This window comes from Pyrgilauda ruficollis, unplaced genomic scaffold (assembly GCF_017590135.1).
Source record: "Pyrgilauda ruficollis isolate IOZ18807 unplaced genomic scaffold, ASM1759013v1 scaffold5, whole genome shotgun sequence".
Classification (NCBI taxonomy): Eukaryota; Metazoa; Chordata; class Aves; order Passeriformes; family Passeridae; genus Pyrgilauda; species Pyrgilauda ruficollis.
The window spans coordinates 9657928-9730016 of NW_024526599.1; the positions used below are offsets into that span (position 1 = coordinate 9657928).

At 36.9% G+C, this 72089-nt stretch overlaps 3 protein-coding genes across 4 annotated transcripts in view; all 3 read left to right on the forward strand.

The window, feature by feature from the left end:
- The first annotated feature begins 15066 nt into the window (after positions 1–15066).
- On the forward strand, positions 15067–38675 carry ANXA10 (annexin A10). The gene is made up of 12 exons (XM_041479847.1): positions 15067–15084; positions 22483–22564; positions 24459–24553; positions 28570–28683; positions 30837–30927; positions 31302–31381; positions 34113–34166; positions 34307–34400; positions 35779–35874; positions 36507–36565; positions 37622–37744; positions 38539–38675. The coding sequence occupies exons 1-12, from the start codon at positions 15067–15069 to the stop codon at positions 38605–38607; spliced, it is 975 nt and encodes a 324-aa protein (XP_041335781.1). The 3' UTR covers positions 38608–38675.
- A 1825-nt stretch (positions 38676–40500) lies between these two features.
- On the forward strand, positions 40501–52186 carry LOC121360201. 2 transcript variants are annotated; one of them, XM_041479846.1, is made up of 9 exons: positions 40501–41226; positions 43023–43109; positions 43297–43530; positions 44857–44879; positions 45752–45897; positions 46455–46546; positions 46640–46735; positions 47833–48883; positions 49005–49171. In XM_041479846.1, the coding sequence occupies exons 1-9, from the start codon at positions 40678–40680 to the stop codon at positions 49031–49033; spliced, it is 2307 nt and encodes a 768-aa protein (XP_041335780.1). In that variant the 5' UTR covers positions 40501–40677; the 3' UTR covers positions 49034–49171. The 2 variants fall into 2 exon arrangements, with proteins under 2 accessions (XP_041335780.1, XP_041335779.1); XM_041479845.1 differs by having other exon boundaries at positions 40502–41226; positions 47833–52186.
- A 17776-nt stretch (positions 52187–69962) lies between these two features.
- PALLD (palladin, cytoskeletal associated protein) overlaps positions 69963–72089 on the forward strand; it is a 187451-nt gene continuing 185324 nt past the window's right edge. Inside the window, exon 1 of the mRNA XM_041479772.1 lies at positions 69963–70100. The gene's annotated coding sequence lies outside the window, so the exon portion shown is untranslated. The remainder of the gene's footprint in view (positions 70101–72089) is intronic.

Consider the following 72089-nt stretch of genomic DNA (forward strand, 5'->3'; position numbering starts at 1 on the left):
TTTATGATAAAGAATGTCAGAATGGAAAGCAGAACGATCAGGTGCATTAGAAACAAAGGCAGTGGTTCTGTAAAATCTTCCTTTGTTGATTACGGTAAAATTTAGTTAAATATTATCAGCTTTCTCTGTGTTCCACACTGACGCTAAAATACATGCAGGTGGTGTTTGGAGAGATGACTCAACATAGTGTTCTAATCTACAAATATATGCAATTTGTCAGTTCTTCAGTAAATCCCATATAGAAATATATCTTACAGCTTAGTGTGACACACATTGCTACAGCTGAAACCAACAAAGGAATGAAAGAGACCAGAGTCACTGAATGCCCCTCATCCTCCACTGCATCACCATCATTCAGGATCAGGCTCAGCTGCTAAATACTGAAGATACATTAAAAAAGCCAGTAGAGCTTCCCTACTTTAACAGGACCCTCAAAGCATTTTTGGGTTAGAAATAAAGATTAATCCACCAACTTTGTGTCACTTCTCAGAGACTTCTGTATCCACTTTAACTCAATGCAGTGATTTAGTTCTAAAAAATACCCATATGGTATGTGGACCAGTTCTGTGTTTCTTGCTGCTCATATATATCACTAAGGAATTTTAAAATTCTCAAAATAACATGGGAAAAAATATCCATAATTCTTTCAATTTGTACTGTCAGGAGAGAAACATTTTCATAGCTTGATGTTCAATATATAGTTTTTTCTTATTCAATAAGGTAAAGAAAAATTACATTAAAAATGTTGATAATGCATTTCAAAGTCTGAAAGAAGGAAAATTCAGAAAAGCTGCAAATTCAAAGAGTAGAAAAAACTCAAAATACTGATGTAATAAATTTCTCCATTTGTTTAAGTATGTATTAGCAAGGGAGGAAAGATGCATAATAACTGTCACTTTTATATTTCTTGAGCACCTGGCAAAAGCTGTCAGCTGAGGCTTTGATTTGAACAAGCAGTAAACAGGTTAGTGACCTGTGTAATCCCAAGTTTTCTGGATGCAATACTAGTTAAAAACCTAGGCATAAAATTCTTTGGTATAGATATTTACGGCTCTTTCCTATGAGATACCTATTCCTAATATTTTTTGTCTCCTTTCAAATATAGTCAAAAAGAGAAGTGAAGAACAAAAAAGGAAAATCAAAGTAAAATGTACAGGCTCAGTTCAAGTTTTAATCAAATCCTTGTGCCCACTTTTTGAAAATAATTCTTAGCTGTAACACCTATCCCAGATCAAAAGTAACAGGCTTCACTGACGAAAACCCAGTATAATAAAGATATTACATGAGGGAAATGACAATATGAAGCAAAAGAATAGAAAAGGAGCTCTGCAAAGCTGGAGTGCAAATGGTTCATGCTCTACACAAAGAGGCCAGCTCATAGCAGCACCCCTGAAATGGCACTCTTGTGAGGAGCTGTGCTACACTGCAAACTCACTGCACACACAAATATTTCCAAGTGCACTTTTGAACATTTACATGGAAAAACCATTTAATATTTTTGCCATAACCAACTATCAAATACAGGAATTTGTCCCAAAAGAGAATCTGCATTGAAGACAATTTCTGAAAATAAACTAAGATGTCATTAACAATTGCAATTGTAGTAATTGACATTAACTATGAAAACCAGCAGAAGCAAAAACATCAGCATAACCACTAACTTTAGTTTTGTATGCATCTTCTTAGCTTATAAAAGCAAAGCACTGAAGGGAAGGATTTCAAAATGCGCTATAAACTGTAGAAGCCCAAATCCAAGTCAGAGATTTAAGGAAGATTATTATGATATTTATATAGTGTTTTGCTGAAAGTCCTGTTGGACCAACAGGATTAAATTTCCAGTCTTGGCTTTGTCATATTTACATAGAAGCAAAGAACCATGGAACAATGCAGGTTGGAAGATACTTTTGGAAATCATTTCACCCAAGCCCCTGTTCAAAGCAGAGTCCCTTCTGAAGTTAGAGCAGGTTGCTCAGGGTCTAACCCAGCCAAGATTTGGAAAGCTCCAAGGGTGAGTGTTCTGCATGCTCTGCAGGTAACTTCTTTCACCTCTGGCAGGTCATTCAAACAATCTGACTACCATCTGTAAACTGGAGTAAGGGCACTACCTTACTTCAAGCAGTTTTACAGGAAAAAATTCAGTGTCTATGACACATATATTGATTAGATCTACATAAACAATGTGTCTAATTCTCATGGATTTGAATAGCTCTCTACTAAGATTTCAGAAGTTGGAAACAATTTGAAAAGGTCATGGATATCAAATACTTCTGTAAGACAATTCTGATTTAATGATCCATTTTGGAATACTTTTGAATAGAACAATATTTTAAATTATAGAAGAAACAGGAATCACCTGCTTTATGAAGCCCTACAATACATTCTTATTTTTTCAAAAAGGTAACAAAAGCTTCTTGAGAGGAACTGTCCATTAACTTGTTTTTACAAAGCACACTGAAGAACAAGTTTTTCTGCTTTCTTGTCTTATTTCCATTTTAGTTCAGGCCTTTTAGAGCCACTATAAAACAAAATTGTAATAGTATATTTTAATAAACCCATTCAGAATTTATAGGTAATTGTTATTGCCATAAAGTCACCCTCCCTCAATTCAGGCACTGCCAAGCAACAACTTCAGTCTAAAACATTTCCTGATACATTTTCTGTAGATGAAGTTAATAGCCCTGAATCATTGCCTCAGGCCATCAACCCTCCCAATCAGTCATTAATCCCCTGAAATTGCCCAGAGCCTCAAATGTTATTGCTTAAACAGACTAAATTAGGTTTTGAACAAACAGAGCAAATGAAGGTCAATGTCAGAAACAGAATTCAGTAAAAATTAAAGAAAATTTTGGGAAACATATAATAGGTCTGGATCAGTTCAAGGGCTACAAGGACTTGATCACAAGATCTTCTCTGGTTAATGAGGAGAAGACCAGAACAGGGAGTTTAACTTCAATGGTGTTTAGGTCAGATGTTTAATGCTATAAACTCTCACTTCTGTCACAGGGTCAGGCCATAAAAGATGCCTGCAAAGTCAAAACAGTGAAAACAAAATATAATTGCATAATATTTTTAGTTATCTTTGGATAGATGATGCATTTCAAACATGCTCTTTTACAGAATTCTACAGATATTGGGAATACTTCTTTCTAGGCTTTACAAAGAGAAAAAGTATTTGGGAGCTACCTTTATGACAGATTTTGTTTGCCCCTCCACCACACACACACAAAGGAAAGCATACTGCTCTTCTGTGTTATAAATTATATATATGAATCCTTGTAAAATTTGTTGTTTCATTTCCACTCTCATTCTCCAGCCCCATTAATTAGCCATTTCTATTGCCACTAAGCAGTTATAATCAATATTCCTAAGCAAGGAACAAGAGCCTTACTTGCCAACTGTCTTTGGTTCAGTTCATTTTTCCAAATGGCATAGTCAGCTGACCATACCTAAGCCACAGAGGACTCCTGCAAAGGTGAACCCCCTTCTACAAAAACAGGTGAGGTTGCACCATTAATACCATCTTCCCTTCCAGCTCCTGGGGAATTCATACATGAGTGGACATTGCAGCAGCATATGGGCTAGCGAGGCTAAATGAACCAGAATCAGCTGAAACACAGTGCAAATATTTAACAACAAGAAAGCAAAAGTGGAGCACAACATTCATAAGCCTAAGCTAAACAAGACTTCCCTGGTTACAGATTGTATTATATACTTGTGCAGCTCTTAGAGTAAGAGAGTAGAACTGCAGCAACTGAGAAGATGTAAACATTGATAATAAACTGGGGTTGCAGAAGTAAAAAATACAACAGGTAACATCTGCAGGAAATGTCAATGTCATCATTTTATAGACCATTAAGTCACCAGTGAAATATGAAAGTTAAATAATGCCAAATAATTGGGTGAGCAGGGCTTAATGAGGCCTCAGGTTGGTCACTTCAGTCCACACACGGAAACTAACAGGACAAAGAGAACAGATTTTGACCCAAATTCAGTATTTCCCCTGTGTTTCAGAAATGCTGTGCAAGTAAGCTTCCTTGCTTTTTCATGGTCTCTGCGAGAGCTCCTACATGTTGCTACTGTACAAATAAATTGATGTGTTACACAAGTAGATCCACTGGCTACCTCTACAAGGTAAGCAAAGATCAGGCTGAAAGGTTTGTAATTTTCTTTTAATCAACACATGGTATTTGTTAGCTATACCCACTTTCACAGCTTTCCAATGCAGTGTAACAGCACAGGAACTGTGTGGGCATTGGCCGCACTTGATCTATATTGCAAAAAACAGCTCTTGTTATCTTTTGTGAGCATCACAGACTGTGCCTGCTATGGAACCTAGCAGATAGGATACTTTTATCCTAATTTCCACTTTTGTCTCAGATAAATAATTGCAGCAAATGGAGACCCTTAACCCATCCTGCAAATATATCCCAAAATTTTTACTTCTTACTCAGCTAGTTAGATCTCATGAAGGTCATATATTTGTTTAAAATCTATCATTGTCTATTGGGTCTCTTATTAAGCTGGTATTATACACTAATGCATAGACACAGAAAAATATATTTAAAACTACATACATACATATATATATCAAAATATTTTCATCTCCTTTGACTTCTACCTTACTCTGGACAATATGCTTATGGCCAAAATCTGCAGCAGTTAAAATTATTTTTTCCCTTTTTACTTTAAATTTTCTCTCTTTTTTTTTTCTTTTATTTCTGTTGCAAATAAAGATTAGTCAAGGTAATCACTTGTACTCTGCTACTACTGCTTGCAAATTCAGATCAGATCAAGCTAAAAATATCTATGTTCCCAGAGAAAATGAATAGCACACTGAGTAAACGTAAGCCAAACACAGATGACCAGCTTTTCACCTGTACCAAGGAAACAGGGATTAGCTGTTAAGTGACACATACAGCCCAACTTGTCTCTATCCTTCAGCAGTTTCTGGAGCAGTGTTAGCAAGTTGCAGTCAGAGCTAGCTACTGTTTTGGGAAGCAGCCTCCCACATCAGCAAGAGCCACTACCCCAGCCCCTCCTGGCAGCATCAGGAAAACACCTGCCTGGGTTCCTTACAGAAGCCTTATGGAAAGCTTCCATCTGGAAGGCAGCTCCCTCACTCAGCAGTCACCCAGGAGACAGCAAGGCTGCTGCTGGGAGACACAAGCATTCTCCTGTGGTTATACAAGTGCAGGAATTGTGGTTTTATGAAGGGCACTGGAAAGGAACAGGCCTGCCTGAAAGCAAGACAAGGAAAAGCGTTCCTCAGTCTTTGAAGACCCTCTGAGCACTCCCAGCTCACATTCCTTACCAGGAATCCTTACCAGCAATCTCTGGCCAGCCACCATGACCCACTGGCCAGTTTAACATCTCAGCATAATGTCTGAGCTTCACAGATTCCCTCATGTTCTTCCAGCAGACCCTGAGAACCCCTATGAGTCTCTTCCTAGTCCTCCATGCCAGTCTCCCAAAGCTTCCTCTGTTCCTCAGCCCCAAATTCTCTTTAAGTGAGAACATAATGGTTGCTTTTCAATAAATCAGAACATATAGCAGAAAATATATATGGAAAAATTCATAAAGAATTTGACAAGAAAAAACCTGCTATATTCTTGGTCTACTGTTGCACTCTTTTCTAAGCACTTACTGTTGGACATTCTCAGAGTCAGGAAACAGATGCACTATTGGTCTGACATGCTTTTACAGTCAGGCTCAAAAACAATCAGTTGATTATAAAAATTTTTAACATCACTCATCTTTCTTAAGTAATTATTTTCTCTGTCATTTTGCTTGGCATTGCCAGAACTACTGATCCTGTAAGTTTGACTCCTAAAGTAGTTGCCATGGTAATTAAGGAGATCTTGCAAATTATTTATTCAGGTATTACAGATGTACATGTCACATAAGTAAACAAAAGCAAAGAATTCTATGAAACTGAGTATCTATATTAATCTCTGAGGAAGCAATATGTACAGTTTTGTAAGTGCTTACTCGAAACAAATGGCTTTGAGCTTTCTCTTTTTTTGTAGGCCCAGATAAAAACAGTAGCTGTTGATTTATTAAACTTGTGATAGAGGATCTCAAGTCTCATGATTATGTTCTCTTGCAAAACTTTCTACCAGTTTCATTTCACAGTTTTTCTAATCCAAATGCAGAAAATTCCTCAGACTGACAATGTCCAAATTAAAACAGGGCAAGGGCAGCCATTATATCTAGTTGCCCATGAGGATTTGTACCTCATTACTCAATATAGATTGCATGCATTCATGAGATCATGAAGAGCTAAAGTAAACCCTTACATCCACTTTTTTTTGTATTTACTGACTTCTCTTTTTAAAACTCCTGATTAGGTAGAGGTATCAGAAGATTATGTCACATCCTCATTGTTTAAAGCAAAGAGACCAATTAGAATCCCACCTACTATATTTACAGCAGCTCCACTTAACATTTTAGCTACTTAAGATTAGGTTCTCAGCTCAATGGCACCTCATCATACTTCTAAGATATTTCTATCTTATAAAAGTTCTGCTCAAACCTTTTACTTATGTAGGAAACAAAAGCTTTGCTTTCAAAATTACAATTTGCTACATGCTTCTATATTTTAAGCTTCAAAACCTGTTGGTTACAGACTCAAAATTTGAGGGTTTTTGCTGCTTTAAGGTTTTTTATTAAAGTTGTGTTTTGGTTTGGGTATTTTTAAGCAAGAATTAATTGGTGGCAGCCAAGTTTTTGAAAAGAAGAGTGATTAATCTACCTTTTTTATAGATTCTCCTACCAAGATTCAAAGCGAGATGTTAGAAGTGTAGAAACTTGAAAAATCAGGATACCTAATTAGGCATGAAAATGAGATTTGAGTACTATATGTCATGCATTTCAGTTGTGAAATCCTGGAAAGGAAATTCACTGGTATATCATCAAATTAACTTCATATCAGGGTTCTGCTTCATGATAATATTAAGATCTCCAGAAATACTTCTTTGAGAAGCATAAATGAGAGCAGTGAAAAAAAACCCCACAGGGTTTTACATTTTTGATTAGACCCATGTGAGCTTCTCTCACTTCAAAATTTTAGGATATTAATACCCAGAATTCTGCCTTAGCCTATCAGGTAAGGTTTCAAGTGATATATCTACATTGAAAGGATACACATGCAGTGGATGTTGAAATTTATTGCTATTTCTTCATCTACACACACCATTTGGAATGCTTATAAATACAAAAAACTATTTTGGATCCTTGAGTATTTCTCCTCTTCCTACTCAGACACTGTAAAATTATAAGAAAAATACAGACACAGACAGTCAGCACAGTAGGTTTGGGTCTGCTTGCATGTTGGCTGATGACCTAATTCTTGAATTTTTCCCCCAAAATGTAATGGAAGCACTACCTTACCCCCAAGGAAAATGTCATTTGCTCTGCTGGAGTTTTCACTTCCTTACCTTCCAATTATACTTGCACAAATAAATAAATACCCCACATCTGGAAAGGAAAGAAAACTGCATAAACCTATTTGCCAGCTCCCTAAGAGTAATTTTCTTCTTGTTACCTTCTCTTCTTTTCAGTACTGGAAACAGTGGAAGTGCTGCCTACAGCTGTAGCCAAGGACACAATCATGGGAGCAGAGTTACAGTGTCCCCAGTGTCATTTCCCCTCAAGACACACAATGAATCATTCATTTCAGTTGCCTTCACTTATTTCTCTTTTCCTATACTAAGAAGAAGTGGGATGTTAACAGAACAGTGAAGTAGCTTTATCCTCCTTTCCAATACTTAGTGTTCATAATTAAATAGTTGTGGGAGGACAGAGACAATATTTGTCACATGTTGCACTTCAAGGATCCAGCAGCTTCCATTTACCCTTTCTGAACACACAAGCATTGCCAGAAACTCCAATGAACGACTCCACATTAACTAGCAAAATGTGTGTAATTATCTAACAGGCTGATGGATCGTTTTGGATAATTTTCTTCTAAAAAGCATTGCCCAGATCATCACGAAGTGCATATTATTACAAAACTAGTTTAACTTCATATACAGTAGATGTCACTCTAAATATTTAGGCAGATTTTTACAGCATTATTAACAGAGATTAATAGTACTAACAGCAGGTCCAAAGCCTGTATTTTTAGCAATCTGCTCAACTGCACACAACACAGCCATGTGTTTCTACACAGCTGCATAGCTGCACTGGTTTGGAAGCTGCTGCTCTGCAAGTACCTGCTACTCAGGTGTTCATAGAATTTGTATATTTTTTTTTTTAAACCCTTAAAAGATGTCAAGTGTAAAGAAATAACTATAAAATATTTATTAAATATATCTGGAAAATAGCATCACAGAGTAATGGCTACTCTTTGTAAAGGGTTATCAGAGGGCTTAAATGCTGCAGGAACATATAACTCGTTTTGACAAAAATGTAATGGCTTTGAAAGAGCAAGAAGGAAGTGTAATCCAAGCTGTGAAAGTTCCTACAAGATAAAAATTCTGTACAGCAGCGTACATCCTCAGGCTTAAATATAAGATTCTACATACAGAGGACAACAAAAATTGTGTTTGGGTCTATGTAAATTCTGCAGTCTGGAGGCCTTTGCCTTTGATAGTGTACAAAAATCAATGTGATCTCTCAATACAAAGATCAAACCAATCATATGTGAAGCCTCCATTTGCCTCAAAACAATAAAAAAGGGTATTCATACCTTCTTTGCCATGGAGATATTGAAGATTAAGCTTATACTGTTTTCAACCTAATGTAGTTTCCTGCCTCTAAGTTATTTATACTCACAGAATAATATATTGCATACAAGATAAAGACACGTGTACCAGTTCTTACTTAAGGCTCTTCATGAACAGCATCTAAGGAATTTTATAAAAGTTAGTGTAATACCTTCTTATGGAGGGAATATGAGACAGGCAGGGCAGTTACCTTTCCTATGGTGCCTCAGCCCATTGGTTGCATATCTAAGAAAACAAACCAAGTACCCCAAAGTCCTCTTGGGGGCTTTTTTGTCTCTCTCACAACAGTGAAAATTATGGCCAAACTATAGAAATCATAACTTCAAATTATCACAGAAAAGAGCCATGTTCTCAACATTGGGGAACAGTTTAAGATGATTCTTTTTTTTTCATGGCCAACTTTGAAAAATTTGGCTTCTGTTGCAGGCTATGTCTCTAAGCTTTCTTCCTTAGGCATAGTAGACATAAACAATTTTATTTTTCAGATAAAAGTGCATATGCTAGTGCCAACCTTACTCCAGTTACTAGGGCAACAAGGACAACACACAAAATGCATGAGCCAGATAAAATCAGCTCCTGTTTATACATGAATTGTGATGATCAGCATTGGCAAAGAATTTAAAAACAGATGACTGGCACTGAGCTATTAAACAGACAGCATTAATTTTACTTTCTTCTCCTGTTTGCACTACATTTCACTTGCATCCTTTTGACTTCACTTCCTAGCAGAAAATTGTTCTAGCTTAAGCATGGAAGTTATTATCATTCCTTCCTTCAGATTCAAGCATCCAAATAAATGAAACTTCAACAGTGTTTAGCATCAAGCACCTTCCAGTCTCCGAGGCTAATAGAATGCTAGGATTAAAAGTGGTAAGAACAGGCTTAACTATCTGGAATAATGTAGGCAAAATATCATGTCATTTTTATGTGAAGCAATTAGATAGTGAAAAAATAATATCAAGCCTTAAAGTGAACTAATCAAGGCTAAGTTATAGCATGATATCAAAGCTTCATTAAACTAATCTTTGGAAAACAATTCACAGAAGTTCATACACTCTATCAATAACGCTTTAGTCACAGCAGTTGCAGTTCTGCTGTAAACAACTTGCTAATTGTATTTCTCCGTCTGTATGGCAAGAGACATGCTAATGGAGTTAAGCATGTCATTACAACAGAAGAGTCCCTTGCAAGAAACAAAAGTTTACAAACAAGCTGTTCTCTCCAGCTACATCATAGCTGCCCTACATACACACCCACAGCCACCTTGCTTCTTCCTGAGCTTGCATGGGAGAGGAGCAAAATCCACTGTCAGTAAAAACATGCAGTAGAGGAATGTTCCATCATCTGCAAGATCAAGTGCTTGCATAATGGAAACATGCTTTAATATGACAGTATACAAGAAATCATACATTCATTATGATTTCTACAAGTGTCCTTGTAAATCAGTGGTCTATAATCACTAATTTGTTGTATAGCCTGATTTTGGCATAATTCCCAACATGTGATAAAACTTAACAACATTTAAATCAGGATTAATGTAGAAAGTTAGAGGAACATCTTCCAGACATCTATGGGCTTAACAAATGTCCCAAATTTATAATATTTATATTTTATTTGTATACATTTCATTTAAAAAGTAATATGCTATGGGAACACAGTGAGTATTTCATTGTATATCTAAAGTAATTCTTAAATGCTCTTCATAAAAACATCAGATCCTTTAAGTGCTTTCAGTAATTTATATATGTAATCATCTGATTTATTTTGAAACTGTTATTGGATAAGTAACATGTCTACAATTCATATGCCATGAAATTAATAAAGCTAGTAATAAAATACTCTGTTAACCAGAACCAAAAGTTCATCCTTGTATTTTCATAAAACCGTATTAAATCTAAACTGGAACACCATTGTATTAAGAAAGCTATGAAACACTGCTGCCATCTACACAAATTAGTATTGAAGAAATCTGGCATCTGTTTCACTTGCATTTTGCAGTAATATTTTTTTCAGGCAGCAGCTTTAGAAACCTTGAGGTTGGGATAATTATGCAGTTTATTGAATTTTCTTATTATTTTTTTCCTTTTTGTAAATCTTTTCTCAAAGGAATGCCTTTTTCTTCTGCTATGGTTCTCTAGCAAAAGTTAATTCTGTAAATTTAATAAACAGGGCATTTTTGAACACTATGATAAACAGACAATTTTAAATAGTATTCAGAACAATTCTGCTTAAGCATAAGAAAAAACTCCTAGGAAGAATCATTTCCACTCACCCATATTTCTACTAACTCACTATGTAACTTCCTGAATACATCATAGATATATTCTGTATATTCTATAATTTTACATTTGTCTCAGGTAAAAATAATTCTCTCCAAAATCAAAACATAAATCTCCTGCCCAACCAACCTAAGAGCAGCTAACCTTCATTAAAAAAGTTGCTAAAGAAATAGCTCATATAGTGCTGGACTACAGCCAGTTTTTCTATGTCAGCAGAAATCTGTCTTAGGTATACAAGTACTTCCTTTTTATGGTGAATATATTTAATTCCAGAAAGTCAAAAATATCAGTGCAAGCTTAGCATAATTCCCCAGTATCCCATTCAGTGACATTCAGGACTAAGAAGCAGTCTGTAGGCCCAAGGTTTTTTTTAGTTTTTTCCACTCACGAAAACCACAGAAACCAGATAAACCCAGAAACCACAATTCTAAATTATATTGACACGATGGTGAAACCAGAATTTTACAGTCACAAAGTAATTGTGCTTCTGCTGTTCCTATAAAGCTATACCCACTACTACCTCTCATTACCCACTCTCTTGTTCAAACCCTTTTCTGCAATATCATGCAATATTACATGAGGTCTGTATCACCTCATGTGGTCAGCCTTCTGCTGAAGGCTATATTCCAAATGGGAACTGGCAGTCACCTTCCCAAGGCACAGCACTGGCAGCACCACAGCCCTCACAGTATCTCAAAGTGCCTCCTGTGTACACATATCATGCTCAGAGCTCTTTTGAGAAAGAAGGCAGAACTCGGCCCTTGCAACCCTAAGGGGAATTGGCAGGTAGATAAGCGTCCAAGTTCTTTTAGTAATATAAATAAAGGCTTGGGAGTTGCAAAAGGTAAAATTTGAGTCATAGGTCCTACAGGGATTCACTGCATTAATGTATTTGACATCAAACACTCATTTAATCATGGTGAATAACACGCTCCACACATTCTACACAAGCTCCCCGAGACATTTTTCAAATGCCCAAGGCTGTTACTGCTACACTAGAGCTAGAGATTACCTTCCCACCCCTTCTTCTTGACCTCTGTACGAGGTATGCATTCTGTGCTCTGGTGAGAGCTAGAAATTACACCAGCTCCAGTTATATCCAGATTTTCTTTCCACCACAGAAACTATATGCTCAGCAGCATGAAGTCCCATATTTTACTGTTTGCAGCTGCAGTAATACTGAACAAACATTTCAATTATTTGACTACTCCAGAGCAATACCTGAAGATCATTATACCAATAATGTGGATTTTAATTTATATCCAACTGATACACTGTAAGCTAATTTTCAGGGAAAACAAATAGAATAATTTCATATTTAATAATATTTACTTTTCACTTTAAATACATAATCACTTTTAGATGGATCCCTAAAGAATTTATTATATTTCATTATTTTGTTCAAGGTTTCCACTAAAACAACATGGAAATAGGTCAGTTGGAATGTTTAAGCTTAAGTATATCAATGAGCAGGACAGGGGAAGTTTGAGGAAGAACCTTTGGCACACGTGAGAAATTCCATTGGTTGTAGGGACCTGAAGAAGAGGAACCAGCCCCTATTTGATTCAACAGAAAATAATTAAGACTGTCCAAAAAAGAAGAACACATAACAAAATTAGGATAAAATGAACTAATAATAGAAACATCAAAAAGAGAAAGGAAAGCAAGGAAGTACCCAGAACAGTAATGAAAATCTCACCTGGTAACTGTGAGAGAATTGCAAAGATTAAATAGAGGTGATACAGAAAAATAGGCCTTAATCTGTCCAGTTCATTGTGAACTCAAGACTTTTTTTTCCCCTTCCCCTTGCAAGATCTTTTATTTTTTCCAACTTTTAAGGTTTCCTGCACTGTTCTTCAGTTTAAAAAACCAAGTGTTTCCTATCTTTCCACATAAGTAATTATTGCTACTCTCTTCTGCAGTATTTCCAAGTAGTCTTTTTTTTTCCCAAAAGTGAGATGGCCAAAACCCCTGGGAACACAGCTTCTTTGGCTTTCCCCTAAAACAGGATAAGCTCCTCCTCTAGAAATAACTCACACCTCTGACCTACTGAGTCTTGAAGAAAATGTGAAGGTGCAGCTCACTCTAAACACTGGATCCATTTTGCTGAGGATTACATGGACAAACACATTATTCATTTCCTTGTTGGTAAGCCCTGCCTCTCACCTTGGGGGAGAGACAGCAGGAAAGCACAGCCAAAGGACATTCAAAGGGATAAGGAGGTTGAAACCTTTCTCCTGTTTTCTCTAGACTCTCTCACAGCTTTTTACTGAAAGGTTCATTAAAAACACAATCTAGTTCAGTAAACAATTAAGGGCTTTCATCACATTATATGTCAGCTATGAATGTTTCATACAACAAAAGGCTTCAACTATTTATTTACACCCTATTGTTCTTAAAGATTTGGGCACATGCAGACAAAAACATAATCCTGTAAATACAATTTGTTTTCTGTTGTACTGAAGATTAATTGTATTACATTCTAATCACAGCAAAAAAAATAGACACAAAATTAAGACTCTGTAAAAAATATAGGCTTAAAATAGTCTTTTACTCTTATCACTGCTTTAAAATATGTATCATCAGGAGACTGAATCCTACTCTAAATACCATCTTCAGCACCTCTAACCAGCCAGACCAGATTCTTTATGGATAATTTTTCTTACCTGTACAGTGGAACTGCATTCCCCAGCCACCCTCAAAGAGCACTCAAGATATAGAGATAAAGTATGTACTTGGTACAATTACAATAAAGTAAAATACCTACCAGAGCCCCAGGAAAAAAAAAAAAAAAAAAAAAAGGAGAAAGTAAAGGCATGCCACTGTAAGGCCTATGTTTTACATGTTTCTTTGGGAAAATCTTCCAACAGTTTCTAAGGATGCACCTGTAGCCGTTACCCATAACATGGGCTGACATGAAAAAGCTTATACCCAAATCAATACTGCTGTGTTTATACAAGTCCAGAGATAGCTTTAAATAATTAGAAGAGCTGCTAAGGTATTACAGCTACAAAAAAAAAAAAAGTATTTTTTTTATTCTTTCCAAAGTCTTCCTAAATTATAAAGAAAAAAACTCCATGCATGTTTTAAGAAGTGCTCCAAAGTCTGTGATGGACACATTAAGAAAAGTAAGAAAATTTGGGATGATTTAATTCTGAGCTACTGTCACTGTACAACTACCGGAAAACATTACCCCTCTAAAATGGACTCAATCAGGATAACAGTAGTCTATACCTTCCATTCAAGTTGCAGGAGAGGATATACAGACTGATTCTGCACCTCTCTTTTTATATTCCTCTATTTTGTCTACCTTTTTTGTGTGTGTGAGAAAACTTCATGTTTTATCAATGGTTTATTACAATACTAGTTATCATAAGCAGAAAGATATGGTATTAGCTATGAAAAATGAGTTTACTGTCAGTTGGATAGTTTGGATTCTGTATAAGTCCTTGGAGAGAGCAACAGTACAGGATTTTTGATCAGCTCTTTGCAGGATTTTGCAAGTTATAACTTGCATGAAAAGATCCTCATTTACAGAGTTCCACTAAGGCTACCTGATTACTCTGGGTGACATATAAGGACTACAAAGCATCTTCCTGTACATGCCAGCTAGAAATAGATACCAGGGCAAGTGATGAGCTGAGCAATTTCAGGACAAGGATGAAAAAATGAACTAGACCAGATCCAATCTGTAAAGTAAATGATTAACACGAGCACTTTTGGTAGGTGACTGTTTCTTCCTGTGACTAGCTGAATTCTGATTCCTAAAATCAACACAGCAGAACAGAGGGTGTTGGGCTAATGTCTCTGTTTACTTACATTATAATCACACTTATTCAATGCATGGTTAATGACTCAGCACACAGTGTATCTATAAAGCCCAAGGACACAAGGTACCAAGGTTCTGCTTCACTGTTACTTTGGAGCCTAATGTACTTCATATCAGTTTGATTGGATGGCTTCTCACAAGTCTCCAAAACAGAACAAGATTTAATTACCCTTGCTTTTAGTCTAGGGAAGCTACTATTCCATCTCAACAGAACTTGAAGACTTGTAACAAAATGTATTGTGGAGATTACGTGAGTATAATTATTTATTCTCTGAAATCTTCCAAAATGTTTCATTCCTCTTGAGTTGTCATCATGTGTTGGTATCCATTTCCCTTCACTGGTAGAAATTAATCTTAGGCAAAGATAAATTATCTGTGATTTGGGTCTAATCTTGGTGTTACTTAGATATATATCTGCAGTGTCTGAAACAAAGGCTAAAATAAAAAGAATTATCAGTTCCTGTCTCATAATTCTAGACCTTTCAAGAAAAAGCAATGCAAGCCTCCTTGTGAGGACCTTTAAGGCAGATTTTCCATGCTCACACTAAGCTGCTACTACCCAACCGTATAAAAGATAAAAAAGTGAATCTTTCAGAAGATGCCTATTTCTGGCACTATTTTGAGGGGGTTATAATTTGACAAGACCATCATAACAGCATAAAGTAACTAAATAGCTTTATCATTTATAAAAATTTGGTTTGTTCATAGCATGAAAAATATTTTCAAGTAAAAAAATGCTACCTCTATAAGAGCCACAAGACAAGAACAGTTATCAGTGATTTTTTCCCCATCAAAAAGCTGCACAATATTTTAAATGGTTTCACTAGCACTCTTTGAGGAAAAAAATGTTTCAATGAAATTTTAAATCTCCATTCTGGAAACTGGTGGAGTTACTATATCTTGACAACAAAATACAAAATTTTTCTCTGTACCTGTTATACTGATCATCATGTTCTCTAAGGATTTTGTTTCAATTATTATTGGTATGAATAATGATTCATTCCTTCCAAAGGCCTCTTACATGTACACTCCCAACTTACAAATCAATATGGACTCTTCTAAAGGATAAATATTTTCCCTTTCTTATTTTAAGTATAATTGACTAATTATTCCAATCTTTACAGTAAAGTATTTATTCTGATAAAATTATATCGCACATATTTGCTTTTCTAAAGTGATTGCTATTGAATCATGATTAGTAATATGTTTGGTTTTCTGCAATTTGGAATCTTGCATCCTTTACTAGACAGTTAAGACCTTAAAAGATATTTTCTTCTTAGTTTCTTTTTTTTTCTCTTTTAATTACAGTTAGATTTTGTAATCTATTCCTGCTAATTCAAGGAAGACAGAAAGAATACTATACCTTAAAAAGGTAGTAGATTTGTGTCTGTTGTAGAAGACAAGGAACACAGTTCCTTTTCTTCTACTGATTTATTGCAACCAATTATGTTTAAATAATGACATTGTATCTGCATATAATATGTTATCCTGATATTAATGGTAGTACCTTATAAAATAACTTAGAGAAGAAATTATTTAAATTCGTTACAATTGGTAATTATTATATTTGCAATAATTCAGTATTTTGATAGCATTATAAAGAAAATCTAACAGATGAGACAATTTTTAACAGGCAGATGTTTGCAATGGTATAAGGCTTAATATAATGTAACTATTACATATTAGCCTAATAAACTACTTGAGCAGAAGGGACACAAGTTTCTAATTATTATACACTGAATTACATCAAAATACCCCAGAATAAATGGTTTTAATGCAAACTCTTTATCCCCTCTTCTCCTAAACATAAAAGGCACACTGCTAAACACTTTGTTTTTTCATAATCACAGAGACACGAGAGCAGAGAAGCAACTGCAGACAAATGGGGAGCATATCAGCCCCAGGAAAGACAGGAAATTTGACTCCAGGCTTTCTCTGAAAAGTATTGGGATGGATTCCCAGGTTAGGTGAATTTTTACTATTTATTCCAATTTCCATGTGTTATGGAATGGAAAGGGAGAGAAATTAGGTATTCTTATGAACTAGATCACTGGATCCTAGGAACAGACTTCCCTTCTGAGGCATCCAGACAGAATGGGGACATGGGGACAGAGCTGCACATAAACATTCTCCCCTAAATGCTGCTGGTATTTCAAGAGCAATTTGGTCATGGAGCACTGGCAGTTTTCTTTGAAGAGACTCAGCAACAGAATAACAGAAAAAAATCACTCCAGCAAGCCTCAATCAATAAAACAGGGCTTATACAGGACTGAGTGGTGAGACCGTAGCACGCATTTCTTCTCTACTCTTCTTAAACACTACTCTAGATTGCAAAAAAGTCCTCTAAGTACACTTTGGACTTCGGGATATTTTTCAAGAAATTCCAGAACATTGAATATATCATTAATTCAGAAGCATAAGAAAAACAAACAAAAAAAAAATCAGCATCATTGCTTTCAAAATGTGCTTTTTTTCTTTAAGATGATCTTCTTTATATTTTATGCTGCCCATATCAGTAATTACACACATTATCTGTGAGCAATCAGGATGGAGTCCTTCAAGATCAAGAATGAGATGTACAAACTGTTAACAGCAACTGCCCTGCCAGATTCAGCAATTCAAGGCATCATCCTTATCAGAGATTACATATGAAAAATACCACAAAACAAAAAATACCCTATAATAAATGCCATAGGTAAAACTACCAGAAATTAGAGAAGATGACATCTGTGACCTCTCTAAAATACATACACAGAGAGATGGAAGGTTTTGGAGAATGAATTTTCCAAGTTTAGAAGTATCCCTTCCAGTTACTGTATCATATATTATTGAAATTAAATGAAACACATACAATAAACTCACAACAAATACTCATGGAATTTTTATTTAATAAAGTTGCACTCAAATGATATCTTTGGAAAAGTATAGCTAGCTCATAGCATGTGGTTAGCTAATAAAGAAAACATTTTATTTTAGTAGACATTCCCTATGGGAAATATTCAGACAAAGGAGTCTGACTTGATTTGTTATCAGCAGAATGACTTACTGAACAAATATTATTAGAAGGTTGTTCATACTTCAGAATTCCTTTCCATCACAAGACTGAATTGCCTCAAGTTTGTGCATCATAACTTGATAAAAGCAGCCTCACCTTTTACTGATACTTTTGTTGAACTGCTTATGAATTAGTAACAGCTTTTACTGACCATTCTTGCTTTTGCAAAGAAGGTAAATTCCAAGTATCATTTTCCAGAACCATTATAAATTTTTCAGACCCTTTCCAATCTTTTTCATTGTTTGATTCATTCCACCACCATTACACCAACCTGTTCTGTCTGCTCAGCTTAATTTGGAATCAGTTTCTTACAGGAGAGTTAAAAGAATATGTACAAAACCAGAGATACTTATAGAGTACAGAGACACTCTATAAGTAGACAGATCTGTGGTTTTGAACATGAGGGTATCCTGAGATCAGAGATAAGATTAAATATCTTAATATAAAAAATTACTAAATTACCTTTGGAGATTTACTTGCTTATACTTTGACACTTCAGTGAGAAAAAAAAGCAAAATATTTTTGATTTTTTCCTTCTGAAAAACAGATATCCCCTTCACCAGGATGCTGCAGAGGAAAGACAGCATGAAAACCATTCTTCTATGTTCACATACAGCAATTTGTCTACACTAACCCACAAAAAGGCTAAATTGCTCTTGGAAATTACTTTTCTCTGATGCTTTTTGAAGACATTCTTTGTAATGCAGAAAAGTCTGTCGCACTGAATACTAATCTTGCAATGAGAGCTCCAGCAAAATGATGACTATGTTGTGAGGGATGCTAGAAGCCAGATATCAAAATTAAATTGTACAATTCTTTACATCTTTTCAGTAACTATAGACATTTCCCCCTTCTTCAGAAAGTTTGGCTCTATTCGTGTATATTCATCAATCCACCTGTTCCTAGCTCTAACTTTGAACTTTATAATGAATTTTAATCATATTGGTAGAGGAATGCAATATCTTCTGAAGTTTTGTGGAAACACTGTTTGGTGAGGGAACTAAATTCTATTATCAGTTTAAAAATAAAGCAGTTGTAACTCAATAGTCATTTATTCCATTGGCCTAGCATTAGCCAAATAACACATCCAGACTTTGGACTCAGTCATGGGACTGAGTCATATTTTACTTAGCCAGTGGTTGTCTCAGAAAGGACCCCATGGCTTGTTCCTAGAGGAACAAGGAGAGGAAATGAACTGCAAGTACATAGTGAAACTGAGACAAAAAAATTCAGGGAAAAAAACCCAATTGTTTTTATCTGCAGTGTTCACAGAACAAGTTGACACTCAGAGCATAACACAAGTTCCTTTTTCACTCAATCCCACACTACTGAGACTAATGGCTGTTTGATAATGTTGACTTATTTTGAAATTTTTATTGGAGAAATTCCTGTTAATTTCTTTATTTGGAAAAAATTATTGAATTGTTAGATTGAATAGCGAGTTTGTAGGCCACCCACCCCAGTCTTTGCTCATTAAGGGTAGGAACCAAAAGCTCCCTGAAATCAAAAATACTTTCATTGATGCTATCTGTGAAATTAGGAAAAATCTGTCACAATAAGAATATTAAACAGTGCAAAAATGCCCCTGCTCTTCTCCACTTACAAAAATATTTCTGTCACTTTGTCACAATTTGTTTTACTGGTGTGGATGGGTTGGAGAGCATTGTATTTAGAGAAATGATATTCAGTGAACATAAACTTCTTCTGACATCACCAAGACAACCACAATGCAATTTTCACTTCTGTACATTTAACTTTGCCATGAAGAGCAATTTCTACTCATCCCTGCAGTGAACCATCTTAAGGCACGCAGAAGAAAAATCATGAGATCATACTGGTAATTTTCCTATGCTCTCCAGAGCTTATGGAAGCAAATGATGTTGCAGAAGTAAAACAGAATTGGCCATAGACGCAAAACTGGTCATCCTGATGTCAGAGTCCAGTACTCTCTCACTAGGTTCTTTCAGATATTTCACCCATAGAGGCTGTAATGTATAAGCTAGTTAAGTGATTTTACACAAGGTTTTCCTAGCAGAGTAATACAAAATGTACTGAAAACATAACACAGATGTAATACAGATGAGATCTGCATTACTGCCTTTCATGACATGCTCTCTGCTGCACTGCTGGCCATCACAGGTGGGTAAGGAATTTATGGGTTTAAGCTTGAGCTGACTTAAATTATTTCCAAATTATTTTGCTACCTTTTTAGTATTTATACTCTATGTTGGGCTTAGACAGGTATCCACTCCCCTCATGCTCATCTGGCCAAGTCAAGAAGACATTCACACTCTTTTAGTGAAGTCATACGTAAACATTCATACCACCAGTTCATCCTCTCAAATGTTGATAGCTACACTCAGTCTGCTTTGTGCTGAGCTAAAATAAGCTTTCTTTGCACCAGCTGTGATTGGCCACAGGCTGCCTTTTTCCCTGAGCTCCACGGGCACACTGCTCCTGCTCAGCTCCACTGAGCTTTCTTCAGTTACAGGGGTCAATCACAGCTGACTTCAGTGGGAATGAATGAAGTGAGAGAGGAGTACATGTAACTAGACTCAGATGTTCAACCAAGCCTAAAAAATGCCTTGCTTCAAAACAGGGCAGTAGATATTCTCTAGCCAAAAATAACAGGAAGGAACAATCTAGTCATATGTAGCTGCCTGTTCCCTGATCAAAATCCAATCTGTTGAAGTTTCATTCAGTAGTGGCATTCAGAAATGCCTCTACTTCTCTGCTCCCTCAGTTTCTGCAGTGATGAACATTGCTGCTAACTAGACATTTCCTAGGCATATTTAGGCAGGGCAAGCCTGTATAATTTTTAAGGAAACATGATTTTACACCTTGGGCCCTAGGTTCTCAAAGCAGAACCCCAGCTTTCCTACTACAACACTGTTTCGATATATTTCCTTAACTATTTGAGTTATTTCGAGCAAAAAACATTGTAAGCACAGATGCTTCCAAAGTAGGACAAGATTGTAACAAACCTTTGCAAAACAAAACGCCTGCCCCAATGTTCAAGTTCATGTCTCAGTACAGGAGATTACTCTAAGTCTTGCTCAACAGCTATAAACTATACCACCTTTCCTTCTCCCTAGATACACCAAAGAGCATTAGAGTGATCATTTTCTCAGAAAAGCAAACCTCCTCAATTTTTACATTACTTTAGACGCAAGGTTTTCTTTCTTACCTGCTATGTAGCATCTTGTTGCCAGAGGGCAGAAGTGATGTGTCCCAAATGCAGGCTCACTTCCTGGTGTGCAAACACCAATTCACACACTGAGTGAATTTTTTAATTCTAGTTTGCACAAGGGAATGAGCTAAATGGTAACCCGCAAAAGACGACTGCCTGATCATCAGACCTTCACAGAGCTAACAGATTTCACCAAACAGAAACATAGCATTCATTGGTTACAAATTACATAATTATTTGTTAATTAGTAGTCAAACCCTACCTTGCCCCACCCTGTTCCTACCTTCGCTTGGTGGGTTTAAAGTAGCGATCAAATGTATCAAAAAATGGTGTCTTCCTTCTCAGCTAAAATACACAATCTTTCTTTGGTGCTTTTTAATTCCTCTGCTTAGATTTCAAGCCAGGCAAGAGTGATTAGTGGCCATGCACAAAACGTCTGCGTATGCCATCATATGTGAAGGCACAATGTGCAAAAGATTTTCAAGTATATGTAAAGCAAGAAAATTAATTAATTAGCATAATTCATGTAAGCCCTGATTCTAGGAAGCATGTGTAACAATACGCCATTCATACTTATAAAATATATCCCATATTTCTTTGAAATGTAAATATGAAGTTAATGGTGTCATTTTAATCTGATGTACTGACTGGGTTCAAGAATCATCATAAAAGAATCTTTATATTTGGAATGTCAGATAAAGCAGACAGTATTCTCAGGTGAACTAAAGTGGTTAACCAGAAGACAGAGCTAAGTATCTGCCAACCTCAGTTATTTTCTTCAGTTTGTATTGGTCTGTGATTCTATTAAATTTAGTTCTTTTTATTCTTCACAAATTTCTTAGAACAAGAAAAAATACATGAAATAAAGTATCACTGAGAACGAGCTGACAATAATTTAATCAGTCACAAAGCAACTAGAAAAATTGCATTGTCTTCTACACGGCAATCTCAAAACTATCTCACTTGGCAGTAACATCACTGCTTTAATAAATCACCAGGTTGGTAAGCAACCTATGGATCTCATTCATCATTTTCTCATTAGTCCTTTCAAATTAGAAATACCATGAGGAATAAATATTGAAGACTGTCAGGGATACCATGGATTAAATTTGAAACATAAAATATTTTTTAAATAGGTTGGCAAAGTGATTTACATTTTAAGGCAAATCCTCACCATTTTTTTCCTATTCAGGCCCAACTCATGCTAGGGGCAACTTCCTTCAATATGGTCTGTCTTCCTATGGTCAACTGCAAGTTCTGTTTCATAAATTAAAAACTCCACATCCTGCTCCTCATGGAGCAAAGAAAATTTAAAGTTATGATTACAGGTTTGCAGCAGAATAAGGTATATCATGTTAAAAATATAAACACCTCAATTAAAGCCTGCTTTTTTTCTTTTGTAGACACAAGGAACAATTCTTCCTGCTCCAAATTTTAACCCTATAATGGATGCCCAGTTGCTAGGAGGAGCCCTACAGGGAATTAGTGAGTATCTTGACTGATTCTAACACAAATTTCCTCTTTTTCAGAAAGCCCTCATAAAGCATTAGGCAAAATACAAACTTATAAAATTGTTGCCACCTATCTGCAGATTCTTCAAGGAATCACAGTAAGACACACTGATGATGTCCAAATAAAACATTTGCATTTACAGGAACTAAGAGTTGATCAAGATTAAACTAAAATCCATACCAACACATACAGTAATGAACACTGAATTGAGAAAACAAGAAAAACAGAATTCTGTGTTGCATCACTAGAGTGAGGGCTAAGAAATGAAAGAATTTTAGTTGTTACTTCAACAATTAAGTGCTACCAAGGTCTGCTAAGTCTCTTTTTCAGTAATAAATAAAAACAAATGGAATAGAGAGTTTAAAGAATTCATTATCTTTTCTGGTTTTGCTTTCAGTGTTGTTTCCAAAAAACTTTTGTTCACAAAAGGAATCTTTCTCAGTTCAGATTTTTAAAATTTTCCTATTGGAACCTTGTTGGTATTGCTGAGGGTAAAAATATTGATCTATATTTTTTTGTAAATCTGAAATGTTTTCCTCACTTTAAAACTGCTCTCTGTATCATAGCTTTTATACCCCTTAGGCTTTTCACAAGACTGTACAGCACCAGATCTTGCATGCTGTTTTCAATTTCTTTAATGAAAATGTAAGGATTCAGATTTAATGTCAAATGAACCACAATAAGCATTATTCATCAAGGGGAATCTGAAGTGTCTTTATGACCAAACTGGCTACAGATTAAAAGTTTTAAATATCTCCCTACACTTCAAAGGGTACCTTTAAGATAATGTCACTAAAATATTAAATATTTTAATGTTGTTAATATACAAAAATATAGACATGATATTCCTCATTTAATGCTCTAAGTACAAGTACATCAACCTTAATTTTAACCTGCCTATCAAAGTACATGGAACAAAGTTGTAATTTAAAGGACAATTGACAAAATAAACAGTTCATCTTCAGATAAGGTAAAGTCACCATATCCTTTACAGGCACTGACACCGACCCTTAATCCTGCACATGGCATTCATTCTTATGAGGATGTTCAGTCACCTCTGCTGTTCCAGTGATACTACACAAGTTTCATAATATTTCCTATATCTGGGTCCTTCTCAGTTTTTACTATAGAGACTATGTAAGCTGTAAAGATTTCTAATAATAACTATTTTCTGAAAAGTAAAAAGAAATTGTTATGTACAGTATCCCAACCCTTGGGATGCAAAAACAATTTTAAAACTCCAACATAATTTTCTGAATATGCTATTATTTTTCATAAGCAATAATACAGATTCATTATAGAAGTTTACTAGTATGTTCTACCTATCAAGCAAACCATCATAGGTAACCTTCAACAAAATGCCCTCTGGAAATGGAGTAAAATACTGTATTTTTAAACTTCATACAGTTCCTCTGAAATTCTAACTTTGAGTTTTTCAACAAATGGTCTAACACATTTATCATCCTCATAAAACAGATCCCTAATTCTTAAACGACAATTTAATCAATATCAACAAAACACACCAGTATGACTTCCAATGCTTCCAATAGCCACAAATCCTGCTACTGAGCCTGGTTCTGAATCCTTGAAAGCCCCTGTTTTATTGATGCTTTCAAATCCACTGAGTTTGTGAGAGGTGATGATGCATCTGGTAATAACAGACTGCTTCACCTTTTGATGGTATTACACCAGCAAGTGCAAGACACACAAGCACAGAAATCTAACTGATTGGTAAATATTAGCAGGATATTAGTATCTTGATCAGTTTTTCAAAATATTAGTGTTCTTAAACAAAATACAAGCAATCACAAATGTAAGTAATTAGCACCAGTTTGTTAATTTAGAGCCTGTGTCATTTCCTTTTCAGGTTGTGAAAAGGATGTGTTGATTGAAATCCTAACTCAGCGTTGCAACTCCCAGCGGCTCATGATTGCCGAGGCATACAGAGACATGTATGGCAGGGTACGACAGAAACACTTTGTACTTTTATTACTTCTTTCTCTCCTCTCTCCTGTGCAGCTGTCAGCCCTTCTCTCAGGTCACTCACTGGAACCACAAGCCTGTCAGACAGCTGGCTGGCACAACAGGCTGGCACACAAATTTGCTCACTAGCTAATGATAACCTCTGATGGTATCACATTGTCATTTCTACAGCAGAAGTGTTGTCCGCCACATAGAGTTAGAAAAGGACAAGAGAAGTTCCTTCTTCTACAGGCCATTCTTCCCTATTGCCCAGCCTAAAATATCTGGACAGACTTATTTCTTCCTTTATGTGCTTTTGGGGGGTTTTGAAATACATTTTTCAAGTTTTTGGAATAAATAATAAAATAGTATTGTAACCAAAGAAAAACACCACAGAAAGAGTTATAGGCTTTTTATCTTACATAATGATTAATGTTCACATCTCAAGCACTGACAGTCTCACACCTCATTCCATAGTCCCATCTGTACAGTAAGCACTATAGTCATCTGAGCTGCTTAATGTTAAAGTTATTATCTTTGAAAGGTGTTTAAAATTTAAGACAAAGTTATTGTTAGAAAACTGTATTTTATCTATACTTACTGTATATAACAATTTTTGTTATCCAAGTTCTTAAACATACACAGAGATAGAGATCCTCATTTTATTTCCAGATCTACTGTTGCTAACCAACTAACTTTGGGAGAGTTGCAGTGCCTGCATTCTCCTTAGTTGCTACAGCTATATAAGGACAAAAATAATAGTAACACCCCTTGAAAAATTCATGTGAAAGTCATGAAAAGTACAGTGTAAAACTAGATACTATTTAAGTTGACTAGACATGCCCTTGCCCTGAAAGAAGGCAGACAAACACTTAGAACAAAATCCAGTTTTCTTCATTTCCTGAAGCCTGTAAAACTAAGGACTCACTGGAAAATTCCTTCTGGGCCAGTGTCTGCTTGTCCTTGAATCAATCAGCATGAGTGAGAACAATGAGTTTGCACAAACACTACCACAGAGCCATCTCCCTTAATTAGGGTTAACCAGAAATGGTTCATTGAAAAACCTCCACATTATGTGGTGCTTTTACACCTCCAGTTCATTAACCAGCAGAATACGTTTGGGGGCCAAGAAGTTTTCTAGAGACAATCTTTGTGCCAACTCTATACTAAAAAAAACCTCAAAACCGCTGACCCCTGAATAAGCTCAAACACACACTTACTGTACTAGAACTGGAGAAAAAGAGCTGGATTTAATCAGTGTAGTAGGTTGATTTTGTGTTGTTACTCATCTCCAGGAGATCAATGACTTCATTTGGACTGTTAAGAAAAATGAAACACACAATAATCATATTTTAGACGTTGCCTTGAATGAATAAGTATATTTTATAGAGACGATAAGAGAACAATAACTGAATCACAGCTATCCACCTTCCAGAGACCGTGACAGTGACAGAAATCAGGACCTAAATTATTAAACCTGTTTTTTCTATTATGATGCATTTATTAGGTTACCAGCACACATGCAAACTATACAAGTTCAGTGTTTAGCCATACGATACTCCTAAGTTTTAATGTTACTTATAGCAAACTAAAGTATGTCAAGCTACCCAAAGGTGCCGGTGACATGAAGCACCCAAGCCCATTCTTCCCAAGTGCTTGTTTATCTCCACCACTGGACAGTCCTTCTCTACTCCATCCATAGCAGTTTGGCTGTTTTGTTTTAAACTTTTCTCTACAGTGTATCAACTGGACCTATCACTTTAACAAGGGAATTTTTTTTTAAATATTAATGTCACGTTTTTATCTTTAATTTCTGCTCTCCAATACATGAAGATGATCTAGAGATAATACAGTATCACAATAAAGCCTTAGCAAATGTCCTTCAGGAATGCAATTATTTTGTATTCACAGGGAACAATTATTGACTTGCTCGCCACAAAGCTAATTGGCTCTTCTTTTCAAAACAAAATTCTAAACAAATCAATAAGTCCCCATGAAAACAAATATTACCTTTAAATTCATACCTCTTTCAGCCATGAGTTAACATGAAGTGCTATAAAGGCAGTGGACACAGACCTAAAGACCTAGAAGAAAGAAAAAAGCCAAAGAAAACCTCAGATGTCCTTTTTAAGAATCTCAGTCTCTAAAACTATGAATAATAGAAGGGAAAAGCAAGAAAACTGTTTTCATATTCTAGCAATGGGGTACAGAACACGCTAAAAATCATGGAACATATTCCAATATAACCAGAATTTTAATTCAAATTAATTCATTAAGCACTGGGTACACTTCACAGTGCAAGATTCATCATGATACTCTTGACAGTTTCTAAAAAAACCCCACCAAGAATGTGGTGTATCTTGCATTGAATTGCTCCAGTTTGTGCTTTGAAAGATAATTTAGTACACATCGCACTTCCCCAGCTGCAATTTGTTCCACTGGTTATATTGCATTGAACAAATGCACCACTTGGCAAGCCCAGTTTATGAGTGGCAAATATCACAGGACAGAGAAGAGACGTGGCAAGGCAACAGCAGTTTTAATCTTATCAGTTCAATTTATGGTAAACCTGTTGGCCCAATCCTTTTCCCTCCTTATTTCACTTCAGTGTGGTCAATTTGGTAGCCACTATGCCCATTCATTAGACAAATGTAAACTGAGACATTAGAAGGAAAGAAATATAAAAAAAAATTAGAGACCTGAACTAGCTGCATGATTGAGACAGAAGTTTTAAGATTCCTTCTTACAATTAGCCTCCAAGGATTTCTTACAGCAAAGATGATCAGGAAATTAAAATAATGACAACTTAGAATTGTCTTTTCTTATTTCCAATACTTCCCTTCGTTCTGATTGCAGGAGTAATTTTAAGTAGTATCCATTTGTATTATTAATCCATTTTCCCACAAGCATGTCATCAGAAGTAAAATGTCTTAATGAATTAATTTCTACGCCATGTGCGATTTAGTGGCTGTCAAATGAATCCAAAGTGCATTCACCAAAGACTGTATGTTTCTCCATCATAAATTTAATTTTTAATATGCATATGTCTTCCTTCATTGCTACTCTAGCTATTAAATTAATTGTATTCAGAAACATATTAAAATCAAAGTACAGGCCTGAAAAAAATACAGCTCTGGAATCATACTCGTTTGTAAAATGGGAACTGTTTCTGGCATGCCTTTCAATTCAGACAGACTAGAACATCTTACAGGTGTCTAGTGCTGCACACAAAATATTTTAAAAAAAAGGACTGCACAAGTGTCCTCAATCAAAAACAGTAACTAGTAGTAACTTAACAAGCTCTTGGCATTTGCAGTGTTTTGAAGGATGCTACTAGGAATGGAGAATGGAGAGGAAACGCTAATCCATTACTCAGCTATCTGGCAAGAAAGAACTGAGAAATATGAGGAGGAAAAAGAGGGTTCCATATTATTAATCCAGCATCTATCAAATTCAGTTTGAATGTAACATATACATAACCTCCCAACTATCCAAAGCTGATTTTTATGTACTAGGAGTAATAGAGATGATTTTTCTTAAATTATTCACATGGTAACACTGAAAAAAAATCGAAAGAAACCACCAGTGTTTTATGAGCTTGATCTTCCAAAGGTGCTTACCTCTCTCGGATTTGCACAGGGAGTAGGGTAAGGGAAGCTACAGATACTCTGCTGTGATATCCAGTTTTCCAAGACTTTAAGTAATAGTTGCAGTTAAATATCTGCATTTTCTTCTCTGTTCTAATGAGCTGAAAACCAACAGTCCATTGCAGCCTACTGGCTTGTGCACCTATTCTCATCTTGCTCATACTGGTAGAACAAGCACGTACTACTTAAAAGTTGTTTGTTTTTTTTTTTTTTTTAATTAATTTTAGCCAGAATTCATCTTTGACAGTTCATCCTAAATCAGTTACAGAGAAAACTACTAATAATTTTTAAGCTGTGTTTTAAAGTGTAAAGTATCTCTATATTCATATAGAGATAATCCTGTCTGTGCACTTTCTTTTTCTTTTCAAGGATCTGATAACAGACCTAAAAGAGAATCTCTCTCATCACTTTAAAGAAGTTATGGTTGGCTTGATGTACCCACCTGCATCTTATGATGCCCATGAGCTTTGGCATGCCTTGAAGGTAATCTTCATATTCAGAATTGCTTATAGTTGCAGTCATTAATTAGAATACTAAACACTTTTTTTTTTACATTTAATTGGTTGATAAGCTACTGATAGTTAGTACACTGGTGTAGTGTACTATCACTTAGTCCACTACTCATCAAAAATACAATGCTATTTGAAGTTTATCCATCAGTGTGCTAAAGCCAGCATAAATAATATCCTTGTCATGGAGCATATACAACCCACTTAACACCCACGATAAACTCAGAAAATGAAGAAATATTTATACAGGCAAATGTAAGGTACTGGTTTTTGCAAGCATTTATGTATGCTACAAACCAAATTTACTTCCACAGCCAGTGCCATGCACTTAAGTCCACCTCTCTAAAGACCAATACTTCTTTAGCAGAATATCTTTGCATAAACACTTACAAAGTTCTCTGTGACAAAGTGTCACAGCGTACTGCACAGTTGAGAGGGCCATGACACACAGAGTACCACCATACAAGTTCAGAAGACTTTAAGCATACACCCATACAGTGTAACACCATACCTCATCTGAAAGTGTCTGGCACCTACCTATACAGAATGACATCATCCACTTTGGTAGGTCACAAGCATCAACCCTTTTTTGCTCTTTAGTCCAGCCTTTTATACTCCTCACCTTACATGCATTGCATCTGTGTGTCTTTTGGTGGTTGGTCGGTGCCCCTGGGCACTCCATGGCTCACTGCTGTCAATGCTGCTCGCCGGCTGCTCACAGCTGTGCCCACTGGGGATGGGGCTGGGCCACAGCCCCACTCCCAATCACCACAAACTGTGTGCCTACAATAAAGTAACCCCATTGAAACAGAACTGATTTCCCATTTTGAAGGAAATGTTTCCTTTTCTTCCCTGGATCTGAGACTGCAATCCTCACACAACTGAAGTTTGTGAACAAAAACATTTTTTCAAATATCAGGTCATTTCTGGTAAAATTCATTCCCAGAGGGCATTGTGGAGACCAAAAGCACAACTTAGTTCATAGAGGACTTCAATATATTCTTTGAAACCAGGTTGGCTGTAAGCTATTGAAAATAATTCTTCTCAGGAAATTCCTGAATTACCAACTCCTAAAAGACAGGAAGTCATATCAAAGTTCAACACTGGTTTCCTTTTCTTCCCATGAATATTTTTTGCTGTCTGCTGTCACAAGCAAGACAGAGATTACAAGACTTTGGGCAAGATGATTTATCTTGCCAATTTTGAGAATTCTGCCACCCCCCCAAAAAAAGTTAATAGTTTTTTTTTTTTTTGTTCTTCAGACACTTAAATAAATCTTTAGAAGTACTGGTATGTCTTTATTACAGTTGGCATTAAAAGGATTGTGAAATATCATTGCTAACAAAGGAATCATGTCTTTCATTAGCATAATTCACAAAATTGCCAAAGTTTGTTTTTTCCTATGTGTATCAAACTTGAACTTTCTTACAGTACTCCATCTTGACCTGGATTCATATGGCCAAGGTAAAAAAAAACAGCCCATGTGTATCTATGGGCTCTAATTCTCTCCCTTTATCCCAAATGCAGAATAGTCATTAACACTATCCATGAGCATATCAAAAGCAGCATATACACCACATCTTATGTCAATTGAAGTTTATGAAATTAATTCAAACCCTGTGGGAAAATACAGTGATTTGCAGCACTGCATGTACTCCATGATGCTTTCCTTTAATACCAAGTTCTATGCTAGATATTACAGACTATAGCATTCCTAAATAAATTATTAAAAAAAAAAAAAGAAGATGATAAGAAGAGAGAAGAATAACATAATACCTATGCTCATGTCTACCTCAGATTTCCTGAGCACTTGCTAGGGATGTATGCTCAATTGTTGCATCTGATTTCTTTCAGCAAACAAAAATTCTTACTAAAGTTCCAAAATTATTCCCATTATGTTTCTGTCAACATTAGTCTTGCTTCATTTCCCACTTGCTAAGGTACATGCTGAAATTCAGATTTAGAAATATATTTGAAATATATTAATTTGAACAGGTAGATTATGCAAAAGTACACTACAGAAACTGCTATTATTTTGTTATTTCTGATAAGGACGGCATTGCTTTCTTTTAAAAACTGGGGTTTCTACTACACAACATCTTTTCATATTTACTTCTTTCCATATAGGGAATAGACACAGAAGAAAAATGCCTGATTGACATATTAGCCTCAAGATCAAATATGGAGATCTTCCAGATGAAAGAAGCCTACCTAATGCGTAAGCTTTTTTACCAAGTGCAGAGTAGCAGCTGTACTATGTGTGTTCTGGAGGTATTAGCAAACAGAGGAACAGAACTACAAAAATACAGTACTGACCAGCACAGACTGGTTCCCTTTCCACATCTTCTTCCATACCTACATACAAAAAGCTGAAGCAATGTGGTGGGTGGGCAAGTCAGTGGGGACAGTGGCTGAGGGCCTCCAGCAGGGCCAGATGGATGTGCCAGCCCCAGAGCCAGGTCCTTGTAGAACCTGCCCAGGTTACACTGGAATAGAGTAAGCCTACTTGTCCTTTGATTGATAATCTTCATTTGTACCATTCAGAGCATGTTCATTTGTGATTTAAGATTATATGTTTCTGGTTTAATCTAGAATATAATACTGATCTTCAACAAGATATTGATTCTGAGACTTCAGGGCACTTCAGAGATACACTCATGAACCTCGCTCAGGTACTGCAATAACAAGAACCATGACTTACATTTCTAAAAGATTCATAATGACTTTCAATAGTATTTGATAAGTTTTACATTTTAAGGTGACTGTGATTAAAGCTAGCTCAATAGGGCTGCACTTTTAAACAAGAAACAGGAGGGAAGCTGATGAAGAAGAGAAACTGAATTCCTTAATCTACTCTGACTTAGACTTTGGATATCAGATGGAAGCAAAGGTAAACAGATTATTCTATAAATTCCCATTGGTATTCACCTGCTGACTCTTTGCTCCATCTGTCTCATCTCAAAATGAGTCTACTTGCATGTACAAATGTGATTGTAATTCTTAAAAGTGTATGTTTTCTCCATTATCAGAATACATGATAAACAAGTCAAACATTATGTGAAAATAGAGATATATTCACATTTGACTAAGAAATAAAGAATTAAAGAATTCACTGCTTAAAATATAATGCTCTTTGTGCTATTGCATATGCTCAATCACAAAATGCTAGCACAGAAGCAAAGGAAGTATCACTTTTACATACCAACTTTTGTCTGTAGTTTATACAACAGAGTGGTCATCCTTGTCATTCTCATTGCATTTACTGTGCTCATTATCTTTAAAATCTTCTGTAAACCAGAGTAACAAATAATAAAGGACTGTCATGGGATAACAGCATACATAAGGTGTATCTGTACTTTTAAATACGTGCATGTCTAGGGAAAAACTTCTTACACAAATTTGAAATAGGCTTCACTAAAGTTAGTAGGCTTCACTGAAGTTAAAAAGACAGAAGTTTCAAAAGTAGAAGCTATAAACAGAAAATATTTTTTTCTCATGCTGGACGCTTTTTCCCTAATAATGAAATTTTTTCCTTGCTTAAAAATGAAGAGCAACCTCACTTAAGCAACCTCACTTCTCATAATTATTAAAACCATGGACATACTTTACCCATCAAATGAACCAAATTTAAAATAATCTCTGACTATACATTACTAGACCTAATTTTCTTAAACCCCAGCAGGTATTGATAAAGAAGCCTAAAATCAGCAATTTCATGGCTAACAAAATCTGCTATTTCACTCAGGATAAGGAAGAGTTGCAGGAAATTTCAACTTGACTCAGTTATACTGAACTTCTGAAGATTTTTAGTCAAATCACTCATGCTTGCATATCATCTTATATTAAAACTCAGAGGTATTTCATTAAAACATACCCTTTCTAGTTCTATAACCAGGCAACATTTCCAGTGCATCTTTTAATGCTTTTTTTGCAGAAAACCTCTGCTTTAATTTCTGTTAAATCAGACTACTGAGAGAAAACTGAACCATGCTCCACATATGCACAGCAAACTATTCAATTGCTATAGTATTGTATTTACAGCTTTCATGTCCAACCTGAGGCAGATTAGAAGTTATAGGTTATGGTCCTTCCTAAAGAAATTAACAGAGTTAAAAAAGTTTCAAATTCAGGCTAATTAATATTCTAGTCTGAGACAAACAGATTTTATTCTAATTCTCTTTTTTTGGGTATTAATTGAAATATGATAATTTTCTACAATTTAAACCATAATTATAAAATGTTACTGGAGAAAATGGACATTTGACTCATGTAGAGTATTATTACAGTTATTTTATTGTACACTGCCCTGTCTTTATTCCCTTGTTTTCTTGTGTATGTAATTTTATGCAACCATTCCATCACAATTCATTTCAGATAATTTATCCTACTACTAGAAATTTCACTGAGTGAAATTATCACCATTTAATTAACATGTAAATTAGCATTTTTAACAAAAAAGAACTACAAATAAGTCATTCTACAAGCTGACAGCCAATACCTAATTTTAATCCTTCCCTTCATATATAAGGTAACATGACTGTAAATTTTAAACAAAATTGCTTCGAGCACATATTATTAAGGCAGTAAATACATGAGCTTCAGATTCTTAAGAGTTCTGCAAACAAGGCTGATTTGTATCCTTACAAGATGACTATGGTTATAAAAGCAATTCCAGAAGTAGGTGCTCTTCTCTTTTTCTGACTGTATAATTCAGATCATAGTCTCTTCACTTAAGAATTTAGCTTGGTTTGTGTAACTGAAAAGCTATTAAATGTATGGAAAAAAAGGGAACTATTCTTTTGGGGTTTGTTTATCAAAGTTGTCATCAAAGAAACCATTTCCTAACCCTGGATCTTAATTTTAGACAATGATTATGAGCAAGCAAAATCTCTATTATTTGATGATCTTGCTCCTATGGTTTGCGCAGGAAGAAAAATACATTGAGAAAAGATTTTTCTGGTAATATGAATATTGATAAGAACTAATCAGTGAATGGCAGATGTTACTCTTATCCTTGTTTTCCCCTCAGAGTTACATATCAGAGTAAACAATATAACATCCATAATTCTGAAAATAGCAGTGGGATTGTGTCGGTCAGGTAAAAAGTTATTTAAAATAGGACTAAAAATGGGATAGGTTTATCTACTTCCCCCACTTCTTCCTCACACAAGACTGTTTTTCATTCCAGAATTCCTCTTATTAAAGAAAACTAAGACATAATGTGACATCTTGAAGATATTCTCCACATTTGCAAATTCAACCATGCAATATACTGATCCAACCTAAAGGCCTATATTTGTAACCTCAAGAAATCCAACACAGCTTCATATACAGAGAACTTTATATTCCTACAGTGGTTTAGGATCTAACTTTTGAAGAATTGGTATCTCTTTTTTCCCTCAGGGAACAAGGATGGAAGGCTATGCAGACCCTTCTACAGCTGCTCAGGATGCAATGGTAAATATGCTCAGATGTGAAGTTCTCAAACATTAAAAAAAAAAAAAAAAAAAAAACAGAAAAGAAATGTTGGAAAGTGATGAAGGACTTACTTTAAATATTTTGCTTTTTTTTTTTTTTCAATTTTTCTGATATATTAGATTCTATGGGAAGCATGTCAGCAGAAGACAGGCGAACACAAAAACATGCTGCAAATGATTCTCTGCAACAGGAGTCAGCAGCAGTTGTGGATGGGTAACCCAGCAGTTCAGCTGTTTGCATACAGACTGTAAAGGAAAAATGTGACTCGCTAAGAAAGCCATGCTCTGCATACCAAGACAGTCAGTGTGCAGCAGGTCATTAGCCTGAAACCAAGTGTGAACTGTTGGGGCTCTCAGACTTGCACTGATGTGAATGGGTATTTGGAAGTAATGCAAAACTGAAGTTTGCCCGATGACTACTCACAGCTGTAGACAGAACAGACAGGCATGAGGATGCCTAGTAACCCAGAGAAGAATGTGTGACCAAAGAAAGGCAAAAGTTACAGCTGCACTGAGTCTACACATGACACAACAGGATGGGGGAGATTTTTTTTAACTATTTTATTCATTTTTCCTAAGCAACTCTTATGAGGGAAAACACCTAGGGAGAGCTGGATGGAATATTTTCAGCAAATGCTTGCATGTGAAAACACATTACTTTGTTGAAGCTTTTCCCCAGAAGTTTCACAGTTTTTATGAGAGGACTTCATTGTTCACACCTGTTTTCCAGTAACGAACATAAACACAGAAACACAAGGGCCATTTTTACTTAAAATAGAAAATCAGATACAGCTACAGATTGCAGGAAATTTATGTGAACTTATCCAAATCTTCCATTGTAGAAAATAAACCTATTTCACCTGGTGGCAAGTTTGAGTTTCTGCTCTGCAGTAGAAAAACAGTCTGTCTGCTGACAAGTTTATCACTGTGCAGCCAACTGTATTTCTTACGTCAACTTCCAACAGTAGCTTAGAACTACTTTGCTATCATGGATCAACAAATTCATCCAGCTGATGATGACAGGATTAACACACCTGCTCTATGTTCTGCTCTCTTCCTGACATCTGAGGGCCCTGCCTATACTGTAGTCCTCCATAAGTTTTGTAGTCAGCAGAAAAAGAATTTTCCTCCTTCCGTAATGGAGAAAGCACACCCTGGACATTTGGGTGTCTGCGTATCTGCACCTTGCAGCGAGTGTACGCGTCACGTGAGTCCTGGCTCCTTGCCACAACCCAGGAGTCTTGCCAGTTTCAGCCAAGCCAAGCAAGGAAGTTGTCTTACCAGCAGGACATTCTTCCAAGTGTCACAAACAGATGTTGCTAGATATGTGGCATGCATTCATTTCATACTGTAGGCTGAAGAGCCCAGGGGAAAATGTCCTAGAAGCCAGGTTTCAGGCTACTCATTTAGGTTGCCTGACGTGGGCAATATAAACACTTTGAAACACTGAGAATAATAAGGGTAAAAAATAAACTCAATAGTTACAGTACTGGGGAGAAATAAGGAAAAAAAAAAAAACACAAAAAGCAAGTTGACCATTATTAATGAACTAGAATAAAACAAGATTTTTTTTTCCACCCCTCCCCCCCAAGTTTTCCAGGAGTTCCAAAATATCTCTGGGCAAGACATAGTAGATGCCATTAATGAATGTTACGATGGATACTTTCAAGAATTACTGGTTGCAATAGGTAATGTAAAAATATTCTTTTTACTAGCAGCAATCTCGTAATAAATTCTAGTATATCATCTCTTGTGCATCAAGAATACTATTTTTCTGATACTTTATCCACTTTAATCTCCTATATTGTGCAATTAAATTTCCAGAGATAATTAGAAAAGAATATTTTAACTACTTTCTCGTGTTAGTGTAAATCTAAAAATGTATCTATGCAGCACTAGCTTCTGCCTGAGCAGAACTAGTATCTACTTTATTTGATAATAAATTTTGTGTGATAACTGCATTTCCAACTGATTTTACATATTAAATAACCAGATATGTTTCCAGGACTTTGGTGGTATATAAATAAGTTTCAAGCTTTATGTACATTTATCTTTCTTTTATAGAGTAAGGATAAAAATATTTCTACAAATATGACATGTGAGTGTATTCACTGATATTTAATAGGCCTTTTGATGTAACAGCAAACCACCACCAAACTTTCAAAATTATAAATACAGTTGTATTAGTAAATATTGGTAGCTTAATTTTAACCTGAGTCATGGACAGCACTACCCAGCTTTTTATTTCAAGGAGCCCAAACCCTAAAGAAATTATTTTATAATAATCTTCCGTTTACCTGTTGCAATTCTCCCCTCCTAGTACTCTGCATTCGTGACAAGCCTTCCTACTTTGCTTACAGGCTTTATAATGCAATTCATGTAAGTAGTCATTCTACTTCACATTTCATAAAAATAAGCTCCCTATTTTTTTTTTGTTTCTTTGTTTGTTTGATCATTCTAAAAGAAGTACTTACAAATCAGTCTCTTCAATATTTAAGGTTTGACCACGTGTTTTAAAACTGTTGGTACCTACATAAATTTCAAAGCAGTAGTGCCTAAACAACTTAGCAGTAGAAGTGTCTAAGCAGTAGAAGTAAAAGTTTAAGTATTTAGATACCTTAAAAATTATCTGTCTGGTAACTGTCAATTTTTTTTTTTTTTAATAGAAGACTTTTTTTCTATGCATGGAAACTCCTCCTGCTGTGCAGAACTCAATGTGCATTATTCTTACTACATAGCTTTTTGTCTGTAAATATTTAATAAGTACAGCTAAAACTTAAATAATAAATTAATGTTACATTAAGACAAATGCTTATATTTCTTTATAGGACTTCATGCAGATTCTTTTGTTCTTTGTAGAAGTGCTAACTTCTTTTGACTTTTCATTGCCACTAGATGTCCCCATTCTTCACAGAATTATGAAAATTTATTTCAAAACAGTTAAAATAAAACACATCTGAACAAAAGCTACGTAAATTCTAAAGCTATGGTTAAAAATCTCACAGAATTCACATGAGGCAGCAGTTTTTGTGAAATAGATTACTGGCCTCATTATAGTTTGAATGGACTCCACAACAACAGTCACAACTGCTACTCACAAATCGAATTCCTAGGAATATTGAAAAAAGTTTGTCATATTTTCCTTTTTTAGAAGTTTCAGTGCACGGATAAATCACTGGCATATAGGGACCCCCTGTTATAAAGTTACATGAATTCTATTACTTGTGTACATGAAAACTCAGTAGAATAAAACCCTTAGACTCCTTTAACATCTAGGATACCTTTATGGGTATACCTTTTATATGCTATATACTTATATTCCTATATGGGTATATCTTGTCTTTATCTATTAAACATTTATACGAGCATACACAGATGGGCAAACACATATTATGCAAATATCAAGTTTCCTCTCATTTTCTTTTTTCATTTTAGGACTTTGGGTTTCACAATAAAACAGTTATTAGGATTCTCATTGCCAGGAGTGAGATAGACTTGATGAACATCCGGCAGCGATACAAAGAGAGATATGGGAAATCACTCTTCCATGACATTAAAGTAAGTTTTTACAAACTTCTGCATTTATTCAGCACTGGTACCACACAGACTGTACCACTCTGTTAAACCATTTGGTTTAAAATAAAACAAACAAAAAAGCAAGATGTAAAAACAGTATCACATTTTCAGTGCCTCAGTTTGATTTGAATGAGAAATTAATTTTCAACTCACTCTCTGTGATTTTATCCCTCCCCAATGCAAGATGTGTTTATAAACAGGGCATGACAGTGTGTGCTGAACAAGAGTTTGTATGAATGATTTCTACACTAATTGAGAACATCCTATCTCATGTTGATCTGTAAGGCTAGGCTGGTACCACTTTTGTGCAAAACTGGAGTAAATATCTGGTTTTATCCTTGTGCTTAGGTAGTACCTTCACAAACCCTGTTCCTCTTGTACTCCTGGTCTGCATCTTGAAACAAAACTTTGAATCTGTTTAATTGTACAGAAAAATGTCTCTTGCTAAGACACTACCTTTTTTATGTCACTATAATCCAACTGCAAGATATGCAGCAACTTTACAAAATTGGTCATGAATTTTTGGTATTGAACTTGAGAATTACTAAACAGATTTGATCCAGCCTTTCAAAGACAGTTTCTAAGTGCCCAAGAAACCAAAGGCCATAACAAGTGAAATTAAAATAAAAAACCTCAGCCTAGAACCATTATGAAAACAATGCAGTATTTTATAAAACCTTACAGTAGTCTAGTCCTTGTCACACACCAAAAAAAGAAAAATTCAGAAAATGTATAGTCAAAGAAATATATTGGTTTTGGTTTTTTTTTCCTTGCAGCATTTTGCTTCAGGGCATTACGAGAGTGCTTTACTTGCTATCTGTGCTGGTGATACAGAAGATTATTAAGAAGATGTACTCTGAAAGCTGTGAGAATCTATTTTAAATAGAAATTATTGAAGCTATATGAAATGCACTAACTGTAAGAGATCCCTATTTTACAACAAAAAAAGCAAAATCAGTAATGTACATTTGCTAATATTAAATCTTTCTTGAGACAGGAAAAAATGTTGGCAGGAACATGGTTTTATCCCTAGTTCTAATTAATATTTCTGATTTTATGATTAATGTAAATTAATGGAGCAAGTGGTAAATGACTCCACGCAGGCATTTGTTTATCGTTTAGTGTCACAACACCCCAAACATTCATCAACAGGCTCTGGAAGAATTTATTCACTTTCACACTAGAGAAAATATTTTGCTTTATTTACTTTTAGCAAAAGTATTTCCTTCTTTAAGGAAATTTTTTCTTGTCTTTCCTACTTCTTTTATCTCATATTTTATGCTCTTGATCATTACTGTTTTAGTTACAACCCCACTAAGCGGCTGCCCCCATCTATTATCACTGTCAGAGTGCTTTTGTATTCTCTTTTACTTAGATTACATACTTAATGGCCTTTCCCCTATTCTGCTTGAAACAAAAGTAAAAATTAGAATCAAGTACTCCATGCACTAGAAAACCTGGAAGACGAAGCACTACTTAACTCTAAGCAGAGAAGTTCCAGAGGATTAAACTCTGAATTCCATTTTTACCCATCTCATTTTAAACATCCATGGAATATTGACCTTCGGAGCACGGAGGTATATCCAGACTGCTCTAGGTGGCAGAACTGACTGCCTGTGGGTGGCACTGCCCCCCGAGCGAGGCTGAGGGGCGCGGCGCTCCCTGGAGCAGCCGCGGACAGTCTGACACAGCAGCCGGAGACCGCGGCTCCCGCAGCGACCAGCAGAGGCGGCAGAGCCCGGCCTGGAATCCTCGCCCCACGGGACAACGTGACGCTGCCTGGAATACCCCGGGGCTGTCCAGGGCATGCTATGCTGGACGTACGTACCCCCTGTCAGCCTCTTATGGAAACACAAGGGAGGGAAAGTGTGGTAGTGTTCACTAAAACATCTGCCCGTGGCTTTTCTCCGCCGCCACAAGGTGTCCAACTGGACACAGGCGCTCAGGATGTTCTTACAGAGGCACTTTCTGCAGGTGCAGTCCGTGTGACTGAACAGAGCACTGCTGCAGAAAGGCACAAATACCTGCTTGCTTTTGTGCCCTTGGCGCCTGTCGCTTCCCTCAGCCTCTGGAAATAACGCTAATTGCAGCACATCTGGCTTCACTGCAAATACTGACGTCGTGCTACAAATATGTTGATTTATAATAAAATTTCTTTCCAATCTCTCTTGAGTTTGACTCATTTCTAAACACTTCGGGAGGATAATAAGCCAGAACTAAGCCAGAACTTTGGGGCGAACGGCGCTGGCAGTAAAAGTAAACAAAAAAAGGGGGGCGGGCGGCGAGGAAAATAAGCTGAGCACTGTCCCAGTTGCTCAGCACTAACATCATTGTAAACCGAAGTTATGTCCTGGCTTTGCAACCGTAAACTGGAGGTAGCTCCCAACAGCCGTACCTCGGCACTCCGGAGTCACTTGATTTTAACCCTGCGGGTTCGCAGAAAGGAACAAGGACACTTCTCGGGACTGCAAACGCGCTGAGCTCCCAGCGCCTCCCGAGCTCCCGTCCCATCACGTGAGGCGGGAGTTCCGCCCACAGCCCGTCACAAAATGGCGGCGGCGGCGCTAGGACCCCGCGGGCGCCACGGCATTCGCGCGCCAGGCAGGAGGCGGGTCCCAAAGCCCTCTGTCCCGCCCCCTTGACCTCCCCTGCTTTTATTGGAGAAAGGCGATGTCAATCTCGCGCCTTCACCTATCACCAACACTCGTCTCCTGGCCCCGCCCCCTGCGGCCGGTCTCCACTTCTTGGGAAGTTGACGGCTGGAAGTGGCGTTTGGAGCGCGCCGCTCTCGGGTTCTGTGGCAGCCCGGCCGCAGCCCCCCCGGTGCCATCGAGCTGGAAGTGGAGGGGCAGTGGTACGAGCGGAGCCCGGAACAGCAGGAGCGGCGGCGGCCGCTCGACCCCTCTCCGCCGCCGATGGAGGCGAGCCTGACGTGCGCCGTGTGCCTGTCGCTGTTGGAGGAGCCGGTGACGCTGCCGCTGTGCTCGCACAACTTCTGCCGGGGCTGCGTGCTGGAGTGCCTGGCCTCGGCCGAGACCGCCCGCCTGCAGCAGCTGCAGCGGAGCCCGGGACAGGCCCGTCTCGGCCGCGGGGCGCCGGGGCCGGGCCCGGGCCCGTCCTGCGCCCGGGTGCCTTGTCCTCTGTGCAGGAAGCTGTGCCTGCTGCCCCGCGGCGGCGTCGCCGCCCTGCCCGTCAACACCACCCTGGCGGAGGTGGTCAAGCTCTACCGGGCCGGCACGGCGGGCGCCGCCACGGCCGGGGAGGCGGCGCTGGCGCCGAAGCCGGGGTCCGACCTGCTCTCCCTGCAGGCGTTCGGGGGAAGCTGCCAGAAACATCCGAGCCGGCCGGTGCAGCTCTACTGCCGCATGTGCCGGCAGGCGGGGTGCGGGCAGTGCGTCTCCGAGGAGCATCAGGGCATCTTCCACTCTGTCAACCTCATAGACACGGTGTACCAGGAAGAAAAAGTAAGCGCGGCCCTCTTCTTCCGCTCTGGGGGACTGGCTGGGAGGTTGGGCTGTCCACTGGAGATTGTTTTTACTGAGAAACACAGGAAAAACCTTGGCGTGGGGCAGGAGAGAGGCAGAGCGCTTGTGCTGCTTTGGGGCGGTGAGGGGTTAGTTGTTGTGGCCTGCCGGGTTGTGCCTTTCCGGGCTGCCGTCACACTGCATCCAGCCCACACAGGGGACCAGGCGGTATTACAGTAGCAACAGATCTGAACCCAACTTACTGAAGGACCTGGGGAGTTCTTTTGGAGTGATGTCGGGTTTTTTTTTTTTGTTTGTTTGATTCGGAGTGGTGGGGGAGGAGTGTTGATGTTTGGTTTGGTTATTGTTGTTTCTCCAAGTTCAGGAAGATCTAACAACTCCAAAAAACCACCCACAGATGTTTTGTTTATAGGCTCTCTAGCTGTGATAGGTAATTTGGGTCACAGATAATTACATATTTAGGGATATATAGTTTGGGTGAGTAATAATAAATGTATAAGCAAGATGCTTTACAGTCTGCATAAGAAGGCAGCTGCCTGCCATAGTCGTTGGTTGCCTGGTTGTAGAAGTTGTGATTTTTAACAAAATAAGAACAACTGGCTAGAATGAGCTTTTCATGCCCTGTGCAAGTTGAGATGCAGGGTGGCAGTTCTGTTGTGCAGTAATTAAAACAACTGCAGGGCAGTGATGAAAGGTACAAGTATAAAAGTTTAAGTACAGCACTGACTATTCTTTAAGACAAAAGTTGCTTTTACACTGATTTTCCTCCTGTCTTTCCCATCACCAGTTGTATGTCACTTGGGAAACTGGTTTGGAAAACAGGCTTTGCGCTAGACATACTACTACATAATGTAAAGTAGTGATACTGTAGAGAAATCAAGGAGGAAGACTCAGTGATAATATTAGTTTAAACTCAAACTGAAATATATTGCTTATGAACAGCTTTCTGGTTTAGCAATGTGAGGCATAAAAAGAAAAAGTATCACACAGCTTTTTGCCAAACTGGAATAACACCATTAAAACTTACATTGTGATAGATGTTTGTGAGGGGAGGGGTTAAAAAAGCCTGAGGAAAACAATGTTTTAACTATAAAGTAGTCATTCTATCAGTATGCATTGTAGGTGAGCCTAAGAACATTGCTTTGAGAAACAGGAGAAGAAAGTTTGTGTACTGATCCAGGAAAGCCTTAAGTGATGTTTTGAATCACAGGCTTTTTTACTATATTGTTCAGAATATAGAACTGATAGGGTTGGAAGGAACCTCTGGAGATCATCCAGTCCAGACTCCTGGCAAGGCAAGGTCACCTGGAGCAGGTGACACAGAATTGTGACGAGGTGGGGTTTGAATGTCTCTGGAGAGGGAGATTCCACAGCCTCCTTAAGCAGCCTGTTGCAGTGGTCCTCCACCCTCAATGTGAAAAAGTTCTTCCTCATGCTGAGGTGAAACTTATTGTGGTTTAGTTTATGGCCACTGTTCCTGTCTTTTCAGGCTAAAAAGGGCCTGGCACCCTCCTTTTGGCACTTGCTTTTGAGATATTTATATACGTCAATGAGATCTTCTTTCAATCTTCTTCAGACTAACCAGGCCCAGCTCCTGCTGTCTCTCCTCATAAAAGAGATGCTCCAAGCCCCTGATCATCCTTGTGGTCATCCACTGAACCCTCTCCAATAGCTCCTTGTTTGTCTTGAACTGATTCTAGATAAGCACTGGAATTTTTTATTTTTTTTTTATTGAATGGATAAAGTTGTAATTAAGTGTTTCAATTGTCTTGCAGTTAACCTTCTTTAGCACTCTGAAACAAATGAGGATGATAAATGAGAAGCTGGTGAATGAGATCTCAAAACGACCGAATGATGCAGATGTGAGTTACAAATGCTGGATATTCTGTGTGTATGTCTTTTAGTCTCTTCCAGTGAGAGTTTATTCACAACCTGGAGCATACAGGTGCTCCTTGTGGCATAGATGTGCTCTGAGCTTACTTAGAGAAGTGACTCTGTTTGGACATTGTAATTGCATTTACATCTGGTCTTGTGTTCTCATGCTTCTAGGTGATGCTGAAAAATGAGGTGGAGATAATTGAGCTGAAATTTGGAGAAATTCTCAAAACTCTAGAAGCGAAAAAACAGCAATTACTAGAAGATGTTGAAAATCAAAGAGGTAAAAAAGAGAAAGAATTTCAGATTTGGAAGAAGATGAAAGAAACTCACAAGAAGACCATTGAGAATTTTTTGAAGGATTGTGAAAAGCTTGTCCATGAGTGTGATCCTCAGTGTTTCCTGGAGGTGATTACATTTTGGTTTTGATAGCAGTTGTCTAGAGAGCTCAAATAAGCCTGCTGTATTGTAGATATGATTATAATCAAGCAAGAAAAAGTCAATAAATGAAAAATATAGGTTAAAATTACTTAACATTTCATACTTTTTGATAACAACATTTTTCATTTTTAGAAAAGTTTGAGAAAGTTTTATATGCAGCTTATCAGTGATTTTTGCTTTCCTAAGGAGTGATCAGTGACTGTTTGCTTTCCTAAGGAACAGCATATTGCTGATTTCTGCAATAGGTCCTTTGGTGCCTCCAGATAAATAGAATGCTAAGAAAGTACAGAGTTCGACTTACGTTTGGTCAAGGACTTGAAGGGGAAAATTTAACTTTTACTTGAAGTAAAAGCAACTCCCACTTTTGAAAAAAATACTGTGATTCCAGTGATTAGTATGTCACTAATCACTGCCACATCTCTCTTTCTCAACTTACTCCTTTTCTTTTCTGTTGTTCCTCCTCCCCCTCTTTTCTTGTCATTCCCCATCCCGTTTTCGTCTTCCTCCTCCTATGTCTCCTGGTTTGCTTCATATTCTGCCTGTTCCTTCTGTTTCTCCTTTGCCTTCTGTTTCTCCTTTGGCTTCTGTTTGCTCTTTCTCCACTTTCGCTTTTGGTTCCTTCTTAACTTCCTCATATTTTTCCTCCCATTCCTCCTGTTCACCTACTTCCTCTTTCTGCTATTTGTTTTCTTTCTCTTTAACTTAACACCTCCCTGTCTGCCCTCCATAACAGTGCATTGGGGTTTTTTGTGTAAAAATCTAGTACAGTGAGATCACCAGGTTTTTATAGGGAAGCAGCTCTAATCCTGTCAGGTGTTTTACTTTTCATTACATGTCCTTTGGGAAGTCCCATGTGAGCACAGTGCAATGCACTGCACGTCTTGCCACCATTATCCACCTGACTTAAAACTGAAAGACACCTTTTTTAATAGTATGATAGCATATTGAGAGCACATAGCAGAGCCTTTCCTGTCCAAGAAATGCAAAATAGTCCTTCATTTGAATGTCTGAAAGTACCTGAACTTCTGAAACTTACCAAGTGACGATATGGCCCATGATTTGGCCCAAGGGCTCTGAAGGAGTTTTTTTTGTATTTATCACAAAATATTACAAGATAAATATATTTGTTTAGGTTGGGTTTTTTATGTTTGTTTGCTTGGTTTTCTAATGTTAACAGCATTATTTTCTATAGTTCTGTGAAATGAAGACAGGTACTTTAGTGCTTTTGATAAAGCAATAACTCCTGATAGTTGGAGAAATGTCATATCTTACAAATTCTCATTTTATTTATAGGTTGCCTGTGGCTTGAATACAAGGTATATTTTTTTCTTGTTTTATTAGTTCTCTAGTTTTCTTTTCTATTTTTAAGATGAAAAACTAAAAAATAGCTGCATTGGATATCATAAGATAAGCAATTTAAAACTAAAATAGTATTGAGTAATTGAGAGATTATAATACCTTCATATTTTGGTATATTACAAACTTCAGGATATGTGTGAAGAATCTGAGTGACATACTATCTGGTATTACAGATAATCAAGCTTTTACATTATCTCCTTAATAAAAAGTGAATATAGAAATTCATCAGTACTTGGGGATTGGATATTTTCAGATCTCTTATTTAAACTCAGGAACACTGAAGCATGCTTGAAGCTTTTACAGAAATCTTTGTGTAAGAGACTGTGGAAATTGTGCAGTATCTTTGTTTTTGTGTTGGTAGTGTACATACCCTGTAATGTCTTCTAAGGGTTCTTAAATACATTTCTTACCACCTTTTAACCTATATTTTAGAAAGAATATTGGAAATGGAGTTCTTTAAAATACATTGTGTTTCAGACTAACATTAACAATACTCTCTGAAGAAGCAGTGTACTTCAGAGTTGGGCAATGTATGCTAAGGAAAGTGGAGGGGGTAATTTTTTTGTGGACCTACCAGCACTACTTCTTGCAGTTTTCATTGATTATGAATTTAAGTGAACAAATTGTAAGAAAAAAAAAAACAAACGAGAGAACTTGAAATTTTATTGTAGACATAATTTTTCTGATTCCTTCTTCTTCCTAGGGATTTCTTTATAAAATACTTTTTTTTTTTTTATGTTAGGCAGCTATTATTTAGCTAGCATGTAAGCATGAAGAAAAATGTTCAAGTTGCATTTTGCAACAGTGTTGGTTTTTTTTTCCTTTCCAGAATGAAAACTCAGCTTGATGTGATGAATATAGCATCCAGCTGGGAAAAACCACCAGTGTATATGCCAAAGAAGATAGATATCAAGTCTGTGGTTAATGAAATCTTAGCACTGGAGTTAACACCTGTTGATGCAGGCATGGTTCAAGGTGAGGAAGAAGGACTTAATTAAGATGAGATTTGGGAAGTCTGCAAATCTGGAACTTGTGGAACCAATTGCTCTTAAACAACCTGCATGGCAAACACATGAAAGAAAACATCTGAGCAAATGAAATGGATGATAAATTCATGAGGGGATTTTAAATGCTTTTTATGAATGTGCTTTCTCTAGCAGGTTCCTAGGCTGTGTGTTTGCAGTCTGCAGTACTTTTGATACCCAGCCGATAGCGCCGCTGTCAGAAGCGTGTTGCTGAACTAGATGGGCGTTTGTTGTGTCATGCAAATGTTGGCTATGCTCACATTAACTGCCTTTACCTCCCAGGAGGAGGTGCTATGTTTTCTGTAAGGCCAGGCATTTACAGCATTTTAAAAAATGTATTACACAGGCTTCTTGCTTATATCACAGAAAATTCAACAAGGACTAGGGTCTCACTTAGGGCACTATATATTTGTTCTTAAATGGAATCCATTTAGGTGCACAGGAACCTTTCAGTGTTTCCTATATTTAATATATTGTCCATCACTACCCTTGTGTTTTTTCTAATAGAGCTACCTTATGAAGGAAATGAGAGCTCAACTCTATTTAAAGATACCTTAAAGCAGTGGCAGGACCAGAAGAATATACCCAACACATTTCTTGTAAGTTATTGGCTATGTGTTCTTCAGCATGGTACTATTTTGTCTGTTTTGGCTTATCAAAATGAAATATGTCTGCTGCAAAATATTTTTCAGCCTGTAGCAGGACAGGATGAAGCAGATGGTAGGAGGATCCCTACTCGCTTTATGTCAATATCAGAAATGTCAGCATTTCAAAATATGAGCCATGAGGTATGATTGAACATCAGTTGTGAGTATGGCTAAGTTACTATTTGTTGTGATGCAACTTTCTAAATAAACTTTTAAAATGTTTTTCAGTTTACTCAATAGAAAGTTACCCTTACAATTCTAGAATGAAATCTGACTAGGTATTAAAGCTGTCAGAATTTTACTCTTTTTTTGCCTTTAGAAAGCTGAAACTTAATCTTATGACTGACTTCAAATACTTACTTTTATATTTAGTGTGGCTTTTTGATATATCTATTTTCATATCTGTAGTTTTCTGATCCACATAAACTTCCCTAGTGTCTATTTGAAGAGGCCGTCATCTGCCTGTATTCTGTTTTCTATAGAATAGAGTTCCATCTTGTAAGACCACATAATTTGACATGAAACTGAATTCAGTCTCTTTTTTGTTTCATTTCAAATGATGCAGTTATGCAACTAGATTTTTTTTTTTTTTTTTTTTTTTTTTTTTTTTCTTACTAGCAGCTCCCTGTGGGTGGCTGAGTATTGTTCTGCACAGAATGATTCCAGTTAGAGTTAGTGCCATGGCTGGCAGTGAATCTCATTATGCATGTTCTGAGAATACCAGTGGCAGATGATTGAATTAAGTTGCTTAGGTCCTTTAAATACAGATATTTTTTTTTTCCTGCAGTGTTTTGGAAAGTACCTATTTTCTGTTGCTATTAAGAATGCAATTATATATAATAACAAAAAAAGAACAAAACCTCCACCATCTAACTTAATTTCAGATGGCTATTTTTCATGAGAATTTGATTGAGAATTTGTTTCTTAATATCTAGGTTAGTGTTTTTATCTAATTTTGGTTTTGACAGTGACTCTAAATACAGTTTTGTGTAGTCTTCTCTTTCAAAACCTACTTTGTCATCTGGGTTCTATGTGTTCAGCTGTCTTTAAAGCACTTTTTTCTGTAATAACTTGTGTTCTGTTCCCTTCCAGTAGCAATGGAAAAATACATTAGAAACTCTCTAGAGTATAGAAAAACTTTTCTTCAGTCTTAGTCATACTTGAGTTTTATAACCTCTGAATCCACAAATGCCATTTTAGATAATGTGATGGGTTGGGTTTTTTTTCTGTAATTCTAGGAGCTGCGTTACAAATACTATATGGAACTTCAGAAGCTCACCAATGTGTTTAAGACTCAAAATTTCCCTGCAAATAAAAAGTATAAATTTGTAACTGCTGAGGCCTCCAAGGATAAGTCCTCAGGAACTTCTTTTATATCTTCACCTACCAAAGCAAGTAAGACAGATAAAGTAAAAATGGGAACCCTGCAAAGAGGAGGTGGCTTTGACAAAAGAAACTGTTCTGGAAGCAGTGCTCATGGCATCCCATCCACAAGTAGGATCTTTTCTGAAACAAATGGTGACTTAAAATTATTTCATGAGGGAAGTGGCCAGGAAGTATCAGGTCCAGCCTTGTCAGAAACCTCTCCAGACTTGTTAATTAAAGAAAAATGGCCAAGACAGGCATCAGCAGGTACTGTTTCCAAGGAAATGAACTCAAATTCTGGTGCTTTATTGGACTTAAAGCCAGCAGCAGCAACATCAGAATCTGTAGATGTTTCAGCAGAGAGACCTTCAGGTGTACCTTTTACTTTCAGTGCATCTAACAACTCAGTACCAAGATTTAGTAAAGACAGAGGTACATTTTCCTTTAAAAAGCAAGACAAGAGATGTGCTTTCCCTCAGTTTTATTTAGGGAGATGTGATAAGGTAGATAAAACCAATAGCCAGGATAAATATGGGCCTGAAACCAAAAACATAGTTTGTGATGCTTCAACGAGTCCTAATTTAGTCTCAGCAGAAAGTGAGAAACCACACATTTTGTTTCCCTTTAGCAATTCAGAAAGAGATTGGTCTGCAGAATCAGAAGCTAGCAATTCATGTAAGGTGTTACCATCATCCTCATTTTGTAGCCAATCTGAGAAGCCATCTGACAAAAAAACATTATCTCACATGAGGGAAAAAACACCTTGTGCAAAGGAGCCTGGAGGATACGGTACACAAAAACCATCTGTCTTAGGGGAACAAAAACCTCACACCTCAGAATCCAGCGTGACTGTAGCTTGCGGTACTTCAGAAACCAACACCGGAGCTGGGGTGAATGATGTCTCCAAGACCCCTCTTCTCACCAGTAATTGTGCATTTTCTTTCAAAAGTAACTTTCCATTGCCTTCATCAGTATTTTCATTTGGAGGCATTCTCAGAAATACCTCTGATTTGCTGACTTCTTCCATGTTTTTTTCTGGAAACAGAACAGAAAAAATGGATAAAGAGAAGATGAAAACTCCTGACAAAACACTTCTAAATCTAGGGAAACCTGTGACTTCAGAGTGTGCAGAGCCTGCTTCTCTTCAGAGTCATCCAAAATGTGAAGGCTCGTGTTTGCCTGTGAACTCATCTGAAAACACTGAAAGTGCAGAAAGGCTTGGTGATGGTAATGCTCCTTGTCAGCCTTTGTTTTCAGGAGTCCTTCCTGTTGAATATGAGAATGCATCTTCCACTCAACTCACTGCAGCCACACAACAACAAAAAATGGGAAAAGATGAAGAAACTGTTGCTGCAAACAATTGTTTGTGTCCTGGAAAGGAGGATGAACCTGAGCCTGTACAATTGCAGAGCACAGCTTGTTCTGTTCCTGGCACATGCAGTGATCCATCTTTAGGAGGTTCTGTGCTTGCAATAAGTGAGACAGGAGAAATGCTAAGAGACAGCACTTCTGACACTTAAGAGCTAAGTCAAACATCTGTCTCTACTGATACCAGCCATGCATCAGAATATTTTCTGTTGCTGAAGACAAAATGTCAAGTAGAACAAAATCAGATGTGAAGAGAGACTGAAAAGGAAAATAAGCTGGAATGAAATAAATGCTACTTAACACATTCAAAGGTGGGGATAGTTGTGATTTTACGGCTGTTCTCCCCACTTCTTGCCAATTGAGGTATCTCTGTGTTGGAAACTGCCTATGAGCAGTACAATGCAATGAAGTGATTTTTTTTATAAGAAACAACCAAAAATGTCATGTCTTGCTCAAGACCAAAGCATAGCTATAGATGCTGCATCTTCAAGCATGCAAACCTTCTGGGGTATGTTTGGGGGATGGGGAACTGCGGTGTCCCAGAAATCGGGCTGGATGATGCCTCAGTGGCAGGAGACAGTAAATTGCTGTCTGTGTGCAGCAGCATTTGCACTTAAATGGGTAAGAGAACAGCCAAGAGCATTCAGCTCACAGGGAGGGAGGAGAGCCACAACAAAAATAAAGGATATTGAAGGCGTTAGTAAAAATTGTTTTACTTATCTCCCCTTGGCTGTTTCCTTTTCTGTGATGTGTTTAATGTATGTTGAAGGTGTAAGTTTGAGTGTTATTTCAATAATTTCTCTTGCACTTTTGAAATGGAAGCATCATATCAGTGTTCTTGTTACACACTGCAGAAGGGTGTCAGTTACACTTCTGAAGTGCTGCTTTCAGGAAAAAGAAACATCACAACTAAATTTCTGCTCTTTTTGGCTACAGTTTGGGAATACTTGGACAGATTAACTTGCTGTTTCATTGAAAGCTTTTGGAGAACCTAGCTTTTAAAACACAAACATTTTCTTTTAAAATCTGTGTGTAATGGCAAGAAAAAAGGAAACCAGCACTTCTTACTATATGTGTAAATGGTTTAGAACTCATGGAATTTTTAGTCTGCAAGTCAATACAAAGGATAAAAATACCATCTTTTCTACTTTGCTGGCTATTTTGTTGGATCCAAGAAATAACTGTGCTTTAGTTATTGGAATACACAGACAGAAGCACTGTTTCAGAATAAAGCTCTATTTTGTTTACTGTTCATGCCTCAGCAAAAGCTGATGCTAAGCTTTAATGAAATTAATTCTGTATTAGATAGATATGTCAACTGGCAGTATTAAAATGCAGAATAATTAATATTCCTTCAGAAGTTTTCTCTGACAACTAGAAAAATCAATAATCTGCAAATTACCTCTCTAACTCTGTAAAAAAAAACATTACTTAAATTTAAATCTCTGCAGTACTTACTAATATACTTGGACATAGAACTTAGAGAAACTATTCTTCTTTCAGTAAGTGTTGACCTAATTTCTTTTGCGTTCAGTTCTTGCCCTCATTTTTTCTGTGGCAGTGCATTCCTTTATTAAATGTGTTGAAAATTATTAAATGTTTCTAGTGTTTATTACAATAATACTACTTTTCTGTCTGCATTATAATAAGGAAGGTGATAAAAATTCTCTTTATGGTTAGTCTTTTAGTTCTTGATGTTCATCTCTTAAATATTACGGTGTTTTCTGTTAAGATTTTTTCTGGTGCTATCTCTAGACATTCTTGTCATGTTCTGCATCTGTAAGAGAGAAATGTTAATTCAAATCACTGGAAGACAAAGGCTGAGCAAGATGATAATGGCAGAGAGTGTCACAGGTGAAGGTTGGTCTCACTCTTAGCAAAAGCAAGAGAAATTGAACAATTTTAGAGTCAGATGAGGCACCTGTAAAATTCATTGCCAGGAAGTTGCAGAAAATGTTTGTTTTCTTCTACACTGACAAAAAAAAATTCTTAATGAGCTAGGGTTAATCAGAATCTATAAAAAGTTTCTGAAGCTTACATATTTTCAACCTGTCTTCTGTTAATTTCTGTTATTTCATGAGAGTTTGATAAAGTTAAACTTCCATGCAGATACTTTTTCTCTTAGTGAAAAGATACCTTCATAGACTCATAAAGCAAATACACTACTATGTACTACTTTGAAAGTAAAAGTTGTGGGTGTTGGGGTTTGCTCTAGTCCTGGGGCTGCTTTTCAAGCATTGTTGTCCAAGTGCCTGATAGCTCAGCATTCGGGTTTTACAGGGCAGATCAGATTCACACAGAAACCCCCAACAAGAAGATCCTTGCCCACTCCCTTAACCATACTATGCTGACCTAGAAGGGAGCCCTTCCCCGTTCCCTGAAAATGCAGTGAGGTACAGAATAACCTCTGGGTCTTAGGCATGCCTCCTCCTGACTACTGTAAAAAAATAACCCTTTCCTGACTGGAAGCAGCACAGTCAGTGATCTTGAGCGAACCAGAGCTAATTCAAAGAAATGGGATTCAGAGTTGTCCTTCACGTGTATTTTGCTTTTTGTCCATAGAGAATAACTTATACCACTATCTTGGTCATCATCATAAAATTCTGTGTGGTGCTGAGGACTGATGTCAAAGCTCACTTTCCTAGGTTATCTAAACTTAGGTATGTGTATATATTTTTTTCAGATTACTGGTAAACAAAAAGACAGTGTTAAAGTGAAATATTTGTCTGAAAATACTGCTGAGAAATTTGCCCTTGCTGGGAAAAAAAAACCCCAAAACCAACCAAACAAAAAACAAACAAAACCCAAAAAAAACAAAAAAAAAAAAAAAAAAAAAAAAAAAAAAAAAAAAAAAAAAAAAAAAAAAAAAAAAAAAAAAAAAAAAAAAAAAAAAAAAAAAAAAAAAAAAAAAAACAGAAAAATACAGAAAAAACCCCAAAGGAAACCAAGGAAATAACATAGTTTACTAAACTCAATAACTTGATTTACACAGTTCTGTGTCTTCCTGATTCCTTAAGATACAAGGGGTTAAAAATGAAGCAATTCTACGTATGGTTGGAAAATTTTATTAGTCAAACTTTGCTATATTGGTATGAAGCCCTCTATATATATCAGATTTTGCAAACTAAATCTGCAGGCCAGTTTGAAAGTTTTTATGGTGGTTTATGACTATACTACTTCATGATTCAATAGAAGCCTTGGAAAGCAGCTAAAACAATTTTTTTATAATGGCTAAAGGACTTCTTGAACATACGTCACAAAAGAGGTGAAAGTTTCTAATGCTGTCCTACTGAGAGGCTAATCTGTCCAGCTGTCAGAAATGTGATGTTTGTTCAATATATGTTACAGAGCTATATTAACATATATGTCACTGCCTGGAAAAAAAGTGCAACTGAAAGATAAAGTGCAACTATTTGATTTTGTAACTATTAAGAAAAATAAAAACAAAAAATTGTTTAGTTGACATTAGAGCTGCTTAAATGTCAATTTTTAAAGGTTAACTTCCTAAAGCAAGCTTGGCATTATTTTGTATTTTTGGTTTATTATTGTAATATTGGTTATGAATTAAAGCTTTATTCTGAAATTGTACTTGATAACTCAGATCTAATAACTTTCTAACATGAAGGCTGCTGATCTGTGTGGTAAGACTGTTAAGTGCCGGTGTTTTAGTTGGTTTTTGTTTTTCAGGTAACATACTTCAGTTTCTCTTTATAGTTTTCTTCCAGCTGTTTAAATGCCAGTAGAACATTATTATTTGGATCATCACAGTTGACTCAGACTTACTCTGGTTTAATAAAAGGGAACAATACTCCTTTTTTTTTTTTTTTTAAGTTGCTTTAAAAGTGAAGCATATATTGTATTCTAAAAAGCACAAATTTATCACACCCAATAGATTTAATAAGCAGTGAAAAATCCTTGAGTGCATAGTAAGCTTGTTTAACCTGAAGAAGGAAAAAATTCATTCTTCATTTAACCTGAAGAAAGAAAAAGTCAAATAGATATGCACTGGAACGGTTTCATTGTTAATAAACCCAGTTGTGTAGGTAGGGTAAAAATGAAGAGAGCATCTGGCATGACCTCAAATACTGCCACATTAGTTCCCTGGGGTCACTGCAGAACAGCTGTAAGCCTAAACTAATAATGCTGCAAAAGCTCATGTTTCTATAATTATATTGAGCATATAAGACTCATGAGTAGTATTAGAAAAGATAATTTATTAATATTATATTGAGAACATGGTATGAACTGTTTGAATAACCTGTTGCAAAGCTAAACTGGAACACTGCAGACAAATCTGCTGGCTAAATTGAGCAGGAGATTGTGTGAGCTTTCTGTCAATGATGAAGACCCTGTCTTTTGCAAAAAGGACCACTAATTACTAAAAACGAACTTAATAAACTCAGTTCCTAGTAATTAAGAATACTATGTTGGATTTTTTTTAATACAGTCAATATTTTGTTGAAATACTGGAATTATGGAAGGTTTTGGATTGGAAAGGATGTTAAGGGCCTTTCAGTCACCTGGGTTGGTGCAGTCTTAGGCACAAATCCAGGCTGAGCAGAAAATGGATTGAGCCCTGCAGAGAAGCACTTGGAGGTGATGGTTGATGAAAAACTCAACACAAGCCAGCAATGTGCATTCACAGCCCAGAAAGCCAACAGAGTCCTGGGCTGCATCAAGAGAGATGTAGCCAGCAGGTCAAGGGAGATGATTCTCTCTTTCAACTCTGCTCTTGTGAGACCCCACTTACAGCAGAGCATCCAGCTCTGGTGTCCCCAGTAGGAGAAGGACATGGAACTGTTGGAGCAAATCCAAAGGAGGGCCATGAAGTTGTTAATTGGAGTGGATCACCTCTCCTATAAAGACAGGCTGAGAAAGTGGGGCCTGTTCAGCCTGGAAAAGAGATAGTTGTGTGGAGACCCCATAGCAACCAGTATCTGAAGGAGGCCTACAGAGAAGCTGGAGAGGGACACTGTCAGAAAATATAGTGATGAGACAAGGGGGAATGGCTTCAAACTGCAATAGCAGGTTTTGATTAGGGAGAAATGCATTACCGTGAGGGTGGTGAAGCAGTAGAACAGGATGTCCAAAGAAGTGGAGGATGCCCAGTCCCCTGAATGTCTTCAAGACTGGGTTGGATGGGACTTTGAGCATCCTGGTCTAGTGGGAGGTGTCCCTGCTTATGGCAGGGGGGATGAAAAAAGATAATCTTTAAGGTCCCTTTCAAGCCATTAGAGAATTCTATAGTCTCAACTCCCCTGCTGTGGGCATAGGCATCTTTCACTAGGCTGGTTCAAGGGGCGTCTCTCAGGGCTCCGCCTTGGGACCGGGGCTTGTCAGTGCCTTTATCAACAACACCCAGGGGCACTGAGCACCACCACATTTGCAGGGGACGGGAAGCTGAGCGGGGCAGGGGCACCACGGAATGATGGAATCATCCAGAGGCACCTGGACAAGCTTGAGAAGTGGGATGAGAACCTCATGAGGTTCCACAAGGCCAGGTGCCAAGTGCTGCACCTGGGTTGGTGCAATCCCTGAGTCACAGATTTTTCCAGGTCAGAAGAGACCCCCAAATCTCTCATTTTAGTGCTCCCACCACCTCCAGAACATGCACTTGGTTGGCCCTTGGGGCTTTTCCATCTTCTTGCCCACTTCCAGAGGGGAGCACACACAGCCTGTGCCTCTCTTCCACAGCCCCTGTGGGCAGCAGGTCCGGCCGCCCTGCATGGGCTCCACTGAGGAGTGTATTTCCAGAACAAAGAAAGCAACAGCTGTAGCAATTATAGCACCATATACTTGTGTGGTGCCATAGCCAGTTTTTCCTGACTTCTCCATTGTGTAATAAGAATTTCTTGTGTTGATAAAACTAGGTCTGAAGAGAAGTCATATTTTGAATCTAGTGTTCCAAAGAAAAAAACGTGAATACTTTTTGGTCTTTACTCCAACCGGGGTCACTGAACAATACAGAATTAAATATAAGCAGCCAAAAGGATAGGGTTATTTTCAGCCTGGATCATGCCAGTGTTCCATCCCTAAACTTTTGTACCAATACAAGCATCAGTACAGCCACATTTACACTTGCAGCTGATGAGCAGCAGAGGGAGGAAGAGTTGCAATGTATAAGCTGTTTTGTTTTCCCTGTTCAGTCTAACGCTCTAAGTATTATCTGCTTTGTTGGTATTTTCTGCTTTCTCCTTCTTTTCTTTGGAATCCGACAGCAAATTGGAGATTTCTTCTTTCCTCTCAGCATGTTGCCACTATCTCCTTACTGTAGTAATGATCTCCTCTGCCCCAGGCTGAACAGACCAATTGATCCCAGTTACTTCAAATATGGTTTCCCTTCCAGACCCTTCAATGTTTTTGTTGCCATCATCCTGACTTTCTCTAATGTCTTAATGCCTTTTTTTATATTGTGTCACCCAAAACTGCACACAGTGCTCAAGGTGAGGCTGTCCAGAGCAGGACAATCCCCTCCCTTGCCTGGCTGGCAATGCTGTGCCTGATGCACCCCAGGAGAGGATTGGCCCTCCTGGCTGCCAGGGCACAATGGCTCAGGTTCAATTTACCATTGACCAGGGCCCCCAGGTCCCTTTCCACAGTGCTGCTCTCCAGACTCTTATTCCTCAGTTTATGTGTACATCCAGGCTGTGTGGAGAGGTTTAAATCTCCTCAGTAGCTTCTGCCAGTGCTCCCTTTGTGCCTGATTGGCTGCCGAGGGCTTCCAGGTCTGGGTGGGGCTTGGGGCTTGTTCCTGTGTCCGTGGGTTCGGGAATTCCCCTGTACATCTTGATATAATCCTCACTCCCAGACTCAAGATTATCTTTGAACTTATTTCTTTTAATGCCACATCTTCATGTGCACACCCATAAACATAAATACATTACATAAAATTCACAGTGTGTGGTATTACCTGCCAGGTATCTGAGTAGAAATTTTGAACCTGGGATCTCTGTCATCCTCTCTTCTCAAAATGGGAAATGGCCTTGTGCTTCAGAAGAAATCTAGCTACTCCCACAACAACACAAAATGTGGAGATCTGTTTGAATATGTTCTGGATTCTGCCCATGCAAAGTACATCCCAGCACGAGAAAACTAACAGCTTATTTGGAGAAATGCCATACAAATGATACAAATTATTCAGATATCAGTGTAATAAGAGTTAAATTTTTTTTTAAAAAGCAGAACAAATTGAATGGATAAAAGAACAAGATGTGGCAACAACATAAAACACATACCAATATATCAGAAATTATCTGATATTCTGTTAAAGATTTCAGCACTCAAGCTTTGTGCTTTTCCCAAATGTAGAGACAATGTCCTGTATTCTTTAGGGAGGTGGACATACAGAACACAAAGTAATTCAAAAGGAGTACAATTTTGCAACTTAAAACTGGCCTTCAAAGTAACTCAAAAAGCCACTAGGGAAGCTGAAAGATATTTACAGACAAATTTACATTAAAATTTACATCCTTGTAGGCTAAAAGGGGCAAGAAAAATTTCCCTCTTGAATACGAACCTCTAATGATAAAATTAGATGATCAATCATCTTAAAACTGAGCATAAGAAGCTGATTACCAGGCTATTCCATCTCAATTACAATGCAGTACTAGGTGGAATATAATAATCCCATGTGTGGAGCAGATTTAATTAGGCAATAGAGTAAAGAAAATCACAGCTGATCTGCTAAGCAGTGTATGCTTTTCTGAAAAGAAAAAAAAAAAAGCATAATTTAGAGAGAATATTATTGACATCATAATTTGGAAGTGAATGGGATTGCTGGACAGTCAGTTAAATCTGAACAAAATGCTGGAGGACACTGAAAAAAGCTTACACATTTCACAGGGAAAGTGCTTCTTGAGCACCCCTACCTAATATGCACTCACCCCTGCTGTGCTAGGCATTTAAGAACATCTGCAAAAGGCAGCAATGTCATAGAATGGTAATGTAAAAGCAAGTCCTTATTTGAAAGCTTTCAGTGCAAAATATGGCTATATGCACACGAGATACAGTATTTCTACAGGTTTTGATAAGGTTGATTAATTAGTACATCTAACAAATATTGTCCTATTTTAGCCCAACATTTTATTATGTATGGTGCAAAGTGAAGTGTCCTTGCTAGATTAAAAAGCAAGACTAAACAGGATTAGAAGGTAGTGTAATATGGGAGAAAGTGCAACTACTATGCTAAAGTGTTACAAACTATACAGCTGTACATTAAAATCTATTGTTGTATTGTGCTTTTTGTTTCATTAGTAGGTCTATGGTTTGATTTGTGAAAAGCTACAGATATATAAAAACCAAAAATCTTTATGCATCAGAACTACACGCAATTATAAACAGTGTATCTCTGAACTTTACAGTTCTTGATTTTGCAATGTAAGTACATCTCTATCAGGGTTTTCAAATGTTGTTGCTTTCAAATTTCGAGAAAAATAATTCCAACTATGCAGCAACAAATACATGTAGGAAAAATGAAAAAAAATATTATTATATTATTATAATCTGTGAATAATCCAGAATGTTTGTCAAATTCTCAATCCAGATGTCCCAATGTGTACAGAAATCAGCATATGTTAAAGGTGTACTTGAAAATGAAAATACATGCATGTTTTCTCTGCAAAAGTACAGCATGCATTGTCCTATGATCTCCCACATCATTTTAGGCTTCCAGTCCTGTAAACCTTAAGCACCTGCTGATCTGGGTGAACAGTTACTGATGCCAGCCCACCCTTAATTCAGTCATTGCTTCAGGTTTAACTAGCTGTAGCTAGTGACTAGGTGTAACTGTCCCAGTAATTCTACACTAATTGATGATATGCTAAACTTTACCTGTTAGGCGATACAGCTTGAAAAAAAAAAAAAAAAGCTGCAAGAAGTTAGTATGCAGAAAAGTGGAAATGATTGGTATGAAAAGGTCAAACCAAAGGCTCCTGCAAGTTGTTCCTAATTCCCTTTCATTCCTAGACACTGTATCAGTGGGTTCATCAAAATTGCTCAAATTGAGCAGCTTCAAGAGCCTGGAACTGAATGGCCTGGAGGTCTGGGCAATCACAAAATAGCAATCCATCCCCTGCAGCAGGTCCTGCACTCCTTGGCTGCCACTGCTGAGGGAGGATTACTAAGCAAGAGAGGCCATCACACCAAGTGGATGCATACCTCAGTCAGGGACCTTTTTATACCTTACCGTTCATCCTGTGAAGAACATATGTTCATCATCATTGCTAGGAAGTTAATAGAAAGAAAATGTACTGAGATGTGCAAGCTTGAAATAGTAAGTACACCCTCAAAAAGCACAATATAGGTCTCTTGTGTCCCTTAGCATGTTGAAGCATTCTTTCCTCTTCTGCAGCTCAGCTGGCCCAACATAATCTACAATATACCTATTGAGAAAAATAACTTCTCACAAATCTCAGCTGATGCCAAGCTGATGAATTGCTCTTATGCCTAGAAAACTCCTCAGATACAGAATATGCCTCTTTCACAAACTAATTTCCTTGAAGTGATCTGAACTGCACACAAAACTCTTAGTATGGGAACATTACCATTACAGTAGGCAAAGTTTATCAGTATGTTCTTCTCTAATCTTCGCAGAGTTAATTCCTGCCATCCCCTCCAAAGAAACCACAAAAATATGGACATTTACCTTTGCCTAGGGATTGTTCTTTCCACAGCTGAAACCAGACATTTCTTCAGTACATTTCACAGAATTACTTTGGCATGTTTCCAGGAAAACTTTTACATTATTTATTCCAGACCTAAAATTGTGTTTAATTTGGTTGTCAATGCAAAGCTTTTACAATTGTTTCCACGTTTTTTCCCCTATTCATCTTTTATCCTTTTCTGATTTTGTTCAATGATTTTGCTTTTGAATTCTATCTATTGATCAAATTATTATTGATCAATATGAATTATTTATGCAATTTTAGCTGAGAAATGCTAAATGTCTTCCATAAATTCCAAGTTCATTGCTTTATAAACCTGATTTATGTTTTCTATTTTCCCTCATATAAAATATTTACAAAACAAATCATAGTCAGTGCATATAGCACCAGTAGTAACCCAGTGGTAATGAAACATATCCATACACCATGATGAAAACATGTCCAAGGATAAAGTGATATTAAGGCTTTGAGAACTCTGATTTTTGAGTAAAAGAATGCAAATGTACTTTACCATACAAGTAGGCTAATAAAAAACCCACACAAAGCAGCAGAGATCTTAAATGATTACTTCATATATTCAGTCTAAAATACTTTTTCTATTGTGTTATTCGAAGTTTTATAAACAAATTTATATGTTTTCACTCTGTACCAGCTACTATAAAAAATATTACATTTAGAATAAACAACCATTTAAAAAGAAAAAGATTAATCACTCGTTTTAAAATTAATAATAATAATACCTAAAGCACTGATTCCCTCATACGCATTTGCCATTCCTCTGTCCTGTCCCATTTTCTGAGTATTACCCAAGAAGCAAAGTACCCAAAGTACCCAAAGTTCTACCTACATAATAGTGTGAATGACCCCTCCTTTAGGTCTCTATTCCCATAAGAAACACTCCGAAAATACGTGAGGGCTGCAAGCTCAGTGAAGGGCCAATACTGACCCTTTGTTGTCACTATACATCACTAAACAAACACCAGATTGAAGAGATTTATGATGATGAAGGCTTGTTAACATTTTGAACTGTACTTTTGAGGAAATGTGTGTCTGGATGTATTAAATAACAATCATTCAGATGCCAATGTACAAGGCAGAACCTAAAAACCAAATGAATATTATCTTCATCATATTATCTCTCTTACACAGAGAGATAATATGATGAAACACTAGTCCATGGAACATACATCATGCAATTCTAAAAGTTAAATTTCAGAAAGTCTTAGCAAACTATCACAAGGATTATATAATCATGTCCAAGTATCTCTCTATTCCATCTTTATTCATGCAAGGTACGGGAATTAAGGCTGTGAAATCGAACATTCAGAAATCAAATAATGATGAAGGGAAAGGCTTTGTCACGTAAACCTTATGCAGCCTCTACGAGACCTTAGCAGTGAGGCAGATGTCCAGTCTGTACAACTATGAGTTTCAACAAATGTACAGTCTGCTTTCAAAGCTGTTACATTTAGGAACTTGAAAGACTTATGGAAGGACTGAAGTGTGTACTAGAAAGGCATTAGCTTCTACTTGATGTAAAACTGACCAAAATTTAAGGTATTTAGTTAAAAACCTTAATGCATTTTCAAAGTTACCTGTCTATGTAGAATGCTGGCAAAGTATCAAAACAATGATGTCTGCTCTAATAACAGTGAAATACTTAGAATAAAAGCTCTATAATAAACATTATTAAAAAAATAGTTTAGATTAAATGACCTTCTTCAATGAAAGTCTGATACAGACAAAAGAGAATTAGCTTCCTTCCTGGATTACTGATGGGGTTTTGTGAAACTCACTTACTGTCAATAACTGCTCTATTTCCTCTCCAAGAAAATGTATTAGAAAATTCTGTGCACTTTTATTTTTGCCTTGATTCTCAAAAGATACTAATTTTTCTTACAACTTTAAACTGTGAGATTGTCATTATCATTTCCATTTTGAAAACAAACTGTAGACACCATCACTGTCACCTCTCAGTGATTTTTAGAAGGGGTGATTTATCTTCACATATTACATTTTCTGTATATTTGTAAGGAAAAAAAATCTCATGAGCTTTATTAGTTAAATAACTTTATACATTAAGTCAATGAATTTTGAAAGATGGCAGCTAACTATTGTTAAAAGTTTTGTCATATTATATTTACTAATTTACTTCATAAGGGTTTGAAGTCAATGGACAGCAACAACCCTAAGCATAGTCTCTGACATCTCTTCTGTGCAATTCCCAAAACTGCAAAGTCACTCACACCAGTACAAGTGCACAGAAAAATGCAGAGCATCAAACCTGGCAATGCAGAAAACCCTTGGTGCTGGAACCCCTTCACTGCTTGCTGGAATATTACACCATCCATTCCATTTGTAGAATGAAGGTAAGGAATGAGTTCTTGGTCAAACACAGCTAAATGTTTTCAAAGGAGAGGTGCTAACTTCTATGCACTTTTGAGGTAATCAACCCTTATGTTTAAAAACTCACAGACAGCATTTCCCAAGGCAAAGCTTTAGATGTTGATGATTCCTGAGACTCACTCACAGGACTGGTTTCAATTTAGGATTTAAAATGCATGCTGCAGGAAAATGCTATGAAAAATAAAGGTAAGAATGTTGTATTGGTTTGTTTATATAGATGTCATATATCAAGTGATCACGAAACTGTGCAATATATTCTCATACAGAAAGTACAACTATGTCAAAATAATAAAATTTTTGTGATTGCTAATTCCTGAATACTGTGTATTTACATATTGTAGCTGTTATATAATTTTTCAATTATATATATATAAAATTATTATGTATTTAATGCATTTATTATATAGTAATTATTATTCCAATTCCATATTACATATATCTAACACCTCTTCTAAACCTGCTTATATCAAGACAAACTTTAACTCTCCAGACTGTTTGGATCTGAAAGTGAAAACAAAGGGAATTAAACAGCTTGTTGTTTGGTTTGTTTTGGTTAGATCACCCTTCCTTCTCTCTTGTTATATAAAGAAAAACCTAGATCAGTTCGCTTTGTGGGATCCTAATCTTGCCCACCAGATATGCCTCTCTTCCTATCTGTACCACATGTGCAACAGTACAGTTAATGCTTTTGCAAAAAGTTTTTCAGTAACAGATTTATTGCCTAAATTCTCTGGGTTGTAGCCATGTTTTACCATTGCACAAATTTCAAAGCAAATAATATATGTATTATATTGCTCATATAGCATCTTAGAATTTTAGAGTCCTTTGTGATAGTATTACAAAAACCTCCTCTTTGATCTGCCAGGTTCTTTGGATTTAGTCAGGTTTTGATGGCAAAGCCAGAAATTGTATTCCAAACAGTCTGAAAGTGGTGTTTCCAGTAATCCATTTAGATGAATCATTGTTTCAGTGGCTCTCAGCTGTCTCACTCATGCTTTCAACTCTCAAATGCACACTTGCATCATCATTAAAGAGTGGTTGTCTTGGCTTTCTAGGCTGCTTCCTCCCAGATCTGCATTCTTTCTCTGACTTGGTGAATATTTTGCATGATTATCAGTGACATTTCACTTTTTAAAGAGAATTCATTTGTTCACTGATCCATCAGCCTGACTCCCTTTTCTAGACTAATACCACCAGGCTCATGTAAGGACCAGAAAATTACTGTATAAAGATCCACTCAAATGACATCTCATTGAACAACTATGAAATACATGAATTTAAAATGAATTTTTCCTACTTTGATACAGAAAAACCAATACAAGGTCCACATCTGATGCTGGAGAATTTAAAGCATGGAAAACCACATCTTTAAATAACTGCATACTTTGCCCCTTTATCTTGATTCTAATCAAGACAGCAAACTGGACAGAATGGAGGTGTGCACATCTTATCATGCACTTTTCATGTTTGATGGTGAGTAAAAACTATCATGTTTTGTCTGAAATATATTTTTAAATGATTTTTCATCACTGCCTTCTAAATGTACTCAATTTACCCCTGCAATTTATTTTTTTCACCAGAAATAATCACCCTTTAGGAAAAAGAAAAAGCTGGATCCTGTGTAAACAGAGACCGTGTTTAACAGCTTGTTTAACTTTAAAAAATTCTGACTGTCAATTTTTCCAATCCATCAGTGCCCAAGTGTCAGGATTGTAACCCCACCAATGTTTAGTCACTGGCTCTGGAGCTGTAATGCCTAGAGTGAGAGATGGACTTATCAGTGCAAGACCAGTACTCCGTCAAAATTCTAATTCTTGCTTTTGACAGAACCAGTGAATTCAATTTTGAGGTCCAAGCTCTAAAACTGACTCCAAAATGAAGACATACAAGCATTCTCAGTGCTGCCACACAAGTTGTCATTGCCACTGAAAGGCTCCTTCCTCTCTTACAAGCTTGGAGGCATACTTTGTCATTCCTAAAAGAACCTATTTTTAAAAACAGTTTGTTTGCTACATGATTTCTCTCTAAAAGGAAGTTTTTAATATATAATGCAATAATACAATTCTGTTTGAAGGACATAGACTCTTTAAACACAACAAACCCCACATGGTTTAATTTTAAGGTGTTACACATTTGCTATGGTAGAACATGCCCCTCCCAAACTCTAAATACAGGCAGCTGTATTTTCAACCAACATGAATCAGTTCTTTGTCTAATCTCTTTTCATTTCACAACAGAAGGAGAGAAAGGAAAAATTCTGTTATATTTTCACATGGTATAGCCTATCATAAAACAAGAAGTAAGTTGCTGTTGCTTGTCTGTGTGTTATTCACCACGTCTGCAATATTTCTGCCACCACCTTTTTCAGCACCTGTCTGTTGGCCAATCAGAAAAAAGCAAAAGGCCTGAAGTCTCTCCAGCTCCAGGGAAACTCTTTCCAAAAATATCCCCAAGCTAAGTGTCTCCCTAATAGGAGCTACTGACTGACAAATCTCTCAGCAGTTCATTCTAAATAGCCAGCTGTGTTTTAACTTTTTTTTTTTTTTTTTTTTAAATTTAGTTCTACTGAAGCTAACAGGGAAGTAATCAGCTGTTCCATGTTCCTCCTTCAGCATTCATTCCTTTTCCCAGACGTATGGATGTCACATTCTTGCACATTTGTCTTTGTTAGTGCTGTGACTTCTGGCAGCAATACACAGCTGTCTACCCCTATCTGGCATCAGGCATGTTTTTAGGTGGCAGGTGGAGTCTTTCTACGGGCCACAGGAATACATTTGGCATAATCAAAAGACAGCATGCAATAGCTGTTACAAAGGTGAAGCAATGTAAAGCTGTATTATGATAAAAGAAGAAAGAAGTAAATATTTATTTTCCTACAGATCAGCATCTCATATTTTGTTGAAAGAAGCACATTCCATTTTCAAAGTTAATCCCCTTGTAAAGAAAGAAGCTTTTATCTGGTATTGAACTTCAGCTCTGTCTGTGCCTGCTCAGATCAAACACATTTCACATGCTAAGAAGGAATCCAAATACACGACTGGCTGTGAATATAAACATGTAAAATATGCACTATAGGCTTGCAGCTAAAAATGATCTAATAGAGATCATTTTCCTCACAAAGAGGAAAGTCTAAATCTTAGCACATATAACATTAAAGGATGACATGTGATGCTATAAAGCATTTTTCTCACTGCCCAGCTATGGGAATTTTATGATATGCATAATTGCAAGCAGTTGTTATATAAAAGAAAAAAATCAGCTCTGTTTGAAATGTAATCTTCACAGAGGTACAGGTAATATCTAATGTGAAGAGGACTACAGCACTTAGAATTAAGCAGTTCCATACTCCACAGGGCATAGAGGGATGAGTAACTTTTCAGATACAGCACAGGTAGTTATAACACATGTAATTAATTTAAAGATAAAAGCATTGGTAAAGCCATAATGAATATGACTAACGTGTACAGCATACAGGACAAAATCAACTCAGAGAAGAGTAACACTTAAAGCATTTAAGTTAATCAAAACTGGGCAAAATTAGAGCTACGGTCTTGTATATGGACTTCTTAAAAGAAAACAATTTTAAGAAAGAGACGAGTGGTTAACTCTGCTTTGCAGAGTCAGGACAAAAATTAGCTATCTAACGTTAACAGGCTGCTTTTCTTCTTTCAAACAGCTTGTTTAAGTTAGTGTTACTTTTGTACACAGATTTTCCACTAGAGTGTTTTAACTCTAATTTATTTCCCTTCTTTTCTTCAGAAAATTATGTAAGACTACACTGAGATTTCTTAAACTTATAATATAATTTGAAATCTTTACATGCTAGACTATATAATCTCAATTATATTGCCATGTGCTACACTGACAAATTCCATCCTTGCTTTCTCTATCCTTATGAGATTGCATTGATGCTGCCTTCTTTAACTTCCACTCATTTCCCTCTTGCTTCTTAACTCAACATGAAATTGATTTATGTTTTTATACTAAAATCAGTTGTAACACATGCTTGCTCAAATTCTTATTTGTATACATTCCCAAATGCTAAAATGTGGAACGGCCTCTGTACTTGAACCACAGAAGACTGTCAATTCAAAGTTTGTTGACACCTCATTTCTTTTCTTTGACACCACTAGATAACACTTCTTAAATATTCTAATAGAACGGGGCAGTGGAAAGGCCTTTTCCAGGCCATGGCACGGCCGTGGGCCCAGCGCCTGCGGTGTGGCCGTGGCTCCATGGCGCACTGGACAGCAACACATCCCGCAGGCCGAGCTCGGCCCGTGGGCACCCACCGCCGCCACAGCCGCACAGACCGGCAGGCTCCACGCCACCGCAGAGCCTCAACCTGCCCGCCCCGCCTGAGCAGCCGCTCTCGCCGGTGTGGCCAGCACCTCTTCACCTCCAGCACCGTCGCCATTCACCGGCGCCCACTGGCTTCTCCAAACCCGGACCCCGTCCGCGTTTTCCCCTCAGCGCCTGACGCACCAGAACGTGTGCGGGGCTGCGAGTGAAGAGTCCGGCCAGGCAGCGAGGCAGGCTCGGGAACCAGCGTGTCACGGTGACACGGTCGTGAGGGGGTCTGATGACCACAGGGCCTGGCAAGGGGCAGGCTCAGACAGCACCGCCTTTCCCAGGGCACCGCCCGCTCTCAGGTAACGCGGGACAGAGCCGTCTCTATCATGGGCAGTGTTTGTAGGCAAAGATCAAACGGTGCCCTACGTGTCTTCGCCTTTGTGATAAATCCGTGAGAGCACAATGTGCTTCACAGCCGCAGATGCAAAAGTGTATTAATCACAGGGCACAGGGGTGCAAACTCCTAACAAAATTCCTTTGAAATTTTAAGGGATGCTAGGGGCACTCGCCAGTCAAGTAGCGGTTTGTACGTGTGTTCCATTATTACCTGCCCAGCTAACAAAGAGGATGAGGCAGAATGATATTCCAGTGTTCTGGTAGATAAAGGAAGCAGAATGACAAGTTTCTCAGTATGAGGTAGTTTGCCTCATCAAGACCTTAGGTGGACTACAGATCTTGGACTGAGAAGTGTTCATCTCTTTCCCAGTTTACAGAATGGTATTAGTTCTTTGTGAGTTACTCAGCCTTCCTTTCTGTTTTATGGTTTCCTTTCCTATTCACAGCTGTGGTAATTCTAGTAAGTTGTACTATTTTCAAAGTTTATTGATGTGTTCTTACTTGCAGCCCCTCAATCTCTTTGTTGATGAAATATTCTGTAAAAGAAGGCTGAAAGTTATTATTACTGTTCTGTTATTAGTTTAATTTTAACAATTGCTGTATTTCTTCCAGACCGATTACCAGTGTAACTACTAGGAAAAGCTGAAGGTGTATAAGCTTTCCCATTGCATTCCTAATATTCTCAGAGGAACTTGGAAAAATTGTATTTGAATACCATCAACACTGCTTGCTACATATGACACTTTCATACATATATGACAGGTAGATACTTACAAAGCACTCTATGAAAACATATATTAGCTCTAGATATGTAAAAAATCCATTTGTTATTAAGTAAATACAAGCACAATTAAGTGTTTTTTGCATACTGAAGAACAAAGCTATATATGGCATCGAACTACAGCAAGACATTGACCCAGTCTGTTTAAGCACAGGCAACCAGATTATTTTTTTGCTCTTTCAGAGGTGGAAAAATATGTCTGTTAGTAACTCAAAATAACTGGAGGTTTCTGTGGCAACTGGTAAAGGAGGTTGTATCTCTCTCTGCTGCTTAAAGTAGAAGCAGTTCTTAGAGATTTCTATTTGAAGTTTGCATACTGGTGTTTGACTTCAGGTCTTGGAAAGGAGATTGCTTATCTACTTGTATTTTATCTTGTTGCTATTTAGAGTAAGAAACAAAATAACAAGGACCATAACAGAGGTGCTCTGCTTTCTCAGGTAAGTACATGAATCATTAGGGTAAAGAGCTTATTGCTGTATTTTGGTTTTACATAATTAATGATGAAAATCTTTTGCATTATGTAACATCTTCATCAGATCAAATGGTAAGCTTGTACAACCAGAATAGTTTTATGGTTTTTGGGATGAGATTTGGAATGACTTGAGCTGACTAGTGTTAGAAACTATTATTAAGGTTTCAGGGAAACTGCAGCTGCATTCCATCAAATCTATTGGTAATGAAAACTGTTATCTCCGTGGAGTTCTGTTCATCAGCTGAATTTTCCATAAGACTGCAATAGGAATGGAGTGAGCATATTAGCTGTATATCTCTAATCTTGTTTGATGCTATTATTAATTTTAAAATATTATGTGCAAATCCTAAATTGTTACATCATTGCATATTCATGCGTGTTTATCTTGCAAAATGTGTAACTGTTCCAAAGTTTTAGTCTGTTTGCCATTTGTTTAGAGTGATTTACTGCCTTTACTACGTTTATAAAGGAGAATACACATTGTTTTTGCAATATAAATGGAAGATATTGATCCCAAAATATTCAGTATACATCAAAAAATATAAGCATTCCCTAAATCATAGAAAAAGAATGCTGGGAAAATTTATTCATGCTTAACAGAGCTTTATAAAACCTTGCTCTATTTTCAGGTTATGAAGAGTATTTCATTAACAGTTGAAGATGAATTAATTGAACACAAATCTTTCACTTTCTGGGCAAATATTTCTATCATGCTGTACAAAAAGTATTGGGCATACTTGATTTACACAAAAAATACTTTATTTGTATTCAGAAAGATAAATTTCTTTTAAAATATCTCTGCAGATATCTACAGGCAGATATATTTTCTTTGCAGAAGTGAAAATTTAAACACATAATTGCAAGAACCAGGATTTCATCCACCCACTCCCTGTAGAAAATGCTGAAGATAGCCCAAGGCAGCTTGTTGCTGTTTATATGCAGGCTATTTTTGACTCCCATTCCAAGGTGGCAAAGTCTTAGGCATTTAGTGGAGATGCTGGGTGCCTGAAAAATGACCTTGATTTTACTTTTTGGGGAGACTGCTTAAAAATTAGGCATACAGTGGTTAACTCTTGGATAACCAGCTCCTTCTTTGTGCACAGTTTTCAGCTTGAAATTTTTAGAATCATGGTTCTGTTCTTATTTGACACTCTGAAATCACTGTAAAATGACCTGAAATTAAATCCTTTTAACTAATTTCACTACAACACGGTAAGGATGTCAAGCTGCAAAAATGGGGTTTGTATACACTGTGAAGCATTCCCAATCCAGCAGTGAGTCTGTTCAAGCTGTGACTAGGGGACAGTAAATGCCTGTATGAAGATGCCAAGATGCTCTATCAACCACTGAAATAGAATGTGTGGTACTGGCACTTTTTGGTACATAAAGATGGTCTGGATCCTGTAGGGAGCTCTGAGTCTCTTGTGCTCTTGTGTCACAAGAGTACATCTACTGCACTTCCATTGTTGCCAAGGAACAAATATTAGTAAAAAATGCAAGGCAGTATCTAGAAGACCTTGAGCTAAGAGCAAATGCCAGTGTACAAAATGATTTCAAATCTGAGAGCAGATGTAATGGATGCTGGCAGAAGGGACGGAGGTCTGTAACATCTCTTTGGAGCTATAATTTCTTCTATCTACTCTGGAGCATGTGACACCCAGTAGGTTGCAATCTGGCAGAAACCACGTTGCCCACACACTGCTTTTATTTCTGGAAACTGTGTGATAAAGTCTCTAGATTAAACCAACAGCCTTCATGTTTACTTCTTCCTTTCACTGAGTTTCAACAGAAATTATGCGCTTGAAAAAGTGCTTTTAGACAGGTTTGGGTTTTTGGGTTTTTTTTTTGTTTTTTTTGTTTTTTTGTTTTTTTTTCTGGGACTAAACTCTCACAGGATTTTTAATGAGGTGAAAGCACTTCCTTAACAGAGACAGTAAGCGAGAATTGACTCTGTTACACATTCTCTATAACTCTATAGAAACCAAAAATGTATTTTGATTGTTTCAGTGTTAATACATGTGTCAGAGTTGTGGGGTATTTTCCAGGGATTTTTTGTGTCTTTTCCAGGGATTTTTCCAGGGATTTTTTTGTGTCTTTTCTGAGGGAGATACTTCTTTTCTTTTATTATTTCACTTGAGATGTGAAAATTCACATCTAAATAATAGGTTAATTTATTTGTACAGTGTAGTATATAGTTGCAGATTATTTATCAATTATTACAAAAAGTTGCCATATTTCTACTCATAAATCCAAAAATGTTGAGGGTCTTTTCCAACCTAAATGATCCTAATTTTTTATTTTCTACAAGATTTTAAGGTACACAAGGAAGCTATTGATTTTAAACTATTCTTAATAGAAAAAGGCAATCATTTTATTTATTATCATGAAAATAATGTTGTTGAAAAAATTAAAAATCTATTACCATAAAATGCTATAATAAAGGGAATGGCTAAGCTCTCTAAATTTCTGAGTAGTAAGCACACAGAACTTTGTGCCACTTCCAGGCCTAACGTTGCTTCTGCTGGAATTCCAGATAGTGGCAGTCTGCTGAAACATGAGTTCAGTTACCAAATATAGATGAGTGGGGTACGAATTTCATAGTCACAGAGGACGGATGTAACACACAGGCCACAGTCTTCTCGACTAAGGACCAAGCAAGCTTCAGTGAAGGCTGGAGCAACTTTAAGCCTATTCAGATAGAGAAGGAGAAAAACAACTTTACCTATTAATTATACATGAACTCTTCATATTGGCCTGCTCCTTGTAAGATCTGTTTTATATTTTCTGCTAAACGTAATTGTTGTGTTTGTGGAGTAATTTTGCAGGATTTCAAAATTCAGAGAAAAACTATGTGCCTTTTTTGTTTTAAAAAATCTTACTAGATACATTTCATCCTTCATACGATTCTTTTGAAGACATAGGTCCTGTTAAGTAATAATTGGGTCATGTTAAATCATAATTTCTTATTTGGCAGGTTTTGCAAATTCAGGATGTTTATATCTTTTTTTAAATGAGTCCTTTATTTTTCTATGTTTTTCCATATTTTACTATATATCTCTACAAAAGCTTGATTTGATTACTTACTCTATTTTTTTTCCTGAAATTATTGCAATCCAATGCATTTCAAATTTAATATTTACCTTATCATTCTTTAGAGCATCTGTATTGGGTTTTGAATAAGTATTTAAACTGCATGATAAAAAATGTGGTCTTACTTGGGCATAATTTTTAAATATATACAAATAGAAGCCCATAAGTAGTCTGTATGTAATAATGTTGATCTGCATGCAATATTGTAAATTATGCTTGTGTCTTTAAATGATACAGTATATGGCTTTGCAGGTTACCTAATGAGTAATGATGATGAAAACTGTTATAAATATATTGTAGTCTAACTTGGAGAAGCTAGAAATAGCGTTCAAAATTTCTAATTATGATCTTATAAGCTACTTGATAGGGTTAGTAATACTTCACCTCCAGTTCACTGTGATTACAAGTTGCTCTAAAAGAATAGTCAGTTTATGTATTACAGTATGGCTGACAAAAGTCTTTCGCCTGGAAGCTTCCATTCAGCTCCCTAAAGCTAGACATATTAATCCATTTTCAGGAACCTTCTCACCAAGAAGGCTTATCAGCATTAGAAATTGCCAATTAACCAGCACATTTAAATCCATCAACTTTATCTAAATATCCAGGTATAGACTGATTCACCTAAATTTAGACACCAGGCTTTGAATATTACAATATATGTAGCCATTATATTTTTCTAATGACAAAGCTGAGTATTGGGAAGAAATATGTTAATTCATAATAAACTAATTTTAATAATCATGTTGGGGGGCTAACAATAAGCAAAATTGTCCTTCTATCCATGAAACAGCCCATTGAAACATTAGAGCAGCTTGGTGTTGGAAGTCAGGGAAGTTTATCTGAGTATGTCATGTGTCACTTTGAGATGTGAACAAGCTAGGAACCAGTGTGTGTCAGATTTAAATAAAGATATAAATTGAAGCACAGATATTTATGTGTTGTCTAAATAGCACCTTTGTTCATTTGAATACAAAGTTTTAAAAAATAACTAAGATTTAAGGAGGCAGAAACTCTGCAGTTTTAACCCTTGTTTCTCTGGCATTCATCCAGTTTATGCCTGAACAGCTGAGCCTCTAGACCAACTGTTTGCTGGGCTTCTCAGATTCTTTCTTTAAAGCTGCTATGTGGTAGTCAGTTATACTGTATATGCTTTTTTAGATTTTGTTGACAAGGGATTGGCATGGTTGCTAAATTTGTTGCCCTCTAAACACAGATAACAGGAAAGGAAAACATAATCCTAGCACATAATAAACTTATCACTGAATTCTATAAAAACATTTATCAAACCTTAAGTGCTTTGGGTTTCTTAGACTTCTCTTTTATGCGTTGAGTTGTAATCTGTTGGCAAGACAAACAGGCATATCGAGAGATACATATGCTAAGCCAAGAATTCCAATAATCTATCAGTCATTTAATGACTACATGCTGGGTAAGCCCTGGTTTAGTCACTACAGATAGGAGTCTGCACAAGCTGATGTAAAATACATCCGAGTGCATCTCATGATTGTCAAGCCATTTCTCCACTATCAGTAGAGAATTAAAGGAAATTTTTTCTTTTTAAATCTTATGTAAAATTTTTTCTTGTAGAAATTATCTTTAGAATATGAGAATTTTTCAGGGTAATTAAAACCACTGATGTTCAACTCAATTAAATGCTCTGCA

What these genes read in the sequence shown, in the direction of transcription:
- ANXA10 (XM_041479847.1), top strand. An exon ending in AGGAGCCCTACAGGGAATTA is followed by an intron (nt 22,565 to 24,458) that starts GTGAGTATCTTG and finishes TTTCCTTTTCAG; the next exon opens with GTTGTGAAAAGGATGTGTTG. An exon ending in CACTCTTCCATGACATTAAA is followed by an intron (nt 37,745 to 38,538) that starts GTAAGTTTTTAC and finishes TTTTCCTTGCAG; the next exon opens with CATTTTGCTTCAGGGCATTA.
- LOC121360201 (XM_041479845.1), top strand. Translation starts at nt 40,678, where the DNA reads ATGGAGGCGAGCCTGACGTGCGCCGTGTGCCTGTCGCTGTTGGAGGAG. An exon ending in ATCCTCAGTGTTTCCTGGAG is followed by an intron (nt 43,531 to 44,856) that starts GTGATTACATTT and finishes TTTTATTTATAG; the next exon opens with GTTGCCTGTGGCTTGAATAC. An exon ending in GCCTGTGGCTTGAATACAAG is followed by an intron (nt 44,880 to 45,751) that starts GTATATTTTTTT and finishes TTTCCTTTCCAG; the next exon opens with AATGAAAACTCAGCTTGATG.